Below are 72,089 nucleotides of genomic sequence, written 5' to 3' on the forward strand. Positions count from 1 at the left end.
CTTCCAAGTACCTGGAATAATCAACAAACACTTAGAAAAGTTTTTGAAATTTTGAAAAGTTGTTTCAAACGGAACTAGTTCAAGCGAAATTGCTCAAACGGAATTAACTTTTCACATGGAATTGAGCCTTCACACGAAATTAGGTATTACAAACGGAATTACCAAACAGAAACTAATTCCGTTCGGAATTAGCTTTATTTCAAATGAAATTATGCCAATTGAAACGAAATTAGGTACTTTGGTGCGGAATTAGTAATTTCGTGTGTAATCTTCAAACGGAATTAGATTCCTTGTGAACTGATCAACAGATTTCAAGCGAAATTAGGTATAATGTGTAATTCCGTGCGGAATTAAAGTGATGATTTCAAACGGAATTACGATGACGTCAGCATGTCCGATCTGTTTTTCAAACGGAATTAACCATTTTTATCAAAATTAGATTGAATTTTAGTCCAATTCTTTCAAGGATTATTTAAAACTCTGTTTTACGTGATATATGCGAGTTTTAAGTCATTTCAACCGTTAAATTTTGTTCAAATCAGAAAAGAATGAGTAGAAGTGAGAGAATCCGATGAAATTAAGCTGAATTGGTATGAACTCCTCGTCCTGAGCTCTGATACCACTTGTTGGATCGTCGTGTGACCCTAATGAGTCAATCTGAAGGGTTAAACATCAAAATCAAAGGCGGAATCAATGAAAATGACGTAACACAGCTTGATACTTTCTAATTATCTTCTTTTACTGATTTCCTGAGCTTTTACAATTCAAATAACAATCTGGCAGCACCTCGGCTCTGAAACACACATTCTTAATTCCGTTTCAAATGAACATCAAGATTAGGTATTTATAGGCGTTGTAATTCCGCTTGAAACCATCTCACACGGAATTACGTTTCAACCGGAATTACCTAATTCCGTGCGGAATTAGTTAATTTCGCTTGAGACATCTAATCCCGTTTGAACTGACAATAAGCACATTTCAAGCGGAATTAACCTTTTAATCCTGTTTTCTCGATTTCTGTGCCCTGATCTATCTAATACAATACAAGACTCAACAAAGACGAAGTTAACAGACATCAGTGCACCAACAAGACAAGTTACTCCCCCACCTGCACCTGTACATGCACCCGTTGATATCGCCCCATTTCACCCACACGTGTCAAATATTCACCGCACATATTTGCCGATCACGTTCCTTCAGGATATCCCTCCTCCTCGTCCGGGGGAAGGACCATCGAGTCAGCAGCCCAGTCATATACCTACTGTGTCAGCAGGCTTTCCTTTCATGCCACCGGTTGCACCTGCTACACACACTGCTCCTTTTGTTTCTGCACCCATGGGCGAGCCACTTATTTGGTTTCCGCCCAACACGATGCTTGTGTTTGATCCATATCATCCTTCACATTACTCGGGTTACACCAGGGATGATTTTCTTTTGTCGTTATAGCTCCAGCAGGAGTTGTTGTGCCGTAGAGTCATGGAGTTAGAGAGGATCCCGCGTCCTCCGCCTTGCACTTGTCAGTCACCATTCGCGACTCCACCGGCTCCTCTCCTACCATAACCTGATTTTGACATCCGCTTCCTCACTATGGAGCAGCAGATTAGTTACCTGCTGCATATCGTTCATGCCCTTGAGGAGGATTTAGCGCATTTGCGCAGGTTGCTTTTCGTTCCTCCACCTCCTCCTCCTCCACCATCAGCTTAGAGGTTTTTTATTTGATGCAGATAGCATACTTTTGATGAGAGTGCAGCTACTGAGCCAGATTGCACAACTTTTTGAAGACCACATTTTGACTTTTGACTTTTGACTGTTGTACTTGGTAGACGATTTGGACAAGGGTGATGTGACCCTTTAGTCCTTTTTGGTGTAATGTGATACATTGTGGAACATGTAAAACTGTACTTGTGGTCTTGATACATGGAAGCTCAATCGCAACATTCTCATTATATGCGTCATTGTGTTACTTGGTTGTGTTATGACATGGGATGTTATGTGTTTACTTACGATTGATGAATGATATTACAAATGCATATTACGTACTCACTATACTTATTATGACCTGACCGACACAATCTTCTTATAGAAGATGCCTCCACGAAGGGAAACTCGTTTGCTCACTACTGAGGCGGAGTTACATGAACGGATTTCACAGGCTATTGCACAGCACGAGGCCCTGCGCTCGGAACATAGCGGGGGTACCTCTGGAAACAACCCACCCCATGGTAATGATAAGTCACTAAAGACACATTACGTTACTTTTGGATATTCCATGTGCAATCGCTAATGCTTGCTGTGAATGATGTTACTTGTACAGGCTGTACCTATAAATAGTTCTTAGACTGTAAGCCATTGAATTTCGACGGCACCGGGGGTGCTGTAGCTTTTGTAAGATGGACGGAGAAGACTGATTCAGTGATAAGAATGAGCAAATGTGCTCCTGAGCACCAAGTCACCTATATCTCCGGATTGTTCTTAGACGGAGCACTTTATTGGTGGAATCTTCAAGTCCAGACCTTCGGGGAAGAAGCTGCTTACGCTATGACATGGGATGAAATGAAGGAGCTCATACGAAAGAAATACTGCTCCAGGGCTGAAATCTAAAAGTTGGAAACTGAATTCTGGAACCTCAAGATGGACGGCCCGAAAATTGCTGAATATGTGCAAAGATTCAACGACTTGTCACGCGTTGTGCCGTATATGGTGGATCCTGAATTCAAACGCATTGAACGTTTTATTTGGGGGTTAGCACCTCAGATTATGAGTATGGTGACAATGTTAAAGCCTGCCACAATCACTGAGGCTATCGATCTGAGCGTGTCACTAACTGAAGAAGCTATCAGATTAAACAAGTTTTCGATCTCTGACCAGAAGAAGAAGGAGACTCATGTTGAGTCCTCGGGTGAGAACAAAAGGAAGTTCTCCAACTTAAAAAAGGGTACCAGCAGCGCCAGCAAGAAGAAGGATATGAACCCACCAGTCGAGGTCAAGACTGGTGCTGAAGTTAAAGGAAAAGGGTACATGGGCGCTCTGCCCAAATGTGATGTATGCCAGTACCATCATTCCGGCCAGTGCAGGTTAAGGAAATGTGAGTCTTGTGGGAAGACTGGCCATTCAAAGGAAACATGCTAGGTTGCTACTGGTACAGGTCGTGGTAATTAAAGAGGTTATGGAAGTGGTAATGGAAACCGCCCACATGGAGGAAATGGCGGTAATGCTAATCGTGGAAATTTTGGGAATCAAGCTGGTAGTGGAAACTGGGGAGCAAACAACAATCGAAATGGTAATGGGAATGGTAATGGTCGAGGACCAGGGTGCTTTAACTGTGGAGATGTTGGGCACTTTAAGCGAGAATGCCCAAAGCTCAAGGAAGAGTTTTCAACATCGGAGCGAGGGAAGCTCGCCAAGATCCAAATGTAGTTACTGGTACGTTCCCTATCAATCAACGCTTTGCATCTGTACTGTTTGATACTGGTGCCGACTATAGTTTTGTATCACTAGAATTTAAGAATATACTTGGGTTGGTAGCTAGTAAGCTAGACATTCCGTATTCAATAGAACTAGCTAATGGAAAGCTAGTAAAAGCGAATGAAGTCATCAGAGGTTGCGTGATAGAACTGGGAGAGCACGAGTTTTCGCTTGATCTTCTGCCCGTCGAGTTGGGAAGCTTCGACGTGGTAGTGGGGATGGATTGGTTGTCAAGCAACAGAGCAGAGATTGTATGTCATGAGAAGATCATACGCATTCCAATGGCGGATGTTGAAACGATTATGGTACATGGAGAGAAGCGCGATACGCCCTTAAGAATTATTAGTTGCTTGAAGGCTCGAAAGTGTTTACAGAAAGGATGTGTTGCCTCTTGGCACACATCGTGGATAAAGAAGCGGCTGAACCGAAGTTAGAAGACATTCCAGTTGTGAAGGAATATCCTGAGGTCTTCCCCAAAGACTTGCCAGGATTGCCGCCGCAAAGGCAAGTCGAGTTTCACATTGACTTAGTTCCAGGCGCCGCGCCTGTAGCTAAGGCACCTTATCGACTTGCGCCTTCAGAAATGCAAGAGCTGTCAAGACAACTTCAGGAGTTGTTAGACAAGGGATTTATCAGACCAAGCTTCTTGCCTTGGGGAGCTCCAGTTTTGTTTGTTAAGAAGAAAGATGGTAGTTTCCGCATGTGTATCGACTACCGGGAGCTAAACAAATTGACCATTAAGAATCGTTATCCTTTGCCAAGGATTAACGACCTGTTCGATCAACTACAAGGTTCAAGTTTTTACTCCAAGATCGATCTTCGATCAGGTTATCACCAATTGAGAATACAAGAGGAGAGTATTCCAAAGACTGCCTTCAGAACTCGATATGGACATTACGAGTTCCTGGTTATGCCGTTTGGGTTAACAAACAGGCCAGCAGTGTTCATGGATTTGATGAATAGAGTCTGCAAGCCATACCTCGATAAGTTTGTGATTGTGTTTATTGACGATATCTTGATTTATTCCAAGACGAAGGAAGAACACGAGCAGCACTTAAGAGCTATTCTAGAGCTGCTTTAGAAAGAGAAGCTGTACGCGAAGTTTTCGAAGTGCGAGTTCTGGTTGCGTGAAGTTCAGTTTCTTGGTCATGTGGTAAACAGAAATGGAATTCATGTGGATCCCACAAAGAACGAGGTGATCAAGAATTGGGAGACTCCGAAGACGCCGACCGAGATTCGTCAGTTCCTAGGTTTGGCAGGTTATTATCGCAGATTTATTGAGGATTTTTCGAAAATCGCTCAACCATTGACCTCCCTTACATAGAAAGACAAGAAGTATGAATGGGGAGACAAGCAAGAAGAGGCATTTCAGTTGTTGAAAAACAAGCTTTGTGACGCACCCATCTTATCACTACCCGAAGGTACTGACGACTTCGTGGTATATTGTGAGCCTCGCGTCAAGGTTTAGGCTGCGTGTTGATGCAGCGACAGAAGGTTATAGCCTCTGCTTCGCGCCAATTGAAGGTTCATGAGAAAATTACACCACGCATGATTTGGAATTAGGCGCGGTGGTGTTTGCTTTGAAGATCTGGCGACAATACTTGTATGGCACGCGATGCACGATCTTTACTGATCACAAGAGTCTGCAGCATATATTTGATCAGAAAGAGCTTAACATGAGACAGAGACGATGGGTAGAGTTGTTGAACGATTACGATTGTGAAATCAAGTATCACCCAGGGAAGGCGAATGTGGTCGCAGACGCCTTGAGTCGGAAAGAAAGAATCAAGCCCATAAGGGTTAGGGCTTTGGAAATGATTATTCAAACGGACCTTTCATTGCGCGTTCGTGTCGCGCAAAAGGAAGCTCTTAAGGAAAGGAATCTTGGAAATGAATATCTCCGTGGGATGGAGAAACAGTTGGTACCAAACGAGGAAGGAACGTTGTGCTTCATGAAACGAATTTGGGTTCCTCTATTTGGTGGTCTGAGAGAAGTAATTTTTGATGAAGCTCACAAGTCACGGTACTCGATCCATCCAGGATCGGATAAGATGTACCAAGATCTAAAGGATTTTTATTGGTGGCCGAAAATGAAAGGCGATGTTGCGATATATGTTGGCAAATGTTTGACTTGCGCTAAGGTAAAGGCCGAATATCAGAAGCCTTCAGGCCTTCTGCAACAACCTGAAATACCCCAGTGGAAATGGGAGCAGATTTCAATGGATTTTATAACGAAGTTACTAGAAACACCCAGAGGTCATGATACGATTTGGGTAATCATAGACCGTCTGACCAAATCTACGCACTTTTTGGTGATTAAGGAGAAACATAACACTAGCAAGCTGGCCGAGCTATACCTTAGAGAGATTGTTGCATGACATGGAGTGCCTCTCTCAATTATCTCTGATAGAGATGGAAGATTCGTGTCAAGGATTTGGCAATCCTTCCAAGAAGCATTTGGTTCTCAGCTGAATCTGAGTACAACATTTCACCCACAGACAGACGGCCAGAGCGAACGGACGATTCAAACGCTAGAAGACATGTTGCGAGCTTGCGTAATGGATTTGGGTGGTAGTTGGGACACTCCCTTACCCTTGGTAGAATTTTCATACAACAACAGTTACCATGCAAGCATTCAAGCCGCACCGTTCGAAGCTCTCTATGGACGCATGTGTCGATCACCGTTATGCTGGGCTGACGCGGGTGATAGACAGCTTGTCGGTCCCGAATTGGTTCAAGAGACAACTGATAAGATTATACAGATCCGAGAACGCATTAAGGCGGCTCGTGATCGTCAAAAGAGTTATGCGGATCAAAGAAGGAAACCTCTGGAGTTTGAGGTAGGAGATATGGTTTTGTTAAAGGTTTCACCCTGGAAGGGTGTAGCACGCTTTGAGAAGCGTGGGAAGTTGAACCCAAGATACATTGGTCCATTCAAAATCCTGGAAAGGATTGGTCTTGTAGCCTACAAGTTGGATTTACCCGCAGAACTGAATGGCGTTCATGATGTATCAAATCTGAAAAAGAGTCCAACTCAAGAAACAGTTGTCATTCCTGCCGATGAAGTTCATATTGACGATACACTCCACTTTACGGAAGAACCTGTTGAGGTTACTGATTGGAAGGTTAACAAGACACGCAGGAGTAGTGTCAAACTCGTCAAAGTTCGTTGGAACGCGCGACACGGCCCAGAATTCACTTGGGAGCGTGAAGATCGCATGAAAGCAAAATATCCACATTTATTTCCCAAGACCCCTGCATCTAGTAGCAGAACTAAAATTTCAGGACGAAATTTTCTTAACAGGGGGAGAATGTGACAACCCTCATAAATCCAGGTATTTATACAATTAATTAATACTGATTAGTGCTTAATGACTGTGCTGAATTACAACTGATGACTTAAACTGCTTTCTGATTTCTATAACATACATACATGTGCATCACACATTACATACTGTCACATCATTTCACATACAGACTTTAGTGACATACATGATGCACAAAGCACGGCTAGCACAGTTAGCGGATAACTTAGAAACATGCTGACAATGGTAGTACATAGACAGACAGTGTTTTGAGACCCCGTAAGGGCTAGAGACAAGGTACTACACTAGTATGGTGTGTAGGGAAGTAAGGACCATAAAACTGCGTCACTAGGTGATAGCTTAAGTGCCGGAAAGTGCCTAAAACCCACTCAAAGTGCAGAATTCTGCATTAATCAGCAAAAATCAGCATTTTGACATGCTAGTAACATGCAAAAATATGACAAAATGGTCCTGAATGCTTTCCTAAATGTCGGGAATTAAAAGTGTCACAAAAAGTTACATAAAGGACACTAAACGGAATAACTTGACACTTTAATGAACCGGTATCTAACCGAACAACCGGACATTACCAGGAACACCAAAATATTACTAGAAGCATTGTTTTATTATTTTTGAGCTAGTTATGATCCCCGACCCTAACACACTATATAATGCATCATACACATAAACACTAGACTTTACACTTAACCTCCATCTAATTACCTACTTACCATTAAAACTTACACATAACCCCCCCCCCCTTCACACTTACGGTCACAAGAAGTGACCCCACCCTCAAGATTTCATAATCTTCCTAAATGTCTTGCTAATCTCCCTTGGATTTGATGAAGATTATGTAGGGTACTTCTTAAACATAAAACACAATGGATAATACCCAAAGTTTAGCTTATAAGTAAACTTGATGGACCATTATCTCACACACTCCTCACCACCACCATCCTTTTTCTCCCTCCCTCCCTCTCGGTCGTAGGTAACCACCACCACCATCATCATTTTCCTTTCAAGTCCATTCAATGCAAGACCATCCAAGGGTGTAAGAAGGTGTCTAACGAAGTGTGAAGCTTGTAGATCATCAAGGACCTCTCTCAATTGCTTTTATCCACTCCATTTTCATCTTGTGTTCTTCCCTAGCTTAGAGCTAGTAGTAAGACTCTCATAACCCTTGTTTACTTCTATTTTAGTTGGTTAAAGGATGTATTATGTTGTAAATCACAAGAACACTAAAAGACATAATCTTGAATCTTGAACATAAGCTTAACATATGATGAAATATGGATGAAATGATGTTGTTTAGTATATGTATGATATTTGATTATTGTTTTCTTGAGATTATGATGTTGATCATCATAAGGAGTTTGCTAGATTGTGATTAAACACATGATCTAGCAAGTTAGAGGATGATTATGTACAGAAATAAGATGATCATCCTCATGTGTAAAAATGAACTTGAAAATAAAATGATTTCTTGAAAAATGATAATCAAGTGAGTTGTTAAACTTATAGATCTAAGACTTATGAATGGTTTTCCTAAAAGAACCAAGTACAAAAGATGATTTTTAGAAAATATTGGTTCTTACTTAAACTTACACTATTTTTGCTGATAAAATAAGTGTAGAAACACTAAAGAAACATTTTTGTAAAATATGTTTACAAGTTGTAAACACCTAAATTCTTTAAAAATGAGATTTTTGAAAGAAATGAACACACTTTAAAGGATAACCAGACCTACTAAAAACATTACCAAGTTACTACAAGTTTTTACGAAAACTCAAGTTCATGATCTTTGTGTAGATAGCTTGTTTTTGCACTTGGTAACTATAATATTGTTTAGAGTTGATTGTTGATTATGGTGTGTTGATTTTGAAAAGAAAATGATATGCTTAAATAGCATGGACACCTCTATTTTCGGAAACTATGGCAAAATTTTCTAAAAATACAAACACTTAGAAAATATTTTCTAAACAAGTATTTACAAGTATGTTTTAAACTATGTTTTTCAATATAAACCTTGCCATAAATTTTGTTACAAAAATACAAGTATTGGAGATTGGTTTTTGTAAATAAAAATGGATTAATATATATTTAGAATATATATTTTATATTAAAGACATTTGTGTGAATATTTGTATACTTTGTGGAATAGTTATATTATTTTAGTGTAAAATAATATAACTTAACAAATACCAAGAGCTTACAAATCCAAAATAATACCAAAAATCTCACGGGATGAATACATAAGTTACAGACTTGATATTGTGAAACCGAACGCAAAAACGTAACTTACAAAATATTCCGGAAAATACTCTTATAAATATATTTTTGGCAAGTATTATTTTGGAAACGAAAGAAGTGAAAATATGATTTTTGTACATATTACCAAGTTAAGTCATATTTTCAGCAAGGAGAAAATATATTATTTTTGGGAAGTAAAAATATATTTTCTTGAATATTTAGAAAATGTATGATTTTGGGAAAATATATATTTTCTGGACAATACATTATTTTTAGACAAAATGAGTTTACTTATATATTTTCTAAAGTGAGATTTGAAAATATATTATTTTGATCTACAAATACAAGAATACGAAAGTACATGTATGAGATACCCCCATCCGTGGGAAGGAAATGCGAAGTTAAATACTTGAGAAGTATTAATATTGTTTAACAATTATTCCAAAACTAAATATAATTCAAAGTTAAAATAATTTATTTTAACATGCGATTATAACTTGGAATAATATTTGGAAACATAAGAAACGTAACTCAAAAATATAAATACAAAAGCAAGGCATGGCCCGTCCGTCTAATTGACATTAGTACATTGTAGGGAGTCGTGTTCGGTGAGGAAATTTGGGTTACGATTCTGAAGACGCAATACTGTGAGTTCATGTCCCCCTTTTCTTTTAACTGTTTTCAGTTTTATACTTCGGGGGTGAAATACATGTTACAATTATTACAAACATTTTATACATGGTATGATTAGCTTAAGGAGGGTTTACTGCTAGATCATGTGAAAGGTGGGTATAACACTTAAGGCCATTAATCCTCGTCGTAGAACCGAGGGACATGAGTGATAGATCTATTTGGGTGTAGCGAGCCTACACCCATGGGGACCAGGGTGGCCCATAGGGTGACTATGTCTTTGATGTGCGTGTAGTGTAATATATTTTTGGTATATATTTTAAGCCCTTTTTACACTTTTTAGCCCAAGTTTTAAATTTATAAAACACGATATTTACTAACACTAAACACACATATGGGCAAGTGCACCCATCGTGGACGTAGTATAGTGTTGGTAAGATACCGAGGTCGTCCAAGGACACAAGAGCTTTTAGTACCGGTTTATCCTCAACGTCTAATCAAATCAAAATGTTAGAAAAAATATTTTTAAACTAAGAAAATAAAACTAACTAAATGCTGAAAAATAAAATAAAAATAAAAACAGATAGACAAGATGAATCACTTGGATCCTACTCGTGTATTAGTATAACCTTTGATTATTTTCGCACTTTTGCACTTGTTTAAGAGATTATCTTAATTATTGTAGTAGGCCCCTCTTTTGAAGGCGACGTTACCCTCAACCTAGTAGTTTGTGTCAGCAAGGATACATTCCTAAAGGGTCGGATTATTGAAAGATAATGAATTAAGTTATTAATGCAAATTATGGTAGGCCCCTCTTTTGGAGGTGACGTTACCCTCGACTAAGTAGTCTGAGTCAGCAGGGATACAGTCCTAAATAGCCGGGTTATAGTATTAATAGTAGTTAACTTATGAGGGGATCCAAGAGTTTGGACCCCTGCCATCCAATACCTTTGGGTATTGAAGGAGGTCCTACTAAATTTGACCCAGGTCCCTTGCAGGACCTCTAAACGCTGAACAAGGGCAAGACCCTTACCAAACCGTTCCCTTAACCCCCGACCAGGTAGCCAACATACCTCCATATAGACCGTGGAGATATGAATGGTGAAAAGCTTTTATTTTATATAGACATTAAAATAATGCCAAGACACCACGGACAAACGATAAGGAAAAGTCACCTTCAACATAAGCAACTAGTTATTAAAGTCATTAATACAAAACCAAATAAAAAGTGCAAAAGATTAAAAAAAAGTATTATACTAAACACTTGTCTTCACCAAGTGATGTAAGAGACTTAGGCAAACATGGCCTTGATTGTCAAGAACTCTTACGATCAATCTTGGATCCCGAGACGACTCACACACTCTATGATGGAAAATGGATAATGGTGGTGGATGATGGTGTTGTGATGGTGGTGGGTGGTGGATGAAGTGTGAGAGAGGTGGTGCCAAGGGATGAGTTGCAATGAGCCAAAGCACTCCTATTTATAGGCTAAATAGAGGCCTGGGCACGACCCCGTGTCCACTGGGCACGGCCCCGTGCCCGTCTGACACTATCTCTCCTCATTAATTGAATTCGCAATTACAATTAATGCGCCTGCAGTACTTTGGGCACGCCCCCGTGGTGAGCAATTGAAGCTTCTACAGGTTTGTCTTTTCTGCTGCTTCTTGGGCACGGCCCCGTGCTCGCTGAGCACGGGGCATGTTCAGTCTTCTGCCTTCTCTGTTTTGCTTGGGAGGATGCTGTCGAGGGGTCGGGCAATCCACTCTTGTTCCTTTTCTTGTATTTATGTTAGATTTAGCTGCCTTTTTGCTTCTTTTGTTAATTAGAGCTCATTTAATCCTGAAAATATAAAAGGAAGACAAAAACACACTTTTTCCAACATTAGTACTTAAAAAGGGTTAGTTTTATGCCTTATTTGATGAAATTTATATGTTGCATTTTACACACATCAAATACCCCCACACTTGAATTTTTGCTTGTCCTCAAGCAAAACTCCTTAATATGTGGCTTACACTCCCAAATGGAATGGGTAGAAAAGAAGGTTTTGGCTTGTTATAGAGTGTCGGGATTTTCCAAGATTGTTTAGGTTTTATTTTTACTTATTTACAATCCTATTCGTCATGATTTATTAAAATCTTTTCGTAAGGTAAATTATTTATTAAGGTATAACATGCTTGTCTAAAATTCCATTTATATACAAGTTCACATACCTCACGGGAGAAATCACTCACACTCGGCCGAAGGTGTATTTTTAGTGAATCACTCGAGAGCGGCATGGAACTTATTCCTACCATAAGCTTGCCAAGCAATCAATCCTCCTCCTTTTTAACTCTATACCTTTGTAAATATCAAGAGGACTTTTTGGGTGAAGGGTTAGGCTTGGGCTAAAGGTGGGTAGTTGGGTTAGTGGTTAGTAGAAAAGGGCGAAAGTCGTAAAAAACGTCGGTTTCCGTAAAACATTTTGTTTTTGTGACTTTTTATGTTAAATGAAGTATTTATCCAAATAAGCTTTTGTTTGAGGAGCTTTGTTTGCTTATTTCTAACTTCATTGTAATATATATATTTTTTTTAGTCACATGAAAAACGAGCTTGTTACTTAAAATAAAGGGTAAAAATAAAAAGGTTTTTTTTTTGGTGGGTAAAAAGGGTTTTGGGTTAAGAAATGAAAAGGTTTAGGCTCAAAGGGGTTAACTAGGGGGAATTTTTGGGTAGGTGAAAAGAAAAATAAAAATAATGGTGTTGAAAGAAAAAGGGTTAGTCCTAATGCCTCCATCATTTACTTACTTGGGTTTAAGTTGGTAAGGACCGGGAATGAATTGTCGTGGCAAGTTCTAGAGTCGTAAGAACCAAGCGGCTATTCACACAAGAAACGAAAAATGAGCATTTAGCGTAAAGATGAATATTTGTATGCTCAATAAAGGCTCAAAAACTCACTTTTGTGGGAATGGGTTTTTTATGTGATCGAGTATATATAATCGAATTTTAACTAAGCTTGTCATGCCGTTTCATAATTTTCTTATGTTGGTTCTTTTTATCACGACGCTATCGGTTGTAAACTTATAAAAATATAACCTTGTTAGTCTTAGAATTCCCAACTTAAACTTAGACAAGATTAAAAAAAATTGAAAATTTTTGAAAAAAATTTGGGTGATTAGCGGTTCCAGTAGAGTTTTGTGTAAGGCTTGTTATTAGGACTTGCAAAATTCAAGGTTTTATCATCCCCCCACACTTAAATTACACATTGTCCTCAATGTGTCCCAAAAATAAATTTTTAGGTTGATTGAATGTGTAAAATGGTGTTAAAAGCAAAAATTTATGTTACTGCAGTCTGGACACGGCCCCGTGGGGACCGGGCACGGCCCCGTGTACAGGTGCCAGTAACAATAATTAAAGAAAAGAAACAGAAGCCTGGACACAGGGGCGTGTTCGGTGAACACGGCCCGTGTCCAGTTACCTGAACTGGGCATTTGTCTGTAGGGTGTTCAGCACGGGGCCGTGTTGGCTGGGCACGGCCCGTGCTGAACTTACTGTAACGGAGAAATTGTTGTCGGGTGCCTTGTTTTCGTGCATGGGTTTATGTTTCTCGTTTCCCTTGTCATCCTTGACCACCATGAGTGTGTTTTATTCCTGCAAATTAAAACTAAAAGATTTAAACTTAAACTAAGGATAGTTCCGCGGATTGCCTCCGTGGTGCGCCACGTTTATAAGGGTCCTTGGCTAGACCCAAGGCAAGGTTATATGTTTTCTGAGCGGGATGTTTTGCATCCCATGTTGCACGGTCGGAGAGCATCATCTAAACTCGAATCAATAACCTTCATGTAGTTGACCGGGTCACGTCCTCTATTCTCTTCCCAACCCCGAAGTTTACTTTATCATCCCCATATTTCAAAATGAGTGTTCCGTCATTCATATCTACCACTGCTTGTGCGGTGGCGAGAAATGGTCTCCCTAATATGAGGGGGACTTCGGTGTCTTCTTCCATATCAAGTATGACGAAGTCGGCCGGGTAGACGAATTTATCGACCTTGACTAGGATAGTTTCAATGACACCTTGCGGGAACTTGACGGATCGATCAGCAAGTTGTATACTCATTTTTGTAAGACTCGTTTTTCCTAGGCCGAGTCTTTTGAACATTGATGAGGGAATGAGGTTAATGCTAGCCCCAAGGTCGGCTAGTGCATTACGAACGGGGGAGTCACCAATTGAGCAAGGAATCGTGAAGCTTCCGGGATCGATTTTCTTTTGGGGGAGTTTGTTGAGTACGAGGGCAGAGCATTCTTCTCCTAAGTTAACTAATTGCAATGTTTCAATTTTCCTTTTATGAGTGAGGAAGTCCCTCATGAACTTAGAGTATTTAGGCATTTGGGTTAGGACATCAATGAAAGGAATATTAACATGCAATTGTTTTAGTAAACTTTCGAATTTTAAGAATTGCTCATCGGTCTTTTGTCGGATTAACCTTCCGGGGTATGGAACTTGAGGAGCCTTGGTAGGCTCTGATGAGGGAGGGGAACCTTTCTCTTGTAAGGGCGGTGTTACGGTCTCCTCGGTAGGCAGCGGACTTTCCGTAGGACCCACGGTGCGGTTCCGTAGTGTTATGAGATGAACTTGCGCCTTTGGGTTTGTTTCGGTATTGCTTGGTAACGCGCCTTGTGGTCTCTCGGAGAAATTTTGTGCTAGTTGACTTATTTGTTTTTCGATGTTTTGAATACTAGCTTGTTGATTTCTAAAATTTGATTCTAATTGTAGAAATCTATCCGAGTTTTTCTTTTCAGTGTCGGAGATGAGGCGAGATATAGTATCTTCAAGCCTTTCTCGTCCACTTTGTTGTTGAGGGAAATTTTGTGACTCATTTCTTGGTTGTTGAAAGTTTGTTCGTTGGTTTACGTTTTGTTGGTTACTACCATTGCGTGGTTCTCTCCAACCAAGGTTAGAGTGATTTCGCCATCCTTGGTTGTAGGTGCCCGTTGGAGGACCCGACGGCCTAGGTCTATTATCAATGTAGTTTACCGATTCTTGTTGATCGTCTGTTTCTTTCATACAACTCCAATTTTCATGTGGCCCACCACACCCTTCACAAGCCATAACCGAGACCGTTTTTGTCATTTCCAGTTTTTTTATTTTTGAAGAGAGGGCCTCGATTTGGGCTTGTAAAGAAGTGCTTTCATCAACCTTATGGGTGCCCGGGGCAATAGATTTATTGCCTCGGGGAGTGTGCCACTGAAAATTGGTTTGAGCAATTTCCTCAATTTGATTATATATTTCATGCGGGCGACGATTACCTAAAAGTCCCCCGGAGCTAGAGTCTAGTGTTTGCCTTGTGTGTGGCAACAGCCCATTATAGAAAGTGGACACTTGTTGCCATATCGCAAGGCCGTGATGTGGACACTTTCGCAATAGCTCCTTGAACCTTTCCCAAGTTTCATATAAGGATTCCCCGTCCTCTTGTGAAAATGTATTAATTTCAGTCATTAATTTAGCCGTTTTAGCGGGAGGGAAATACTTATATAGAAATTTTTGGGCTAGTTCATCCCAGGTGTTTACCGATCCAGCTGGGAGGGTGTTAAGCCAAGCTTTTGCTCGGTCTTTTAGTGAAAAAGGAAACACTCGGAGGCGGATGGCGTCATTTGATGCTCCATTGATCCGAAAAGTATCACATATTTCTAAGAAATTAGTAATATGTAGATGGGGATCCTCGTCCGCAAGCCCATGGAAGGTTGCGGAGTTCTGAAGCATCTGTATCAAATGTGGCCGAAGTTCGAAGTTATTGGCTTCAACATTCGGTGCATTGATAGCGGCGCCGAGGTTACCTACGGTGGGTCGTAGATAATCCATGAGGGTACGTTGGTCCGCCATTGGAAGTGGGTTCCCCGAAACCTTCTCTTGGTTTTTGGCTTTTAGTCTTTTTCTGAGAAAGCGTTCGGGTTCTTCTAGAGGTTCTTTTATGTCCTTATTAGAACTGGAGCTCATACACTACGTAGGGTTGGCGTCTGGTTCCGAGTCCTGCAACAAAAACAGAAAAGAATGTTGGTCAGAAGGTTCACCACGGCCCCATGCTCAATGAACACGGCCCGTGGTCGGAGTTACAGTGATTGTTTTCCAGATCCCAGTTACTGGAGAGTTGGATACGGCCCCGTGTTGCACCGACACGGCCCCGTGGTCAGCCTTTTGTAACTTGGGAAACTAAAACTGCCAGTAACAACGCTGGACACGGCCCGTGTCCGACCAGGCACGACCTGTGCTGAGCTCTGCAGAAGCTGAAAAACTAAGAAAATCCTAAAAAATTAGAAAGAAAATAAAAAAAATGATTAGGCCGTTGATTCCTAACTTTCTTAAAATCCTTGATGTGCGTGTAGTGTAATATATTTTTGGTATATATTTTAAGCCCTTTTTACACTTTTTAGCCAAGTTTTAAATTTATAAAACACGATATTTACTAACACTAAAAACACATATGGGCAAGTGCACCCATCGTGGATGTAGTATAGTGTTGGTAAGATACCGAGGTCGTCCAAGGACACAAGAGCTTTTAGTACCGGTTTATCCTCAACATCTAATCAAATCAAAATGTTAGAAAAAAGATTTTTAAACTAAGAAAATAAAACTAACTAAATGCTGAAAAATAAAATAAAAATAAAAACAGATAGACAAGATGAATCACTTGGATCCGACTCGTGTATTAGTATAACCTTTGATTATTTTCGCACTTTTGCACTTGTTTAAGATATTATCTTAGTTATTGTAGTAGGCTGCTCTTTTGAAGGCGACGTTACCCTCAACCCAGTAGTTTGAGTCAGCAAGGATACAATCCTAAAGGGTCGGATTATTGAAAGATAATGAATTAAGTTATTAATGCAAATTATGGTAGGCCCCTCTTTTGGAGGTGACGTTACCCTCGACTAAGTAGTCTGAATCAGCAGGGATACAGTCCTAAATAGCCGGGTTATAGTATTAATAGTAGTTAACTTATGAGGGGATCAAAGAGTTTGGACCCCCGCCATCCAATACCTTTGGGTATTGAAGGAGGTCCTACTAAATTTGACCCAGGTCCCTTGCAGGACCTCTAAACGCTAAACAAGGGCAAGACCCTTACCAAACCGTTCCCTAAACCCCCGACCAGGTAGCCAACATACCTCCATGTAGACCGTGGAGATATGAAAGGTGAAAATCTTTTATTTTATATAGACAGTAAAATAATGCCAAGACACCACGGACAAACGATAAGGAAAAGTCACCTTCAACATAAGCAACTAGTTATTAAAGTCATTAATACAAAACCAAATAAAAAGTGCAAAAGATTAAAAAAAAAGTATTATACTAAACACTTGTCTTCACCAAGTGATGTAAGAGACTTAGGCAAACATGGCCTTGATTGTCAAGAACTCTTACGATCAATCTTGGATCCCGAGACGACTCACACACTCTATGATGGAAAATGGATAATGGTGGTGGATGATGGTGTTGTGATGGTGGTGGGTGGTGGATGAAGTGTGAGAGGGCTGGTGCCAAGGGATGAGTTGCAATGAGCCAAAGCACTCCTATTTATAGGCTGAACAGAGGCCTGGGCACGGCCCCGTGTCCACTGGGCACGGCCCCGTGCCCGTCTGACACTATCTCTCCTCATTAATTGTAATTCGCAATTACAATTAATGCGCCTGCAGTACTTTGGGCACGCCCCCGTGTTCACTGGGCACGCCCCCGTGGTGAGCAATAGAAGCTTCTACAGGTTTGTCTTTTCTGCTGCTTCTTGGGCACGGCCCCATGCTCGCTGAGCACGGGGCGTGTTCAGTCTTCTGCCTTCTCTGTTTTGCTTGGGAGGATGCTGTCGAGGGGTCGGGCAATCCACTCTTGTTCCTTTTCTTGTATTTATGTTAGATTTAGCTGCGTTTTTGCTTCTTTTGTTAATTAGAGCTCATTTAATCCTGAAAATACAAAAGGAAGACAAAAACACACTTTTTCCAACATTAGTACTTAAAAAGGGTTAGTTTTATGCCTTATTTGATGAAATTTATATGTTGCATTTTACACACATCAGTCTTCCAGCCGGAGGCCCGGTACAAATTTGCTAGGTTTGAGTCTTCCTGCACCATTTCACACATACCATTGGCTTTGCAACCTATTGGTGATCTGTTTTTCCTTATTGCTACATACCAGGGTCATACATACATACAGACATACTTTAAAGGTTTATTCATACACTTACACATGAACTCGTTCAAATTTTGTTGATATTTTTGTAAACTACATGTATTTCAGGGAACTAGTGGATCTGGCAGGTGTATGCATGTGTTTTCAAGCTGCGTCGTGAGATAAGAGATGTTATCCATGGTTTCGAGTTTAGGGGGTGTATCCTAATCCTGGACAGGATACATGTTTCTAAACTCTGATTTTATTTAAAGTCTTTTGTGGAGTCTTTATGAACTCAGTTAGACATGTCATGGTTTGTAACTTAATTTGGTGTCGATGTTTTCAAACAAGTATGTTGTGGTATTTTCTAAACTTAATTAATGGATGAACATCCCATGTTTTTATCATATAGCGTTGTTATGATTGAATGCTATGGTATTAAGAAGTCACACCAATAACCAGGCTTCCGCAAAAGTCAGGGTGTGACACAGGTGATAACGATAATGTTTCCATTTCGAGTTTTAGGTAGACAAGTGACAAAATCCATGGCAGTCTGTTCTCATTTCCTTATGGATGTTTTTGGTTACTGATACTCCATCTCGACTCTCCCACGCGTCAAACATCATTCACATATATTACCAAGTGGGCCTTCATGCCCGATCACCAGTACCAGATTTATAGATCCTAATATCTCTCATTAAAAACCCAGATGACTAGAATATCGAGGCTGGTGTGCTTTGCTCCGCCCAAGTTCCCTAGGTTCGCTGAATAGTAAGATCCACATTCGCTCCATGAAGTAGCGAATATCGTCCAGCCTGCCAAAGGTTGCTTTCCCCATGCCCCGCATAGGTTAATCTTGAAAAATCTCTTCATTCAGTTCTTCAGTTTGAACAAAGCGAGTCCAATCAGGTAGGTTAGAGTCGATAGTGAGTTGCAAAACTCGTGCACGTTCAGGTTTCACAGTCGTAATCATTCAAAAGTTCCATCCAACGATGCCTTTACATGTTTTAGCTCTTTCGAAACAAAGGTACACGGGAGGCTCTTGTGATCGGTCTAAGTAGCGCATATGGTACCGTCCAAGCAGTGCCTCCAACTTAAATCCAAAGAACAGGGTTTCCACCGTAGGATGTGACTCGTGCAATTCTACTTGTAAATCCGCTACATAAGCCATCACTTCTTCGTGTTGCATCAACGTGTAACTAGAACTACGATTTGTACCATCATGGTATACCACTTGATCACCTGCGCCCTCAGGTAAAGACGATACTCAGTGCATTGCAGAGTTGGGATTCAAAAGCTGAAAAGACGTCCTCCTGTTTTGTCTTCTCCGAACACAGCACCCTGCTGTGCTAATGAGACTTCAGCGGCGCAATCTTCAAAATCCTGTGATGAATCTGCGGTAATGTCTAGCGAGACCAAGAAATTGTTGTATCCCCGAAGGACTCCTTGATGTCGACCAATTCCAATAAAATGGACCCTAGCGGGCTCCACGCGTATTCCCACTTCGTTAACTACGCGGCTACGAAAGTGTACTTCTCGAGTCCTGAAGTCACACTTAGGTGACTTCTCCTGGAGTTGCTCCTCCGCTAGGAGCTCTAAGATGTCATACAAGTGCCACTCCTGGTGTTCCTTTCTCCTGGTAGTGAGTCAAAACGTCATAGTTAAACACGGTTGACGAATCTGGCAAAGCGAGGTTGGCACACACTACACATGTGATCCCTAAGGCTGCTGGTGTGTTGGATATCTTAAACAACTTGAACAGAAATTTGTAATGGCCATATGGTATCTGTAACGCCGTTTTAGGAGTCATCCTCCCCATGGTCTTCCATCAGATGACAGTCCAATCTTAAGTCAGTTTCCGGATACAATCTTGATTATTGCAACGGGTAAAGCAGGTTGTCGATGCGAGATAGCGGGTGACGGTCTATGATTGCCACCTTGTGATAGTCTGTACACGTACGAAAGTACTCGTCCTTCATTTCCACAATAGAGCTCGGGTTCCCCAAAACAAGAGCTAGATCGATAACCCCCCCCCTAATCCAGTAGTTCCTGAAGTTGGTTAGGCAGTTCTTGCAGCCTTCCTGGTGCAAGTCGGTAAGAAGTGCGAGAAATCAGGGCTGCCTCTAGCGTGAGATCAAACTGAAATTCTGCCTAACAATTGTGTTGGTAAACCTGAAAGTTCCTCGGGTAGCACACCGGGAGGAGTCACGAACAATTGGTGGATCCTCGATCCTCCTTTCCTTAGCCTTATCATCAGTAATGGTTGTTAACGTAGTGGGGTAATCTCTCTGTGGACACTTATAGACTTTCATTGCTGAGATGATGCTATTCTCTACACCACTCCGATACTTTAGGACAGACTACGATTCCCCACTAGAGAGAGGGTTACGCAAAATTTTCTCCCCACAAGGTATATCTGTGCGATATCTGGATAACCAATCCACACTAACTACTGCATCAAAACTATCAAGGGTAGTAGAAGGAAGGTCGATATCGAACACTTGTCCCACAAGGTCGAGTTTGCATCCCCAACAAACATTTGAGGTTTCAGTTGCCTAGCCATCAGCCGATTTCACAAAAGGTTCGGTTTCGAGAAGCATCAAGGTTAAGCAGAATGGGAACGAAACGTTTAGCTTCCAAGAATGTGCTGGCCACCATGCTGCTGTAATCCCGACGTCGCCCACGCCAACCCTAAGTGCCCTTCCATGAGCATCATTTCCATGTTGTCGTTACTGTCACGAGGATTCCCAATACTGTCTTTGTTTCCTTGGTTATTGACATTTTGACTTAACAATGGCCGATACTTGCCAAAGTCACCTTCATTTCCATGCGGAAAGTTACGATTTGTGAGTACCTTGTTGTTGCCATGTATGCTGCCTCTAATTTCGTCGCTTGAAACAGAGCCCTACTATCTTTCACCGACCGGGTACATCCTTCACATTCCGTGTCACGTACTACTCACTGTGTGGGAAGTTACACATTCCACTCTATAGTCAATTGTCATCGTTCATGCCCCGATTGATTCGTAGGAGTTGACCCCCTAAGTCACTGACCAGGGTTAGAGATTCGGTTGCAGCCACTTTGCTGGCGTTCGTAGCCGATAATCAGGGTCGTCCTAATACTGGGGTCGGCAAAGTACTAAGCTCATCTTCTTGTCCATCGATCTTGCATGTCGAGTGAGTAATACACTGTATGCTGCTAGAGTGTTGCAGAAGTGATCGCACTTCGAAATCTAAGACGTTAATACGTTGAGTTCCAGCAAATGAAGAAAAGTGAGAAAGGTATAGCCCAATCATTCAACGCTGTGACATCCAACCCAGAGATGTTCGTACTAGCACCTATCATTCTACACAGTTCGCTAGACGTTCGGATGGGTGTTCAGGTAATACGCGATAGCATCAAGATTCGTAAGGGTTCACAGAGGAGTGGAAAGATCACGTTCGAGTAGGAGACAATCACTGCCATGACTCCTATAGACTTGTTATGTTTCCCATTGACCGAATAACAGATCAGAACCCCTTTTTCACTTGTTAAGCCTCACTAGGACTCACATGCACCCTCACATTATTATGTGTGCACCCACAATAATATTGTGATTTGCATGCTCATCACAGTTCCTCCTAACTCATGTCAAATGGTTCCTCAAACACAATAGCAAATGAGGGTTATCTAAACGATAAAGTCACAAGAATCTATGGACTACGACACACCAACTACGCATCATAAAGTAAACAAGCAACTCATGAAATTATGCTATAGTGACGAGTGTGTGTCCGTATGCTACATCATAAACGAATGTGTACTAGTCATGTAATGTATGCAACAAGTGAGAAAGACGAACCTTGCAATCCGGAGCTGAGTGTCATGGTCGTATTCACGTATTCAGAACTGTTCGGTTATAGCATGGTTTTATAAAAACATTTTTAAAACCAAGTTCACTATAACCAGTGGCTCTGATACCAAACTATCACACCCCCAAAATACCACTTGCGGAAACACCGCGGGTTGTGTGACGTACCAGGATCTAGCCACCAATCACATTGAACTCTTAAAATATATTTAAATACAACTTTCATTTGTGACATCTGTGCTTGTGTAATCATCGTACAAACTCTGGACAATTCAATATTAATAAAACAATGTATTTTGATCCCAATGTTTGTTTATTTATGTTTGACATTTTGTACGTTTTGATTTTTGATCAATTTTAAACTCTATATCGCTTTCTGGAAAGTTATACGCAAACTGATGCGTAAACATAATCAGTTTAATGCGGCAAACACTCCGGAACTGCAACATAAGCTTAACATACCTTAAATAACCTTTACATAACTTAGAAAGAAGTTTTAAAGGGTTTGGTATGGCAAAAACAAGTTTATTCGCTCACAGGGACTATTTGCGTCAACTTGCAAAAGTCTGCCATTTCGTAAGGCAACGTACAGTCTGGAACTTGATCATAAGCTAAACATACCATAAATAACCTAAACATAGCTTAGAAATAAGCTTTGATTGGTTCGGTGTGCGAAAATATGCTTATTTGATCTTACAGGGACTAAAAGTGTCAAAAATGGCGTAAGTTTGCATTTACGCGCATATCTTACGTTCTGACCACATCTAGACATCCAAAATTTTTGTAGACACTAAAATATTTTTATTTTAGTGATCGGCATGCAAAAATACCGTTCGTCGCTCAATTTGGATCGTTTTCGCGTCCGTTCGAGTTTCGTCGTAATTAGACGAATAACTTGACCGTACGACCAAACAAACCGACATCCGGGACTTTTCCTAGCATATTTTGAGTCCTCTATACTTTGACTACCTTGTAGAGCCTTGAACATGGCTTAACGGGGGTTAAAAGTGCCATAAATGAGCTTATGCATGTGCAGGGACCAAATCTGTCAAATGGAAACTGTTTGCTGATCTGATGAGAGGTCGCGGGCCGCGTAGACCTCCCCTATATCCTATGCGGGGCGTGACAGCATGCCCAGTAACAGAATGTTCTAAATCAGCTGCTGTTTTGGTTTTTAAAACTGGTTTCTGCATATGGTGGGTTGTTTTGTGTGTTCAGCAAGTCCTACAATCAGTAATCAACACATGTATGGCTGTGATTTCTTTCTTGTTGGCCAAACAAACACATGGATTGATCTTGTTCCTCAATAACAAGTATAAATAGCCAAGCTCTATATCCATTTTACTCACCCTTGATCTGATTTTCTCTAAGTTGAGGTTCAAAACTTCATACCTGAGAATTTTTAGATCAAGTTCTCCCTAGCTTGGACCCTTTGTAAGCTTCTTTCGTTCTTTTATTGCTTTTGTAGCGTGAAAGTCAAACAGTGTTTGACTTTCAGCTTTGACCAGTCAATGGTCAACACAAAGTTCGTTTGAACTTTGCAACGTGATTGTAATCACGATGGTTATGATCCTTAGCGATTATACCTACTGATTACTACGTTAACTAGGTGTAGTGATGAGTCAAAGTTTCGGTCAAAATGCGTTTTAGCACGCATTTTGCAACAGAACTACTTTTTAGGTATCAAAACAAAGTGTTTTGATGCCAAATCAGTTTTCTAAGTTAGTTAAACATGTTTTGACATGTTTAACTTGTCACTATTAGTTTAGTGCTTGTTTAGGGTCGTAAGTTAAGCGGTCTAAACAACCGCTTAGACTTTCAAACCCGACCCGTTTGGTCGATCTTTAGGATCCGATCAAGCATGCTTAGTGATCATAGTTGCATAGGGAATAACCTCTAAGGTTATACTATCACACCCTGGCTTTGCGGAAGCGTGGGTTTATTTGGTGTGACTTCTTAATACCATAGCAACAATCATAACAATGCTATATGATAAAAACATGAGATATTCACCCGTTAATAGAGTTTAGAAAAATAACATATTATACTTGTCTTAAAACATCAATCACAAAATAAGTTACAAACCTTGACTTGATTTAATGAGTTCGTAAAAACTTAGCAAAAGACTTTAAACAATACTAAGTTTAGAGATATGTAACCCGTCCAGGAAGAGGTTACACCTTCTAAACCCTGGATGACTTCTTTATTCAAACACAGCTTGAAAATACGTGCATACCATGCCAGATCCATTAGTTCCCTGAAATACATGTAGTTTGAAAAGTCAACATAAAGTTGAGCGAGTTCATGTGTAAGTGGGTATGTATAACCCTTTGTAAAAATGTCTGTATGTATGAAAATCCGTGGTATGTTGCAAATAAGGAAAAATGAGATCACCATTGGTTTGCAAGGCCAATGATATGTGTGAAGTGCAGTAGGAAGACTCAAACCTAGCAGATTTTTGCGACGGTCTCAAAGTCACCACCTGGTTCATTCAGCGGACTCAGGGGTTGGGCTCGCTACACCCAGATAGATCTACCGCTAATGACCCTCGGTCCTACAACGAGCATTAATGGCCTCCAGTTTCAGCCTACTCACTCACATGATCTAAGTAGTAACCCTCCTTACGCTAACCATACCATGTAAAAAGTATTCGTAAACATTGTAACATGTATTTCACCGCAGAAGTATAAAAACTGAAAACAGTTAAGAGAAAAGGGGGGACATGAACTCACAGTGTTGCGTCTTCGTACTCGTAACCCAAATCTCCACGGCAATCACGACTACCTACAATGGTCTATTGTCTATTAGACGAACGGGTAGTGCCTTGTCTTAGTATTTGTGTTTTTGGGTTACGTTTCTGGTATTATTCCAAGTTATAACTGTCTTTAAGGTTTTGAAAGAATAGTTAGACAACTATTTTAGAGTTATACTTCTCAAGTATTGTATATGCACATTTCCTTCCCAAGGATGGGGGTAATTTATACTTGTATACTCGTATTTAAAATAATATATGTACCTGTATATCCTGCCAAGTACCGGCATCGTATTTCGATGTTATTGTTCCAAATAAAAATATGTTAATATATTCCCAAAAATAACATATTTTTTTTTCTACAGTTTCCAAAATAATACTTTACCAAAATATACGTATACGTTATAATTCCGAAAAATATATTTTGAAGTCTCACTTGAAAATATATTTTAAATCACTTGTCTAAAATGTTCTGATTCCAAAATATACATATTTTTCCCAAAAAATATTATATTTTACTTCATACAATTTCCCAAAATAATACTTTGTCAGAATACACCACTAAGAGTATTTTTCGAAAATACGCGCGTTACATTTTAGAGTCCGCGCTGTAAAAACAATACCGATGTGGCTTAAATATTTATTTGTGAGGGCGTTGGTATTATTTTGGAGTCGTATTTTCATGATATTTCCAAGTAATATTATTTTTACCCTAAAAATAATATATCTCTAGTTCACAAAATAATCACGTAAGCACACAAGCGTTTTTATTATGAAATATATATTCTCAATATATATATTTAACAAGTTTTCATTTACGAAAATCCACCTCCGACACTTGGTTATTTTGTCATAAAATTCATGGCGAAATTTATATTTTGAAAACAAGTTAAAAATATATTTATAAACACTTGTCACCAAAAATATTTCTAAGTGTCATATTTCAAGAAAAATTTCGCCAGAGTTTCCTCTGTAACTGGAGGTGTCCACGCTTACAAGCGTATCATTTTCTTTTGTAAAATCATGTTAGCTCGTTCTCAAATAACCATCCCGACATTTAGACATGCTAAATACTACTTATATCGTTACAGTTTTAATATACAAAACTGGGCTGTTTTCGGGTATTTTAATAAAATAGTTATCTTATTCCAAAAATTCCCAAATTTTTACAGAATGTCTTACACGATCCAAATACTATTGTGTAAAAATATCGGGGTCCAAATCATTACCAATATTTTATAGAAAATCATTTTCCGGGCTGAAATCAGATTTATCTTTTTCTAACTGCAGTCCACGGAATAATTTTTTTAAAATTCATCGAGAGTCCGATTTACGAAATTCCAGCTGGAGGATCACGGCGACAACAGTGACCATCTCCAGTATAAACTTTATGATCTAACCCTACATAGAATTCAAGTTATGACTGAAAACAGGACGCATATTTTCAGCAGCAAAAATGCAGCTCTAGCTGCTGTTACAAAATGGCACTTTAACAATAGTAAACGAAGTCCAAAAATTATGATTCCGGTGCCATTAGAACCGTAGTTCATAATACATAAACCTAGACTTCAGAAAATACATTTTTTTTGTTTTATTAAGGTCCTGTTACAGCTAGTTAAAGTCGGCTAAAAATGCAAATCAGCATGCATTTTGTAGGTTATATGTTACTAAAACGCACACATACGCTCGCCATACTTTCTAATACGATTAACATTAGACCATATGTCGTTTATAGCAGGTCATGGTTCATTTTATTTCAGATTTATCATGATTTCATCATCATTTATCACTACTTCATCATATGTTGGTTGATGTTCAAGACTTTGTTTAAGGTTCTTTAGAGTTCTTATGTTTTTGGTCTTTAAACATCATTAACCACTAAAATAACAAGTAAGATACAAGGATCCAAGTGCTTACCACTAGCACAAAGCTAGGAGAGTTCAAGTGTAGAAAAGAGGTGGTTAATAGCAAATAGAGATGGTCCTTCCACTTCCAAGAGCACCAAGCTTCGTTGTATAACTTGTAGCACATTTGTATACTCTTGAAATAGGTTGGATTGAATTGAAAAATGGTGGTGTTGTTGGCTCTTTGTTCAGCCGAGATGAAGAAGAAAAGAAGGAGGAGTGTTTGTGAAATGTAGGTGTGGGTATGAGAAGTATGAAGCTAGTGGTCCTTCTTTATATCTTTCCAACATCATATCTTCCATTGGACAAAGTGTTCCATAAAGTACCATACAAGCTTAATAAACAATTTAAGGTAATCAAGGGTGGGTCTCCACCTTGTAACCGGTTTCGTGAGGGGGGGGGGGGGTTGGGTTTAGTTGGGTTTCAAGGATCTAGTTACAAGACTTGGTTAAGATTTAAGCATTTAGTTAGTGTATAATATGTGTGTTATAATATAACGGGTGTTAGAGTGTTCGGGGACCCTAACTAGCTCAGAAAAGTGTAAACAATGTCATTGACAATATTTTTATGTTCCGGGTAAAGTCCGGTTGTTCGGTTGCATATTGATCCGTTAAAGTGTCAAGTAAGCATTTAAAGTGCTTTTTATCGTGTTTTTAGTGACACAATAAATTCCCGACACTTTGGAAAGTGTCTGTTATTATTTTCCCATGTTTTTGCACTTCACTAGTTAAGTTAAATGCTGAATTTTGTTATAGAGCGCAGAATTTTGTAGTTAAAGCGCGTTTTAGGCACATCCGATCACTATAGCTATCACCTAGTGACGCAGTTTTACAATTCTCACCTCCCTACACACCCTACTAGTGTAGTAATCTATTCCCGGCTCATACTGGCCTCAGAGACAGTGCCTGTCTAGTGCTGGCTATATCAGCACGTTTACTGGGTTATCCGTTCATTGTGCTAACTATGCTTTTGTGCATCAAGTTTGTCACTATAGTTTTGTATGTAATAAATGGAGTGACAGCAATAAAGTATGATGCATGAATATGTATGTATCAGAAATCAAGAAGCAGTTTAACTCAACAGTAGGCAAGCACAGTAATTAAGCATTAATTAAATATTAATTAATTTGTGTGGATACCTTTTTTGGTGAGGGTTGTCACATTCTCCCCCCGTTAAGAAAATTTCGTCCTCGAAATTTGTACTACCTTAACCCCTTATGGTTACGTCACACGTGTATGTGTATGAATAATACCGAGGTGAAAAATCACCAAATCGACTCAAACCTTACTCATGTCGGGTGAGTCCAAGAATATATAACAATCCGAATCCTAGGGTTAAAAGGTATGTGCTTTTAGCATTTGATGTCAAAGGTACGCGACGTACTTGACGTATAGTCTAGTGTGGTCTAGCTAGCAGGGGGTTTCACAAAATGAGGAGATCTGACTAATAAGATCCTCAAACGGTCGCTCGCAATATGGAAGCGAGTTTTCACGAAACATAGCATTCGCTATATAAATTTAAAATCATCAACTCAACGTACCAGTAGAATGACATGTCAACCCTCGAATAATTGGATGGTGAGGTTTAGTGTGTTGACATTTTGAATTGCGAAAGTACGGCGAATGAAAAATAAGCGAAGCTGGTGTATCCTTGCATTATTTAGTAGTTGCATCAGAAATGTTTGAATGATGAGTCAAGCAAAAGTATATGTAGTCCTGTGTGAAACGGTTGACCATGATTAGCACGAGCTACAAGTTTGTAATGACACCACAAGGTGTCGCAATGACATAATTCCATAATAGCGATGGCTGAACAAGTTCACCGTGTTTGAGATCAGATGGAAGTGTACCAAAACAAGCCGGAAGATTTGATTTACACAATGTCATAAAGTTTTCTGTTGAATACGGAATCATCAAAGAGCCACTGTTTAGATCGAAGATGAAAAAGTATTAAGTACTGTAAGGCATTTGATTGACAACGAAAGAATCGTTAGGAGGTACTTTGTACTTATGAAATGAATATATGTACCATTGCCTCAACACACAGTTGTGTTAAGACTGCTTCGATCGTGGATATCGAAATGGTTTGTTAACAAATAAATAGGCAATTAATTCCGTGTATGAAATGAGTAACCCAATTAGCGCAAGCTTCAATTTTGTGAAAGTATCACTGCAAGGTATCGAAATCAATCAATGATTTAGTGGAGTCACAGACCAACCGAATCTACTATCACTCGAAATGAAAAGATCTTTGCGAAAATATTCGAATATGATGCTCTCAATACATCATATAATGTCTGAAACTGGACATTCGAAGTGGATAAGTTCAAGCAGTCGAACTTAATCTCAGTGTAGCCCGGCAATAAACGTACATATCACCAAGGGAATCTTGGCATGATAGAAAACAAGTAACTTGAAAGAAAGCGGTTTCAAGAAAGCGTGTTGACTTGATAACGAAGAGTTAACAATAACAATAATGTAGGCCATTCGAATCACGAATCAGTAATCAGATTTAGCAACGTAACCTTTAAACTTTAGTGAAGCGTTTATTCGAAGTGAAACCGCATGCGTAGTAGAAGGTGCATGTATAACATATGGGTTTTCAAGAAATGAAGCAATGTGTTTCTACCAACAGGGAGAAGTGACCAAGTATACGAAGCAAACGTGTGTTCGTTCTTAGCGAAGGAAATCAACGTGATGCAACTACTTTGAGGGGAGTAGAAATGCAAATATCTACTCGTTAGAAGTAAAAGTGAAGACTTCAATGGAAGAAAATTTAAGTACTTTCGGTTTTGTTAACTGTAATGACAAGTTTGTCAAGTTAATGATGTTTGATTGAGTTGACAGGTATGGTTCCTAAGTAAAACCCTTACGAGTTTGCTCCTGGGTTCCCAAAGGTCCAAGATATAAGTTTTCTAGATTCTCCAGATTTCGTATCCCATGTGGATCCGGTTTGTACATTGTGTGGGAAGCACCATTTTGTCTACGTCTAAGAACAAGTCATTGTCCCACAATTTCGCCCTGGTATACTTCCTTCCTTAATTTCACTGCTAACGACGCTCGATCGTCGATCAGTTGTGTAGTAGTATTTGGGTCCTCATAGTCAGTTATGTAAGAGGCTCGTTAACCCTTAGTAAGCGTCACCGACTCTCGTGCGTTAGCTCGTTCGGCTCCTGGTAGTTGATGTTTATTTGAAAATCATCATCCTTCTTTTTGATGAGCAGAAATGGGGTTACCCAAAAGGGACATCTTGGTCTGTTATCTTCCTTCTCTATCCACTGCTAAAACTTCACTGTCAATCCTTGCATTTCCGAAGGTGTAAGTCGCTCAAGGTGCATTGACTACAGGCGCGACACCTGGAATCAAATCGATGCAAAAATTCGACTTGTCGTTGAAGAGATAATTCTGGCTAGTCTCCGAGGAAGACTTCAGGATATTCTCCGATCACGGGAGAATCTTTAAGTTTTAGTTCTTCGGCTCCTCCTGTCCCCGACATGAGCCAAGAAAACATCACATCCTTTCCACAACAACTTTCGTGCCTTAAGCAATTCGTGATTTGTGGTGGCGTATCCTGCTTCGTGAGTCACTATCGTTCCTTCATTCGTCATCGAGGTGCGGATATCAACCTCCGCTCGACCGCCTGGCAACTAATACACCCCAATTACCTCGTCGAAGCTTCCCAGCTCAACTGGCAGTAGATCTATCGTAAACTTACGCTCTCCGGTTTTTATCATGTCACCCCCAGTTACTGCGTTGGCTTCCACTAGCTTCCCCTAAGCTAGTTCTAATGGGTACTGGAATATCTACTTACTCGCTACTTAAACCAATTATACTCTCGAATTCTAGAGGTGCGAATCTTAAAATTTGCAACAGTATTTGGCAATACAGATGCATAACATCTAGTAATTCGGGACGTACCGATATCCATGCTTGAATTCCCGGCGTGTCTCCCTAGCTCCGGTGGGGAGCTTTCATCCTTGTGCCTGATTGTTTTTAGGGCAATATTTTCTGAAATGTTTTTTGCTTCCACTGTTAAAACAACCTTGAGTAGGTTTCTGTTTATCACTCATTCTGCCCCGACAATTCTCATTGTCGTTGTCCCCTTCGTGATTCTCACTACCGTCTTGGCCCCCATTACCACGTTCAGTATCTTGCCAACAAGTTTCTTTAGGATGCCCCCTCTTTCCGCAGTTAGCACATTTTCCATATCTACATCGCCCGACATGATAACGTAAACAATTGCCGCACTTAGGTAAGATACCCATGTAGTCTTTTCCCTTTTTGGCCTTCTTCTTGCTATTCCCCCGAGTAACCATCTTGAAATTTGCGAGCTTTCGCTTGTTATCCCTAGATGCCTCTATAGCAGTCTCCTTTTTCTCTTTCGCAGTGGAAAATTCCCCTCGTCTAACTGCTTCTTCCGTGAGTGCCATGCTTATGTTGATAGCCTCGGTGATCGTTGAAGGTTTAGATGTTGTTACCCGGCTTAGAATCTGAGGTGCCAATCCCCTTATGAACTGTTGAATTCTCTTAAACTCTGGTCCCCCCAAGAGTAAAGCAACTTGTGATAATTCGTTAAATCTCTGCACATACTCCGCTATCTTTGGTCCTTCCATTTTCAAGTTCCACAGTTCTATTTCCAACTTCTAGACTTCCGCCCTCGAGCAATATCTCTTACGCATCAGATCTTTCAGTTCGTCCCACGTCATAGCATACGCAGCGGTTTCGCCCATTGTCCGAACTTGATGGTTCCACCATGACAGAGCCTCATCCACCAATAGTCCAGCTATATACGTGACCTGATGTTCGAGGTCACACTTGCTCAATCGTAAAACAGATTCCGTCTTTTCAACCCAGCGCACGAAGGCTAAGGCACCCCCAGTGCCGTCGAACTCTCGAGGTTTGTGGTCCAAGAACTGCTTGTAGGTGCAGCCTGCGATGTAAGCAACATTATTCGCGTAAGGCCTTAGCAAGGCACTCGTGGAAATGTCCAAACGTTTTGTAATGTGTCTTCAAGGACTAGACATTACCGTTGGGAGGGTTATTTCCTGAGGTACCTCCGCTGCAATCGGAGCGACGGGCCTCGTACCGTGCGATGGCCTGTAAGAGGCGCTCTTGTATTTCCGCCTCTGTTGTAGGTAGAGGGTGGTTGATATCGGTGTTCCCTTGAGTCGACATTCTCCTAGAAGAAGGTCGGTTAGGTCAGGTCTCGTGAAAGACGCGAGCACACAAGTCTCTATTCAACGAATAAGACCTCAGATGTGTATTACATATATGCATATACGCAGTTGTTATAACATTCAATCACATAGTATCACATGTATTGCGCAACTTGTAAATAGGAATGCAGCAAGTAAGCATGTAGCATTATAGTTATCATGGTTGTAAAACAAGGTTTCCAAGGCCGAGTACTCTCCGAGTAGTCGCTACAAGGTAGGCTGCCGAGGCGACTTTCTCTAACTCCGCCTAATTACTCGGAATCGATCAAACGCGGTCAAACTCAGCCAAAATCGGATCTAGTAGGTCAATTTGGGTCGGGTTTGACTTAAAAAATAATAAAACATAATTTATATGACTATTATATTAAATAATGAATATCATTTTCACGTATTTTGTTATAAATATTAGTAAATTTATGTTATTAGACATATATTTAATTTCCGAAAACTAATTTCTTTATAATTTAACATGTCTGAGTACTCCCCGAGTACTCTCCGCCTATGTCGAGTACTCTCAACTCCCCGGTCGACCGACTAGGGAGCGCCTAGCGACTTTTGCAACCATGATAGTTATAGAACAAATATGTCGATCGACAGCGTGCTTAGTGGAGACATAGCGGAGTTTTTCGTTAGTCATTAGTCATGAGTATTGTCGCGTGTTTAAAGATGATCGGGCTTTCATTATCCTCTGGCCACAATCACCGTGTCTTACCAAATGCATCACATCAGAAGGGACATAGGGTCACCCTACCCTTGTCCAACAAGTATATTAGTGCATCAGAATTACGTAGTCAGGAGTGGTCCTCAAAAGTCTCCACAATCCCGGCTTATCATTAGTGTCTTTACCCAAGCGTAATGCAATCCGCATAATCCAGAAACCAACTATACTGGTGACTGAGGTGGAGGAGGAAAGAAAAGTAAACTGTTAGCATGCGTGAGTCCCTCCTCGAGCTTGTATATACGTCGACGTAGTCAACTGATTTGCCGCTCGATGGTAAAAGGAACGAGCATCAAAAGAAAACATGGGAAAGGCGTTATAGCAACAGGTAAGAGCGTCAAAAGGAATCTTGGTGAATGTGAGGGATCAAAGTATACATACTATAGACAGCGTGGAGAACGTGGTGTCTGCTCAAGCTCCAAAGCTTTGCGACTTGTATCCTTAAACTGTAGCTGATGTTACAGGAGCACTCATCCTGTGTACAGCATCCATAACGAGAGGGATGGCAAGGGTCTAAAATCAGTATAGCGTGTTGTAGGATCCATCAAAGTGGCCCGTCCGGCGTTGTAGAGGTGAATGTAGCAAATGGTGCGACCTGTGCAGTTGGGAAAATGCCGTTGTAGCAGATGAATCGTTATGCAGGTGCTGACCTGAAGTACCTTCCCGGGGTGCGGTTATATTCTGAAAGAAAGCTATAGGCACCTTGGCCCAATGGAAGTCGGTCTTCATAGGGAAACGGAGCAATGTCAGCGGTTGCGGGGGTAAAAACAAACATCCCAACAAATGAGGGGATTGCCCGATGCAGGTAGATATAAGGGGTGCAATGTCTAGCAGACCAAAAAAAGAAGCAGGATCGTGATTGCGTAAAGGTGTAGGTTCAGCAGGCGCAACATCAAGCTGACCCAAAAGGTGTAGAAGCTAGCTCAAGGGCAAACTCTGGGCTGTGTAACGGTGTGGTGTCTCGAGCAGGTGATAGGGCAGCAGCCATGTCATCGTCGTCTTGGGTCAGTAGTAGAATGCTGTAATCCAGCTGTTTGTAAGGTTGCAGGTATCACAGACTCAAAGGAGTCTGAATGCATGCTAGAATCAGAGGATGGCTTGTTAACAGGGGTCTTAAGAAGTGAAGTTAGTAACAGTGTTCTCGTCTAATTTTCTATTGTTATGGGCGTCGGCAGGAGGACCATCGATAAGCATTACAACGTAGTCATATAATGTTTGTCGAGTAGCCAACCATCAGTAGACATGTCCGCAGGAGGCGCATCATCGAGGATTGGAGCCATGGTGTGTCCATCATCGGGATGACCAGTGATGGAGTGGTCATGGATTGAAACCAGAGTGACAGAAAGATTCTTGTCAGAGAAACCATCAGCAAAGATGAAGTATCACCAAAACCTGGTAGCACGGACTATTAGAAGTCGTCCTCCTCCTTAGCATATCAGGATCACTCTCAGTATCTGAAGTAATTGTCTTTGGCGCAGTTGTAGTCTCATTATCTGTGGCGGTGGTCGTAGGGTTATCAATGTCTGATAACTTGTGACATGTGTGCCGGTGCGTAGCATGTATATCCATAGTAATTATTAACAATTAGTATATGCGAACAATTATCACATATGCACGTACATCAACCTTAAATCAAATAGGCATGTATGTCTTAATTAATGCAAGCAAGTAATCATCCTAGTCTTCCCCAGACTATCCTCCCAGCCTCCTAGACTGAACCTCCTAGTCTCTCAGACTATCCTCCCAGCCTCTCAGACTAATCCTCCTAGTCTCTCAGACTATCCTCCCAGCCTCTCAGACTGATCCTTCTAGTCTCACTAGACTAACCTCCCAGCCTCTCAGACTGAACTTTCTAGTCCCACTAGACTAACGTCCCAGCCTCTCAGATTGAACTTTCTAGTCCCACTAGACTAACCTTCCAGCCTCTCAGACTGAACTTTCTAGTCCCACTAGACTAACCTCCCAGCCTCTCAGACTGAACTTTCTAGTCTCTCAGACTACTCCCTCAGTCTCTCAGACTGAACTTCCCAGTCTCTCAGACTACTCCTTCAGTCTCTCAGACTGAATTATAAATTTAAATTTGGAAACGTGTATTTGTGCCTTTTGTTTGTAAAAAGGTTTGTTCCCTGGATCTGGACGTATAGTGTATGCAATGTAAAAATGTTTGAAAATGTTTTCGTGAGAGCCCTGATGATCATAGTCTAGACTCAAGAAAGAATCGTAGTTCGCTATGATCGAGGCTCTAATACCAAGCTGTCACACCCTGGCTTTGCGGAAGCGTGGGTTTATTTGGTGTGACTTCTTAATACCATAGCAACAATCATAACAATGCTATATGATAAAAACATCAGATATTCACCCGTTAATAGAGTTTAGAAAAATAAGATATTATACTTGTCTTAAAACATCAATCACAAAATAAGTTACAAACCTTGACTTGATTTAATGAGTTCGTAAAAACTTAGCAAAAGACTTTAAACAATACAAGGTTTAGAGATATGTAACCCGTCCAGGAAGAGGTTACACCTTCTAAACCCTGTATGACTTCTTTATTCAAACGCAGCTTGAAAATACGTGCATACCATGCCAGATCCATTAGTTCCCTGAAATACATGTAGTTTGAAAAGTCAACATAAAGTTGAGCGAGTTCATGTGTAAGTGGGTATGTATAACCCTTTGTAAAAATGTCTGTATGTATGAAAATCCGTGGTATGTAGCAAATAAGGAAAAATGAGATCACCATTGGTTTGCAAGGCCAATGATATGTGTGAAGTGCAGTAGGAAGACTCAAACCTAGCAGATTTTTGCGACGGTCTCAAAGTCACCACCTGGTTCATTCAGCGGACTCAGGGGTTGGCTCGCTACACCCAGATAGATCTACCGCTAATGACCCTCGGTCCTACAATGAGGATTAATGGCCTCCAGTTTCAGCCTACTCACTCACATGATCTAAGTAGTAACCCTCCTTACGCTAACCATACCATGTAAAAAGTATTCATAAACATTGTAACATGTATTTCACCCCAGAAGTATAAAAACTGAAAACAGTTAAGAGAAAAGGGGGGACATGAACTCACAGTGTTGCGTCTTCGTACTCGTAACCCAAATCTCCACGGCAATCACGACTACCTACAATGGTCTATTGTCTATTAGACGAACGGGTAGTGCCTTGTCTTAGTATTTGTGTTTTTGGGTTATGTTTCTGGTATTATTCCAAGTTATAACTGTCTTTAAGGTTTTGAAAGAATAGTTAGACAACTATTTTAGAGTTATACTTCTCAAGTATTGTATATGCGCATTTCCTTCCCAAGGATGGGGGTAATTTATACTTGTATACTCGTATTTAAAATAATATATGTACCTGTATATCCTACCAAGTACCGGCATCGTATTTCGATGTTATTGTTCCAAATAAAAATATGTTAATATATTCCCAAAAATAACATATTTCTTTTTCTACAGTTTCCAAAATAATACTTTATCAAAATATACGTATACGTTATAATTCCGAAAAATATATTTTTAAGTCTCACTTGAAAATATATTTTAAATCACTTGTCTAAAGTGTTCTGATTCCAAAATATACATATTTTTCCCAAAAAAATATTATATTTTACTTCATACAATTTCCCAAAATAATACTTTGTCAGAATACACCATTAAGAGTATTTTCTGAAAATACGCGCGTTACATTTTAGAGTCCGCGTTGTAAAAACAATACCGATGTGACTTAAATATTTATTTGTGAGGGCGTTGGTATTATTTTGGAGTCGTATTTTCATGATATTTCCAAGTAATATTATTTTTACCCTAAAAATAATATATCTCTAGTTCACAAAATAATCACGTAAGCACACAAGCGTTTTTATTATGAAATATATATTCTAATTATATATATTTAACAAGTTTTCATTTACGAAAATCCACCTCCGACACTTGGTTATTTTGTAATAAAATTCATGGCGAAATTTATATTTTGAAAACAAGTTAAAAATATATTTATAAACACTTGTCACCAAAAATATTTCTAAGTGTTATATTTCTAGAAAAATTTCGCCAGAGTTTCCTCAACTGGAGGTGTCCACGCTTACAAGCGTATCATTTTCTTTTGTAAAATCATGTTAGCTCGTTCTCAAATAACCATCCCGGCATTTAGACATGCTAAATACTACTTATATCGTTACAGTTTTAATATACAAAACTGGGCTGTTTTCGGGTATTTTAATAAAATAGTTATCTTATTCCAAAAATTCCCAAATTTTTACAGAATGTCTTACACGATCCAGATATTATTTTGTAAAAATATCGGGGTCCAAATCATCACCAATATTTTATAGAAAATCATTTTCCGGGCTGAAATCAGATTTATCTTTTTCTGACTGCAGTCCACGGAATAATTTGTTTAAAATTCATCGAGAGTCCGATTTACGAAATTCCAGTTGGAGGATCACGGCGACAATAGTGACCATCTCCAGTATAAACTTTATGATCTAACCCTACACAGAATTCATGTTATGACTGAAAACAGGACGCTTATTTTCAGCAGCAAAAATGCAGCTCTAGCTGCTGTTACAAAATGGCACTTTAAAAATAGTAAACGAAGTCCAAAAATTATGATTCCGGTGCCATTAGAACCGTATTTCATAATACATAAACCTAGACTTCAGAAAATACATATTTTATTTTATTAAGGTCCTGTTACAGCTAGTTAAAGTCGGCTGAAAATGCAAATCAGCATGCTTTTTGTAGGTTATATGTTACTAAAACGCACACATACGCTCGCCATACTTTCTAATACGATTAACATTAGACCATAAGTCGTTTACAGCAGGTCATGGTTCATTTTATTTCAGATTTATCATGATTTCATCATCATTTATCACTACTTCATCATATGTTGGTTGATGTTCAAGACTTTGTTTAAGGTTCTTTAGAGTTATGTTTTTGGTCTTTAAACATCATTAACCACTAAAATAACAAGTAAGATACAAGGATCTAAGTGCTTACCACTAGCACAAAGCTAGGAGAGTTCAAGTGTAGAAAAGAGGTGGTTAATAGCAAATAGAGATGGTCCTTCCACTTCCGAGAGCACCAAGCTTCGTTGTATAACTTGTAGCACCTTTGTATACTCTTGAAATAGTTAGGATTGAATTGAAGAATGGTGGTGTTGTTGGCTCTTTGTTCAGCCGAGATGAAGAAGAAAAGAAGGAGGAGTGTTTGTGAAATGTAGGTGTGGGTATGAGAAGTATGAAGCTAGTGGTCCTTCTTTATATCTTTCCAACATCATATCTTCCATTGGACAAAGTGTTCCCTAAAGTACCATACAAGCTTAATAAACAATTTAAGGTAATCAACGGTGGGTCTCCACCTTGTAACCGGTTTCGTGAGGGGGGTTTGGGTTTAGTTGGGTTTCAAGGATCTAGTTACAAGACTTGGTTAAGATTTAAGCATTTAGTTAGTGTATAATATGTGTGTTATAATATAACGGGTGTTAGAGTGTTCGGGGACCCTAACTAGCTCAGAAAAGTGTAAACAATGTCATTGACAATATTTTTATGTTCCGGGTAAAGTCCGGTTGTTCGGTTGGATATTGATCCGTTAAAGTGTCAAGTAAGCATTTAAAGTGCTTTTTATCGTGTTTTTAGTGACACAATAAATTCCCAACACTTTGGAAATGTCTGATATTATTTTCCCATGTTTTTGCACTTCACTAGTTAAGTTAAATGCTGAATTTTGTAATAGAGTGCAGAATTTTGTAGTTAAAGCACGTTTTAGGCACATCCGGTGACTATAACTATCACCTAGTGACGCAGTTTTACAATACTCACCTCCCTACACACCCTACTAGTGTAGTAATCTATTCCCGGCTCATACTGGCCTCAGAGATAGTGCCTGTCTAGTGCTGGCTATGTCAGCACGTTTACTGGGTTATCCGTTCATTGTGCTAATTGTGCTTTTGTGCATCAATTTTGTCACTATAGTTTTGTATGTAATAAATGGAGTGACAGCAATAAAGTATGATGTATGAATATGTATGTATCAGAAATCAAGAAGCAGTTTAACTCAACAGTAGGCAAGCACAGTAATTAAGCATTAATTAAATATTAATTAATTTGTATGGATACCTGTTTTGGTGAGGGTTGTCACATTCTCCCCCCGTTAAGAAAATTTCGTTCTCGAAATTTGTACTACCTTAACCCCTTATGGTTACGTCACACGTGTATGTGTATGAATAATACCGAGGTGAAAAATCACCAAATCGACTCAAACCTTACTCATGTCGGGTGAGTCCAAGAATATATAACAATCCGAATCCTAGGGTTAAAAGGTGTGTGCTTTTAGCATTTGATGTCAAAGGTACATGACGTACTTGACGTATAGTCTAGTGTGGTCTAGCTAGCAGGGGGTTTCACAAAATGAGGAGATCTGACTAATAAGATCCTCAAACGGTCGCTCGTAATACGTAAGCGAGTTTTCACGAAACATAGCATTCGCTATATAAATTTAAAATCATCAACTCAACGTACCAGTAGAATGACATGTCAACCCTCGCATAATTGAATGGAGAGGTTTAGTGTGTTGACATTTTGAATTGCGAAAGTACGGCGAATGAAAAACAAGCGAATCTGGTGTATCCTTGCTTTAATTAGTAGTTGCATCAGAAATGTTTGAATGATGAGTCAAGCAAAAGTATATGTAGTCCTGTGTGAAACGGTTGACCATGATTAGCACAAGCTACAAGTTTTTTGTTAATGACACCACAAGGTGTCGCAACGACATAATTCCATAATAGCGGTGGCTGAACAAGTTCACCGTGTTTGAGATCAGATGGAAGTGTACCGAAACAAGCCGGAAGATTTGATTTACACAATGTCATAAAGTTTTCTGTTGAATACGGAATCATCAAAGAGCCACTGTTTAGATCGAAGGTGAAAAAGTATTAAGTACTGTAAGGAATTTGATTGACAACGAAAGAATCGTTAGGAGGTACTTTGTACTTATGAAATGAATATATGTACCATTGCCTCAACACACAGTTGTGTTAAGACTGCTTCGATCGTGGATATCAAAATGGATTGTTAACAAATAAATAGGCAATTAATTCCGTGTATGAAATGAGTAACCCAATTAGCGCAAGCTTCAATTCTGTGAAAGTATCACTGCAAGGTATCGAAATCAATCAACGATTTAGTGGAGTCACAGACCAACCGAATCTACTATGACTCGAAATGAAAAGATCTTTGCGAAAATATTCGAATATGATGCTCTCAATACATCATATAATGTCTGAAACTGGACATTCGAAGTGGATAAGTTCAAGAAATCGAACTTAATCTCAGTGTAGCCCGGCAATAAACGTACATATCAACAAGGAAATCTTGGCATGATAGCAAACAAGTAACTTGAAAGAAGCGGTTTCAAGAAAGCGTGTTGACTTGATAACGAAGAGTCAACAATAACAATAATGTAGGCCATTCGAATCACGAATCAGTAATTAGATTTAGCAACGTAACATTTGAACTTAAGTGAAGCGTTTATTCGAAGTGAAACCGCATGCGTAGTAGAAGGTGCATGTATAACATACGGGTTTTCAAGAAATGAAGCAATGTGTTTCTACCAACAGGGAGAAGTGACCAAGTATACGAAGCAAACGTGTGTTCGCTCTCAGCGAAGGAAATCAACGTGATGCAACTACTTTGAAGGGAGTAGAAATGCAAATATCTACTCGTTAGAAGTAAAAGTGAAGACTTCAATGGAAGAAAATTTAAGTACTTTCGGTTTTGTTAACTGTAATGACAAGTTTGTCAAGTTAATGATGTTTGATTGAGTTGACAGATATGGTTCCTAAGTAAAACCCTTACGAGTTTGGTCCTGGGTTCCCAAAGGTCCAAGATATAAGTTTTCTAGATTCTCCAGATTTCGTATCCCGTGTGGATCTGGTTTGTGCATTGTGTGGGAAGCACCATTTTGTCTACGTCTAAGAACAAGTCATTGTCCCACAATTTCGCCCTGGTATACTTCCTTCCTTAATTTCACCGCTAACGACGCTCTATCTTCGATTAGTCGTGTAGTAGTAGTTGGGTCCTCATAGTCAGTTATGTAAGAGGCTCGTTAACCCTTAGTAAGAGTCACCGACTCTCGTGCGTTAGCTCCTTCGGCTCCTGGTAGTTGATGTTTATTTGAAAATCATCATCCTTCTTTTTGATGAGCAGAAATGGGGTTACCCAAAAGGGACATCTTGGTCTGTTATCTTCCTTCTCTATCCACTGCTAAAACTTCACTGTCAATCCTTGCATTTCCGAAGGTGTAAGTCGCTCAAGGTGCATTGACTACAGGCGCGACGTCTAGAATCAAATCGATGCAAAAATTCGACTTGTCGTTGAAGAGATAATTCTGGCTAATATTCGGGGAAGACTTCAGGATATTCTCCGATCACGGGGGTATCTTTAAGTTTTAGTTTTTCGGCTCCTCCTGTCCCCGACATGAGCCAAGAAAACATCACATCCTTTCCACAACAACTTTCGTGCCTTAAGCAATTCGTGATTTGTGGTGGCGTATCCTGCTTCGTGAGTCACTATCGTTCCTCCATTCGTCATCGAGGTGCGGATATCAACTTCCGCTCGACCGCCTGGCAACTAATACACCCCAATTACCTCGTCGAAGCTTCCCAGCTCCACTGGCAGTAGATCTATCGTAAACTTACGCTCTCCGGTTTTTATCTTGTCGCCCCCAGTTACGGCGTTGGCTTCCACTAGCTTCCCTTAAGCTAGTTCTAATGGGTACTGGAATATCTACTTACTCGCTACTTAAACCAATTATACTCTCGAATTCTAGAGGTGCGAATCGTAAAATTTGCAACAGTATTTGGCAATACAGATGCATAACATCTAGTAATTCGGGACGTACCGATATCCATGCTTGAATTCCCGGCGTGTCTCCCTAGCTCCGGTGGGGAGCTTTCATCCTTGTGCCTGATTGTTTTTAGGGAAATATTTTCGGAAATGCTTTTTGCTTCCACAGTTAAAACAACCTCGAGCACGTTTCTGTTTATCACTCATTCTGCCCCGACAATTGTCATTGTCGTTGTCCCCTTCGTGATTCTCACTACCGTCTTGGCCCCCATTACCACGTTCAGTATCTTGCCAACAAGTTTCTTTAGGATGCCCCCTCTTTCCACAGGTAGCACATTTTCCATATCTACATCGCCCGACATGATAACGTAAACAATTGTCGCACTTAGGTAGGATACCCATGTAGTCTTTTCCCTTTTTGGCCTTCTTCTTACTATTCCCCCGAGTAATCATCTTGAAATTTGCGAGCTTTCTCTTGTTATCCCTAGATGCCTCTATAGCAGTCTCCTTTTTCTCTTCCGCAGTGGAAAATCCCCCTCGTCTAACTGCTTCTTCCGTGAGTGCCATGCTTATGTTGATAGCCTCGGTGATCGTTGAAGGTTTAGATGTTGTTACCAGGCCTAGAATCTGAGGTGCCAATCCCCTTATGAACTGTTCAATTCTCTTAAACTCTGGTCCCCCCAGGAGTAAAGCAACTTGTGATAATTCGTTAAATCTCTGCACATACACCGCTATCTTTGGTCCTTCCATTTTCAAGTTCCACAGTCTTGTTTCTAACTTCTGGACTTCCGCCCTCAAGCAATATCTCTTACGCATCAGATCTTTCAGTTCGTCCCACGTCATAGCATACGCAGCGGTTTCGCCCATTGTCCGAACTTGATGGTTCCACCATGACAGAGCCTCATCCACCAATAGTCCAGCTATATACGTGACCTGATGTTCGGGGTCACACTTGCTCAATCGTAAAACAGATTCCGTCTTTTCAACCCAGCGCACGAAGGCTAAGGCACTGCTTGTAGGTTTGTGGTCCAAGAACTGCTTGTAGGTGCAGCCTGCGATGTAAGCAACATTATTCACGTAAGGCTTTAGCAAGGCATTCGTAGAAATGTCCAAACGTTTTGTAATGTGTCTTCAAGGACTAGACATTACCGTTGGGAGGGTTATTTCCTGAGGTACCTCCGCTGCAATCGGAGCGACGGGCCTCGTACCGTGCGAGGCCTGTAAGAGGCGCTCTTGCATTTCCACCTCTGTTGTAGGTAGAGGGTGGTTGATATCGGTGTAGAAGCTAGCTCAAGAGCAGACTCTGGGCCGTGTAACGGTGTGGTGTCTCGAGCAGGTGATAGGGCAGCAGCCATGTCATCGTCGTCTTGTGTCAGTAGTAGAATGTTGTAATCCAGTTGTTTGTAAGGTTGCAGGTATCACAGACTCAAAGGAGTCTGAATGCATGCTAGAATCAGAGGATGGCTTGTTAACAGGGGTCTTAAGAAGTGAAGTTAGTAACAGTGTTCTCGTCTAATTTTCTATTGTTATGGGCGTCGGCAGGAGGACCATCGATAAGCATGCCAACGTAGTCATATAATGTTTGTCGAGTAGCCAACCATCAGTAGACATGTCCGCAGGAGGCGCATCATCAAGGATTGGAGCCATGGTGTGTCCATCATCGGGATGACCAGTGATGGAGTGGTCATGGATTGAAACAAGAGTGACAGAAAGATTCTTGTCAGAGAAACCATCAGCAAAGATGAAGTATCACCAAAACCTGGTAGCACGGACTGTTAGAAGTCGTCCTCGTCCTTAGCATATCAGGATCACTCTCAGTATCTGACATAATTTTCTCTGGCGCAGTTGTAGTCTCATTATCTGTGGCGGTGGTCGTAGGGTTATCAATGTCTGATAACTCGTGACATGTGTGCCGGTGCGTAGCATGTATATCCATAGTAATTATTAACAATTAGTATATGCGAACAATTATCACATATGCACGTACATCAACCTTAAATCAAATAGGCATGTATGTCTTAATTAATGCAATCAAGTAATCATCCTAGTCTTCCCCAGACTATCCTTCCAGCCTCCCAGACTGAACCTCCTAGTCTCTCAGACTATACTCCCAGCCTCTCAGACTGATCCTTCTAGTCTCACTAGACTAACCTCCCAGCGTCTCAGACTGAACTTTCTAGTCCCACTAGACTAACCTCCCAGCCTCTCAGACTGAACTCTCAAGTCCCACTAGACTAACCTCCCAGCCTCTCAGACTGAACTTTCTAATCCCACTAGACTAACCTCCCAGCCTCTCAGACTGAACTTTCTAGTCCCACTAGACTAACCTCCCAGCCTCTCAGACTGAACTTTCTAGTCTCTTAGACTACTCCCTCAGTCTCTCAGACTGAACTTCCCAGTCTCTCAGACTACACCCTCAGTCTCTCAGACTGAATTATAAATTTAAATTTGGAAACGTGTATTTGTGCCTTTTGTTTGTAAAAAGGTTTGTTCCCTGGATCTAGACGTATAGTGTATGCAATGTAAAAATGTTTGAAAACGTTTTCGTGAGAGCCCTGATGATCATAGTCTAGACTCGAGAAAGAATCCTAGTTCGCTATGATCAAGGCTCTGATACCAAGCTTTCACACCCTGGCTTTGCGGAAGCGTGGGTTTATTTGGTGTGACTTCTTAATACCATAGCAACAATCATAACAATGCTATATGATAAAAACATGAGATATTCACCTGTTAATAGAGTTTAGAAAAATAACATATTATACTTGTCTTAAAACATCAATCACAAAATAAGTTACAAACCTTGACTTGATTTAATGAGTTCGTAAAAACTTAGCAAAAGACTTTAAACAATACTAGGTTTAGAGATATGTAACCCGTCCAGGAAGAGGTTACACCTTCTAAACCCTGGATGACTTCTTTATTCAAACGCAGCTTGAAAATACGTGCATACCATGCCAGATCCATTAGTTCCCTGAAATACATGTAGTTTGAAAAGTCAACATAAAGTTGAGCGAGTTCATGTGTAAGTGGGTATGTATAACCCTTTTTAAAAATGTATGTATGTATGAAATCCGTGGTATGTAGCAAATAAGGAAAAATGAGATCACCATTGGTTTGCAAGGCCAATGATATGTGTGAAGTGCAGTAGGAAGACTCAAACCTAGCAGATTTTTGCGTCGGGCTCAAAGTCACCACCTGGTTCATTCAGCGGACTCAGGGGTTGGGCTCGCTACACCCAGATAGATCTACCGCTAATGACCCTCAGTCCTACAATGAGGATTAATGGCCTGCAGTTTCAGCCTACTCACTCACATGATCTAAGTAGTAACCCTCCTTACGCTAACCATACCATGTAAAAGTATTCGTAAACATTGTAACATGTATTTCACCCCCGAAGTATAAAAACTGAAAACTGTTAAGAGAAAAGGGGGGACATGAACTCACAGTATTGCGTCTTCGTACTCGTAACCCAAATCTCCACGGCAATCACGACTACCTACAATGGTCTATTATCTATTAGACGAACGGGTAGTGCCTTGTCATAGTATTTGTGTTTTTGGGTTACGTTTCTAGTATTATTCCAAGTTATAACTGTCTTTAAGGTTTTGAAAGAATAGTTAGACAACTATTTAAAAGTTATACTTCTCAAGTATTGTATATGCGCATTTCCTTCCCAAGGATGGGGGTAATTTATACTTGTATACTCGTATTTAAAATAATATATGTACCTGTATATCCTGCCAAGTACCGGCATCGTATTTCGATGTTATTGTTCCAAATAAAAATATGTTAATATATTCCCAAAAATAACATATTTCTGTTTCTACAGTTTCCAAAATAATATTTTACGAAAATATACTTGAAAATATATTTTAAATCACTTGTCTAAAATGTTCTGATTCCAAAATATACATATTTTTCCCAAAAATATTATATTTTACTTCATACAATTTCCCAAAATAATACTTTGTCAGAATACACCATTAAGAGTATTTTCCGAAAATACGCGCATTACATTTTAGAGTCCGCGTTGTAAAAACAATACCGATGTAACTTAAATGTTTATTTGTGAGGGCGTTGGTATTATTTTGGAGTCGTATTTTCATGATATTTCCAAGTAATATTATTTTTACCCTAAAAATAATATATCTCTAGTTCACAAAATAATCACGTAAGCACACAAGCGTTTTTATTATGAAATATATATTCTCAATATATATTTAACAAGTTTTCATTTACGAAAATCCACCTCCGACACTTGGTTATTTTGTAATAAAATTTATGGCGAAATTTATATTTTGAAAACAAGTTAAAAATATATTTATAAACACTTGTCACCAAAAATATTTCTAAGTGTTATATTTCTAGAAAAATTTCGCCAGAGTTTCCTCTGTAACTGGAGGTGTCCACGCTTACAAGCGTATCATTTTCTTTTGTAAAATCATGTTAGCTCGTTCTCAAATAACCATCCCGACATTTAGACATGCTAAATACTACTTATATCGTTACAGTTTTAATATACAAAACTGGGCTGTTTTCGGGTATTTTAATAAAATAGTTATCTTACTCCAAAAAGTCCTAAATTTTTACAGAATATCTTACACGATCCAAATATTATTGCGTAAAAATATCGGGGGTCCAAATCATCACCAATATTTTATAGAAAATCATTTTCCAGGCTCATATCAGATTTATCTTTTTCTGACTGCAGTCCACGGAATAATTTGTTTAAAATTCATCGAGAGTCCGATTTACGAAATTCCAGTTGGAGGATCACGGCGACAACAGTGGCCATCTCCATTATAAAATTTATGATCTAACCCTACACAGAATTCAAGTTATGACTGAAAACAGGACGCATATTTTCAGCAGCAAAAATGCAGCTCTAGCTGCTGTTACAAAATTGCACTTTAAAAATAGTAAACGAAGTCCAAAAATTATGATTCTGGTGCCATTAGAACCGTATTTAATAATACATAAACCTAGACTTCAGAAAATACATTTTTCGTTTTATTAAGGTCCTGTTACAGGTAGTTAAAGTCGGCTGAAAATGCAAATCAGCATGCTTTTTGTAGGTTATATGTTACTAAAACGCACACATACGCTCGCCATACTTTCTAATACAATTAACATTAGACCATAAGTCGTTTACAGCAGGTCATGGTTCATTTTATTTCAGATTTATCATGATTTCATCATCATTTATCACTACTTCATCATATGTTGGTTGATGTTCAAGACTTTGTTTAAGGTTCTTTAGAGTTCTTATGTTTTTGGTCTTTAAACATAATTAACCACTAAAATAACAAGTAAGATACAAGGATCTAAGTGCTTACCACTAGCACAAAGCTAGGAGAGTTCAAGTGTAGAAAAGAGGTGGTTAATAGCAAATAGAGATGGTCCTTCCACTTCCGAGAGCACCAAGCTTCGTTGTATAACTTGTAGCACCTTTGTATACTCTTGAAATAGGTTGGATTGAATTGAAAAATGGTGGTGTTGTTGGCTCTTTGTTCAACCGAGATGAAGAAGAAAAGAAGGAGGAGTGTTTGTGAAATGTAGGTGTGGGTATGAGAAGTATGAAGCTAGTGGTCCTTCTTTATATCTTTCCAACATCATATCTTCCATTGGACAAAGTGTTCCCTAAAGTACCATACAAGCTTAATAAACAATTTAAGATAATCAAGGGTGGGTCTCCACCTTGTAACCGGTTTCGTGAGGGGGGGGGGGTTGGGTTTATGTAACACCTCGAAATTTTGTGTCCAATGATGTGTTAACACGTGTCATTTGTTTACACGTGGCATCTATATTAAATAAAGGACAAATTTTGACAAACCTTGAAAGTATATAAATTCGAGGGTTATAAATGTCAACAAGGGTAAATATACTGTATAGTATCCCTAAATAATGCTTAAACCTTCTAACGAATAAATTATAGATCGTACAAAAACAAAACGCGGAAGAAAGTGAGAGATTACAAACTACAGGGGTTAACTGTGTCAACATGTTTAATAATACCTCTGAGTGACCCTTTAACGTTCCAAAGACTTTGTAACGGTATTATACCCTCACTAAAATAATATATATGAATTTCGCGAAGTTTCGATATGAAACAAGAAAGTTACGATCGAATTCGTAGAAGAAGGGTTAAAAGCGTCAACAGTGAAAGTTAAGGCTTTCCAATATAATTAATAAATAAACCGGGGACTTTATAACGCGGGAAAATAACACGAGGCCCCTATCGGTAAATAATCGAGGGCCAAACCGCAAAGTTACCCCTTCAAAACCGAAAGGTCAGGTAAATCATTACGAAAGATTTCGTTATTAATGGCCAGATTCTGTAATCATGATAAAAGATTTAAAAATTTCTGAAATCTTAACCCACGCGGCCCGCATTGCATAATGGGTTAAGTTGAGGCGGGCCGCGAGCCTCCTCAATAACGCGTCTGATCTTTTAATCCCAGGCGGCCCGCATTGTAAACGCATGGAACCTCCATGCGGGCCGCATTAGACGCCCAGATGCAGAATTGTTGTAACTACTTGGCCTTTGGACCATTTGAACGATCAAACCTCAATCAATGAGGCATGGGCACCCTACAATTGACCCATACACCTTAGGGACACCTGCCCATGATCCATGATCAGTATAGGCCAATGTGGAATGATCTTGAGGTTCATTTTTCACTATAAATAGCAATGTTGTAGTTACAACATTCACACAACTCAAAACACAACTACTGATCATTCTAAGTGCTCCCAAGCATTCTCTTCTGCTCTATAAGCAAGAACACACTTCTGTAAGTCGTTCACAATCAATTTGGTCTTGCATTTCCATAGTTATAGCTCATAAACGCAACCGTCGTAACTAACGGTTGTCATTACAATAACTCGCAAATGATTCAGTCTTATGACGAATCAAAAATGGTTAGGAGTTGGTATTTATGTGGGTATTAAACCTCTAAAATGGTTCCCCCTGATCACCACTCTAACTATGTCAAATGTCGAGTCAAACGTGCGGTTAAAAAGTCAACAGAAAGCTATTTTAGCGATTTATGCAAAATCTGTAATGTATATGTTATGGAACCTGTTTTGACAATCATAAAACATGATAATAAGTATATAAACATGTTTGCGCTCGTTTGAATCGATCATTTACTATATAGAGCCGGTTCGGAGCCGAATGTCGCAAAAGTTTGACTTTTGCTTTGACTTCAGTTCTGACCCGTTTTAGTGAGGTATAAATATACCTTAGGACTCTCTTAGGACCAGGTCACATATTGGTATACGCCTCTGTGGTCGGTTCATGAGTTATCCGAGTCTTTTACGTATTTCCGTCATTCGCCTAAAAGTTGACCGTAACGGCCTTTTAAAATCAAAACGAGTATTTCGGACACGTGAACGGACCAAAACCTTGCTTATTAAATTATAAGCATGTCCCTAAAGTTTCACGTCAATCCGAGGCCTAGAATGAGAGTTATGCTAAAAGGCGCATTTTTAAGAAAGTTTTGTAATTACCGGCGCCATTAGCATAACGCTCATCTAACCCAAGTTTTCGGCACCAAAACTTTTACCCACTGTGGTAAAATAATATTTTGGGAATTTTAAAGATTTTTAATAATTTTTACCTTGCTCATAACCTGCGGTTATGGCTACGGTTCGGTAAATACCGAATATGCCCTTTTTGGCCAAAACGGGAGTTCTACAAGGTCTTTTGACCCGATTCCAATTGCTACTGATTTTAAATAATAAATAAAGTATTTTAAGCTTTATAAACTGTTCGGGAAACTCAGATTTCCTGTAGAACTCGAAAAGCCTTTTTTAAAGTCTTTAAAATGACCGAAAAGCCCCTACGGGGCATAATAATAACTTAAACTCGTTACGGGCATTACGGAAGGTATCCTACTGATACCAAAATACTTTTAAGGCATATTGACTTAGGAAATAAGCGTACGACTCTTATGGTAAACCGTTTCGCCTATTTGCGCACACGGTACGGCCCACGGAACTAGTTTTCGTGCAATAGCCGATATGGGTCAAATTATATTATTTGAACCCCAAAAATCCAGAGTATGAACTATAAACCCATATAAAACAAGTCTCTGAACTTGTTGGGTCCAAATCATACTCCATTCTCGGTTTTCGCCTTTTCGTGCGAATCAACCATATCTATATATCGGAATCAACCGGTTTAAAGCTACGGCTAATACAAGGACCGTTAGGATTCTAAGAGGTTAATTAAAACCTTCGTTCCAGATTAGGAGCCCCAGTAAAAGCTATCGGTGACTTGATCTAAATTAAGGATTAATACTTGCAAAGGTAAATACTTTTGACTTATTTCCCCTATACGGGCTTGGGTTACGGTATATTAATACCGCTTGATTGAGCATTATATAATTCCATCGCTTAGGTGGTTAATTGATTAAATATGATCGGCTCATTTAAACAGTTTTGTTGCTTATAAGCCTTTGGGGGGTTTAATGACCGTTGTCCCGGATATCCTCGGCATCATTTTACGAAATGGCCACGACCATCGACATCCCGGTGTAGGCGTACACCCGGTATAAAGTGTCGACATTAAAACTAAAAGACGTAGCCGTTGGTTTCTGTACTACGGTTTTACGCAAACGTGGTGTGTCTATAAATCTTTAACCCGGCACGACCCGGGCTACTGAACGCATAAAAGAACATGTAAAACGTTCACAAGATTTCATTATGAATTTTCCCAAGTTATAAAAGAGTTTGTGCCTTGTGCATTCAAATCAATTTTTAATAAACATTTTCAAATGTGTCAGTTGAATGTATTTACCAGTGTAAACTGACGTATTTTCCCCAAAAAGATTAAAGTGCAGGTACCTAAACGTAATTGGCTGGTATTAGCTCCCTAGCGTCGGGATAAGCCTCGCAAGCTTGATTGCAGTATCTGATGGAACAATACTTTACCTTTATTTACGATCCACTGTGGATATATTCAACCCCTGTAATACATTTTGATATTACGATCAGAGGTTGAAATTTATATATTTATCTTATGCTTCCGCTGTGCATTATATAATTGTGTGGTTTGACTATATTGTTGCCAACATCGTCACGGTAATCCCCCACCGGGCCCACCGGTGAGACACGTGGAAATCGGGGTGTGACAGGTTGGTATCAGAGCGTAACATTGAGTGAATTAAACACTATCCTATTGTGTTTAATCTCAGTGACACAATTGCACATACTTGAGTCTAGACAAGAACTTAAGACAAATTCGGATTAATACTCCTTTTTGTCTTTATTTTCGATTTGATTTTTAATAAGTTTTGGAGCAGGAAAATGCCACCTGTTATATTCCGAGGAAGAGGAAGGGGACGTAGAGGCCGAGGAGAAATCGTGACACATCACGATCAAGAAGCTGGACCATCTGGTACAAGACATCCTTCGATGACAAGAAGCGAAGAGCCACAACGACGAAGAGATCTTTATGAACCAGCGAGGCATTCCACTTCGCACAGCTCGACGCCATCCTACCGGCACTCCTTTGGACCAGATTCAGAAAATAATCCCAACAACCGACAACCTTCCTTCATACCTCTACAACGTTCGGTTTCGCACCGGAATTATGACGACCCTACTCCATACTACGTAGCTCAGTTTAATCCGGCTGACTACATACAGGAACCTTCAGGTTTTGTCCCACTAGGGCCACAAGACCATTTTTCTGAAGATCCCATGGAGGAAGATGAGGATCCAACTGAACCAGCTCGTGGTACGCCCACGCATCCGATAGAAGTATCTGATGGATCTTCATATCATGGTCCGCAGTATCAAGGCCCAGACAGCTTTATGGCCTTGTTTGACCGACATGAGTGGTACAACACACCATCTCATCAGACATCGCAACCGAGGCATCCACAGGATCCCTCTGAGGATTCACGCTTTGAGGCAGTTACGCCACCACCTCCGCCACCGGCACAACCAGTTATACCTGATCCGCCGAGGCGTAGGAGGACAAATGCTCGTATGTCTACACGCGGAGGAGGGGGTATACACTTCAGCACTCCTCGACATTCTAGTAGTAGCCACTATCCGCCACTACAAGAAGAAGGACCTTCAAGTCCTATACAGGAGGCGAACTCCGCACCTACTGCACGAAATTCGCCACCATTTGGGTATGACCAACCCATACCTGCTTATACAGGTCCGACGGCCTACAACCCGTTCGAACCGTCACCAGCACAATACAACTACGGCTATGAGCGCGACCCATATGTGGTGTCGGCTAGATATAATGCGCGCTACCCTGACGGAGCACATGGAAACATGGGACCACCGGACTACTCAGCTCATGGGTATCCAATACCTCCCAGACCTCCAGTTCCGCACCAAGCGCCACAACCACGTTTTTCTCCTCCTGAACAGGAAGAAATACTCCATCGACTAGATCGTGTGGAGAGAGAGTTCGAGGAAGAGAAGAAAAGCCACCGAGGATTTCTCAAAGGCTTGGCGAACCTACTAAAGGGCAAAAAGAAGAAACGTGACCACTAGCCCTTAATAGTAGTACGAATGTAATTTCTACTTTAAAATAAGTCCCTGTGTGGACAACTTATCGTATTTCAGTCCCTACGTGGACTTATCTTTAGTCCTTGCATGGACACCTATCTTATATTAGTCCCTGCGTGGACTTGTCACTTATTTTAAAACCTCTCTGGAGGTATATACTATTTGAAAGACCCGTTTAGGGCAATATGTAATTGTATTTGAGATTTTGGAATGTATGTTATGAGTTTTGTTTTAATATATATAAAAAAATAAATCAAAACCATTCCTTTTATATTGATCTGCCTAAATAAAGAATCTTAAAAGGTGAAACCTAGCTTGGGGTCTTTTAAGATCTAGTCAAGATGGTACGACCTAACTGAAAAGATTCTGATACCCCGTTAACCTCTGTACGCATGTTAACATTCATGGCAGATGTGATTCGTTATAATCACGCACGTCATTCCTATACAATAATCCTTTAAGGATTTCAAAACCCAACTAAATGATTTATAAATCGCGGGTTAAATCACCAATGAAGGTGATCAATATTATTAAGACATCCATTAGTGATGCAGTGCCTACAGGCCAGAACTACTAAAACATCCATTAGTGATGTAGTGCCTACGGGCCAGTATTATAAAGACATCCATTAGTGATGCATTGCCTACGGGCCAACATATTAAAACATCCATTAGTGATGCAGTGCCTACGGGCCAGAATTATTAAAACATCCATTAGTGATGTAGTGCCTACGGGCCAACCATATTAAAAACATCCATTTGAGATGTAGTGCCTACGGGCTAATCATATTGAAACATCCATTAGAGGTGTAGTGCCTATGGGCCATAATAATTGTCTTATAACGACAAAAGACAGTGGTGGTCTATGACTCCCTGTCAGAAAGAGATAAAAGAACTACGGTTCAAATCTCTATGCCTTTGATTCTATGAAATCTCGGCTAATATTATAAAACATCATCATGATTAGGCTTTATGCCGCCAATACTATGTATATAGTTGAAATAGGATGTATTCAAATCCTAATATTAATGATATAATAAGTTAACCAAATATGGTCTCTGTACCATGGTTGACAAATTGTCATAAAAGACAATCATATAATAATCTCCTAAATTAAAATTTTGTTATCTTCTGTAACAGATTCAAGTTACAATGGCGGATCCCAATGGAGAGAACAGCCAAACAAACGAAGATGACTATGACAATGCGTCAGTGCATTTGACAGGCGCACAACTGAAGGCTCTGATCAACAATGCTGTCCAGGCAGCTATTGATCGTCAACATACTGAGTCTCAAGGCAGAACTGTGTCAAAACCACCCTCTAAACCAAAGACACACTCCAAACCACCCTCTGAACCCAAGAAAGATGACGACAAGCATTCGTCTACTGAGCACAGCGTTCATCGCGATAGAGAATATACTGATGCGTCAAGTGCTAAGGGTTGCACCTACAAATACTTTGTATCATGTAAGCCCCGTGAATTTACAGGGGAGAAAGGTGCGGTTGACTGTATCACCTGGCTAGACGAGATGGACACGATAGTGGACATCAGCGGGTGCGCTGAGAGGGACGTGGTTAAGTTTGTGTCCCAGTCATTCAAGGGCGAGGCCCTGGCGTGGTGGAGAGCTCTGGTGCAGGCTTCAGGTAAGTCTGCCTTGTACAAAATGTCATGGGGGGAGTTTATTACCCTCATAAAAGAAAACTACTGCCCTCAGCACGAGGTTGAGAAGATTGAGGCTGATTTTGTCTCACTAGTAATGACAAACCTGGATTGTCAGGCATATCTGACAAGTTTTAACACTATGTCACGCCTGGTGCCATATCTTGTGACACCAGAACCTCGAAGGATTGCCCGATTCATTGGGGGCTTAGAGCCGGCGATCAAGGCCAGCGTAAAGGCTTCTAGGCCAACGACCTTCAGGTCAGTTACTGACCTCTCCTTGTCTCTTACACTTGATGCTGTCCGTCTGAGGGCACAAAGGAGCAAGGAGGCTGAAAAGCGAAAACGTGAGGATGATACCTCACGAAAATCTGGGAAAAAGCACCGTGGAAACGGTGAAGGAAAGAGAGGGTCGGAGGCAAAGAAGGAGGGGCAAGCTGATGGAAGACCTCACTGCAAGGTCTGCAAGAAACCTCACTCCGGGAAGTGTAGGTTTGCGTCTGGTTCACAGTCGCAACAAAGGACTCCACCCTGTGGGCTATGCAAGTCCAAGGATCACAAGACAGTGGAGTGCAAAAAGATAAAGGATGCAACCTGCTTTAATTGTAACGAAAAGGGGCACATAAAGAGTAATTGCCCGAAGTATGCCAAGAAGGCGGAAGAAACGAAGAAATCAAATGCGAGAGTTTTTCGCTTGGATGCAAAGGAAGCGGTCAAGGACGACAATGTGCTTACAGGTACTTTTCTCGTAAATAATATATTTGCAAGAGTACTATTCGATTCTGGCGCTGACAAGTCCTTTGTAGACCAGAAATTTTGCCAACTACTAAATATGCCAATCAAAACCCTTGACGTGAAATACGAAGTAGAGTTAGCAGACGGCACGATAGAAACCGTCTCTACCGTTCTAGAAGGATGTGAAATATCCATTAGGAACCATTCTTTTCCTTTATCTCTACTTCCTTTCAAACTTGCGGGTTTTGACATCGTGCTAGGCATGGACTGGTTATCCCATAACCAGGCCCAAATCATTTGCGGCAAAAGACAGATAGTTTTAAAAACTCCGAGTGGTGAATCTCTTACTATTCGAGGGGATACGCATTACGGATTGCCCGAAGACGTATCTATGCTGAAAGCTTCAAGGTGTTTGAACAGAGGCTGCGTAATTTACATGGCTCAGGTGATAATTGAAGAACCAAAGCCGAAGATCGAGGATCTTCCTGTCATTTCTGAATACCCCGAGGTTTTTCCTGAAGAACTACCTGGTTTGCCACCAGATAGACAAGTGGAGTTCAGAATTGACATCATTCCTGGAGCAGCTCCGATAGCAAGAGCACCTTACAGATTAGCGCCAACGGAAATGAAAGAACTGAGGACCCAGTTGGATGAACTGCTGGCGAAAGGTTTTATCAGACCTAGTTCATCTCCCTGGGGAGCTCCTGTCCTATTTGTAAAGAAGAAGGACGGATCGATGCGGTTGTGCATCGACTATAGAGAACTGAATAAAGTTACCATAAAGAATAGATATCCTTTACCAAGGATCGATGATCTATTCGATCAGCTGCAAGGAGCAAGCTACTTCTCAAAGATCGACTTAAGGTCGGGTTATCATCAACTAAGGGTCAGAGATGAAGATGTACACAAGACTGCATTTAGGACTCGCTATGGTCATTACGAGTTCCTAGTGATGCCTTTTGGGCTCACAAATGCACCGGCTGCGTTCATGGATCTCATGAATCGCGTGTGCAAGCCGTATTTAGATAAATTCGTCATAGTCTTCATAGACGATATCCTGATCTATTCTAAAAGCCAAGATGACCACGAGAAGCATCTCCGTTGCATTCTCGAATTACTACAGCGTGAGAAACTCTACGCCAAATTCTCGAAATGTGAATTCTGGCTACGAGAAGTCCAGTTTTTAGGACACGTTGTGAGTAAGCGTGGTATCCAAGTGGATCCCGCTAAGGTAGAGGCGGTCATGAACTGGCAAGAACCAAAGACGCCTACCGAAATCCGTAGCTTCCTGGGTTTAGCAGGATACTACCGAAGATTTATTGAAAATTTTTCAAGGATTGCTGCGCCTTTGACTTCCTTGACCAAGAAGAAAGAAAAGTACATTTGGGGCCCGAAGCAGCAAGAGTCCTTTGAAATACTGAAGCAGAAGCTAAGCAACGCACCTGTGTTGACATTACCGGAAGGTACAGATGAATTCGTAGTTTACTGCGATGCATCACATACAGGCATGGGGTGTGTGCTTATGCAGAAGGGCAAGGTGATTGCCTATGCTTCAAGGCAATTAAAGGTGCATGAAAAGAATTACACCACCCATGATTTGGAGTTGGGTGCCGTTGTATTTGCACTGAAGTTATGGAGGCACTACCTTTATGGTATTAAATTTGTGATTTATTCTGATCACAAAAGCCTCCAGCACCTGTTCAACCAGAAGGAGTTGAACATGAGACAACGCCGTTGGATGGAAACCCTGAATGATTATGACTGCGAAATCAGGTACCATCCCGGCAAGGCGAATGTAGTCGCCGATGCATTGAGCAGGAAAGAAAGGGTAAAACCCATTCGAATCAATGCCAAGAGCATTGAGGTTAAGAATAATTTGATGGAAAGGATATTAGCTGCGCAGCATGAGGCTGTGTTGGAAGCTAATTATCCTAATGAAAAGCTGGGAGTAACTGAGGAGCAGTTGACTCTTAGCAAGGATGGAATTCTAAGACTGAATGGACGTATATGGGTTCCAGTTTACGGAGGACTACGTGATGTTGTTCTCCAGGAAGCCCATAGTTCCAAATACTCAGTCCATCCTGGTGCTGATAAGATGTACCAAGACTTAAAGGCAAATTATTGGTGGATAGGCTTGAAAAAGTCTGTAGCCGCCCATGTAGCAAAGTGCTTGACTTGTGCTCAGGTCAAAGCCGAGCACCAAAAGCCGTCTGGCTTGCTACAACAGCCTGAGCTTCCCGAGTGGAAGTGGGAATGTGTAACTATGGACTTCATAACCAAGTTACCCAAGACCAGGAAAGGAAACGATACAATATGGGTCATAGTCGATAGGCTGACTAAATCAGCTCATTTTCTACCCATCAAGGAGACATATAGCTCCGATATGTTAGCCCAACTTTATGTTGATAAGATTGTAGCCTTACATGGCATACCTGTGTCTATTATCTCCGACAGGGATACTAGATACACATCTCACTTCTGGAAAAGTTTCCAGCAATCTTTGGGCACGCGTTTAAATTTTAGTACGGCTTACCATCCACAGACGGACGGTCAAAGTGAGCGTACTATACAAACGCTAGAAGACATGCTTCGTGCATGTGCGATCGATTTAGGTGGTAACTGGGATAAAAACCTACCCCTGATCGAATTCTCCTACAATAATAGCTACCACACCAGCATAAAGGCTGCGCCTTTTGAGGCATTATATGGTAGGAAATGCAGATCGCCTGTTTGTTGGGCGGAAGTAGGAGAGGTCCAATTATCGGGACCAGAGATTGTTTTCCAGACAACATACAAGATTGTCCAGATCCGGGAACGTCTCAAGGCTGCCCGCGATAGGCAGAAGAGCTACGCTGATCCAAAGCGTAAGGATTTTCACTTCGAAGTGGGTGAAAAAGTATTACTTAAGGTGTCACCCTGGAAGGGGGTGATGCATTTCGGCAAGAAAGGCAAACTGAGTCCGAGATACATAGGACCTTTCGAGGTCATTGAACGGGTCGGATCAGTCGCCTATAAGTTGAACTTGCCTGAAGAGCTCAATGGAATTCACAATGTGTTCCACATCTGCAATCTCAAAAAGTGCTTCGCCGACGAATCGTTGGTGATTCCACACACAGATGTGCATATAGATGAGAGCTTAAAGTTCATAGAAAAACCTTTGTCGATTGAAGACCGACAGGTGAAGAAGCTTCGCAGAAAGCACGTACCGATTGTAAAAGTCAAATGGGATGCTCGTAGAGGTCCTGAATATACGTGGGAAGTCGAAGCTACAATGAAAGAAAAATACCCCTATTTATTTGAGTAAATCTCGGGTCGAGATTTATTTTAAGGGGGTGAGGATGTAACACCTCGAAATTTTGTGTCCAATGATGTGTTAACACGTGTCATTTGTTTACACGTGGCATCTATATTAAATAAAGGACAAATTTTGACAAACCTTGAAAGTATATAAATTCGAGGGTTATAAATGTCAACAAGGGTAAATATACTGTATAGTATCCCTAAATAATGCTTAAACCTTCTAACGAATAAATTATAGATCGTACAAAAACAAAACGCGGAAGAAAGTGAGAGATTACAAACTACAGGGGTTAACTGTGTCAACATGTTTAATAATACCTCTGAGTGACCCTTTAACGTTCCAAAGACTTTGTAACGGTATTATACCCTCACTAAAATAATATATATGAATTTCGCGAAGTTTCGATATGAAACAAGAAAGTTACGATCGAATTCGTAGAAGAAGGGTTAAAAGCGTCAACAGTGAAAGTTAAGGCTTTCCAATATAATTAATAAATAAACCGGGGACTTTATAACGCGGGAAAATAACACGAGGCCCCTATCGGTAAATAATCGAGGGCCAAACCGCAAAGTTACCCCTTCAAAACCGAAAGGTCAGGTAAATCATTACGAAAGATTTCGTTATTAATGGCCAGATTCTGTAATCATGATAAAAGATTTAAAAATTTCTGAAATCTTAACCCACGCGGCCCGCATTGCATAATGGGTTAAGTTGAGGCGGGCCGCGAGCCTCCTCAATAACGCGTCTGATCTTTTAATCCCAGGCGGCCCGCATTGTAAACGCATGGAACCTCCATGCGGGCCGCATTAGACGCCCAGATGCAGAATTGTTGTAACTACTTGGCCTTTGGACCATTTGAACGATCAAACCTCAATCAATGAGGCATGGGCACCCTACAATTGACCCATACACCTTAGGGACACCTGCCCATGATCCATGATCAGTATAGGCCAATGTGGAATGATCTTGAGGTTCATTTTTCACTATAAATAGCAATGTTGTAGTTACAACATTCACACAACTCAAAACACAACTACTGATCATTCTAAGTGCTCCCAAGCATTCTCTTCTGCTCTATAAGCAAGAACACACTTCTGTAAGTCGTTCACAATCAATTTGGTCTTGCATTTCCATAGTTATAGCTCATAAACGCAACCGTCGTAACTAACGGTTGTCATTACAATAACTCGCAAATGATTAAGTCTTATGACGAATCAAAAATGGTTAGGAGTTGGTATTTATGTGGGTATTAAACCTCTAAAATGGTTCCCCCTGATCACCACTCTAACTATGTCAAATGTCGAGTCAAACGTGCGGTTAAAAAGTCAACAGAAAGCTATTTTAGCGATTTATGCAAAATCTGTAATGTATATGTTATGGAACCTGTTTTGACAATCATAAAACATGATAATAAGTATATAAACATGTTTGCGCTCGTTTGAATCGATCATTTACTATATAGAGCCGGTTCGGAGCCGAATGTCGCAAAAGTTTGACTTTTGCTTTGACTTCAGTTCTGACCCGTTTTAGTGAGGTATAAATATACCTTAGGACTCTCTTAGGACCAGGTCACATATTGGTATACGCCTCTGTGGTCGGTTCATGAGTTATCCGAGTCTTTTACGTATTTCCGTCATTCGCCTAAAAGTCGACCGTAACGGCCTTTTAAAATTAAAACGAGTATTTCGGACACGTGAACGGACCAAAACCTTGCTTATTAAATTATAAGCATGTCCCTAAAGTTTCACATCAATCCGAGGCCTAGAATGAGAGTTATGCTAAAAGGCGCATTTTTAAGAAAGTTTTGTAATTACCGGCGCCATTAGCATAACGCTCATCTAACCCAAGTTTTCGGCACCAAAACTTTTACCCACTGTGGTAAAATAATATTTTGGGAATTTTAAAGATTTTTAATAATTTTTACCTTGCTCATAACCTGCGGTTATGGCTACGGTTCGGTAAATACCGAATATGCCCTTTTTGGCCAAAACGGGAGTTCTACAAGGTCTTTTGACCCGATTCCAATTGCTACTGATTTTAAATAATAAATAAAGTATTTTAAGCTTTATAAACTGTTCGGGAAACTCAGATTTCCTGTAGAACTCGAAAAGCCTTTTTTAAAGTCTTTAAAATGACCGAAAAGCCCCTACGGGGCATAATAATAACTTAAACTCGTTACGGGCATTACGGAAGGTATCCTACTGATACCAAAATACTTTTAAGGCATATTGACTTAGGAAATAAGCGTACGACTCTTATGGTAAACCGTTTCGCCTATTTGCGCACACGGTACGGCCCACGGAACTAGTTTTCGTGCAATAGCCGATATGGGTCAAATTATATTATTTGAACCCCAAAAATCCAGAGTATAAACTATAAACCCATATAAAACAAGTCTCTGAACTTGTTGGGTCCAAATCATACTCCATTCTCGGTTTTCGCCTTTTCGTGCGAATCAACCATATCTATATATCGGAATCAACCGGTTTAAAGCTACGGCTAATACAAGGACCGTTAGGATTCTAAGAGGTTAATTAAAACCTTCGTTCCAGATTAGGAGCCCCAGTAAAAGCTATCGGTGACTTGATCTAAATTAAGGATTAATACTTGCAAAGGTAAATACTTTTGACTTATTTCCCCTATACGGGCTTGGGTTACGGTATATTAATACCGCTTGATTGAGCATTATATAATTCCATCGCTTAGGTGGTTAATTGATTAAATATGATCAGCTCATTTAAACAGTTTTGTTGCTTATAAGCCTTTGGGGGGTTTAATGACCGTTGTCCCGGATATCCTCGACATCATTTTACGAAATGGCCACGACCATCGACATCCCGGTGTAGGCGTACACCCGGTATAAAGTGTCGACATTAAAACTAAAAGACGTAGCCGTTGGTTTCTGTACTACGGTTTTACGCAAACGTGGTGTGTCTATAAATCTTTAACCCGGCACGACCCGGGCTACTGAACGCATAAAAGAACATGTAAAACGTTCACAAGATTTCATTATGAATTTTCCCAAGTTATAAAAGAGTTTGTGCTTTGTGCATTCAAATCAATTTTTAATAAACATTTTCAAATGTGTCAGTTGAATGTATTTACCAGTGTAAACTGACGTATTTTCCCCAAAAAGATTAAAGTGCAGGTACCTAAACGTAATTGGCTGGTATTAGCTCCCTAGCGTCGGGATAAGCCTCGCAAGCTTGATTGCAGTATCTGATGGAACAATACTTTACCTTTATTTACGATCCACTGTGGATATATTCAACCCCTGTAATACATTTTGATATTACGATCAGAGGTTGAAATTTATATATTTATCTTATGCTTCCGCTGTGCATTATATAATTGTGTGGTTTGACTATATTGTTGCCAACATCGTCACGGTAATCCCCCACCGGGCCCACCGGTGAGACACGTGGAAATCGGGGTGTGACAGTTTAGTTGGGTTTCAAGGTTCTAGTTACAAGACTTGGTTAAGATTTAAGCATTTAGTTAGTGTATAATATGTGTGTTATAATATAACGGGTGTTAGAGTGTTCGGGGACCCTAACTAGCTCAGAAAAGTGTAAACAATGTCATTGACAATATTTTTATGTTCCGGGTAAAGTCCGGTTGTTCGGTTGGATATTGATCCGTTAAAGTGTCAAGTAAGCATTTAAAGTGCTTTTTATCGTGTTTTTAGTGACACAATAAATTCCCGACACTTTGGAAAGTGTCTGATATTATTTTCCCATGTTTTTGCACTTCACTAGTTAAGTTAAATGCTGAATTTTGTAATAGAGTGTAGAATTTTGTAGTTAATGCACGTTTTAGGCACATCCGGTCACTATAACTATCACCTAGTGACGCAGTTTTACAATCCTCACCTCCCTACACACCCTACTAGTGTAGTAATCTATTCCCGACTCATACTGGCCTCAGAGACAGTGCCTGTCTAGTGCTGGCTATATCAGCACGTTTACTGAGTTATCCGTTCATTGTGCTAACTGTGCTTTTGTGCATCAAGTTTGTCACTATAGTTTTGTATGTAATAAATGGAGTGACAGCAATAAAGTATGATGCCTGAATATGTATGTATCAGAAATCAAGAAGCAGTTTAACTCAACAGTAGGCAAGCACAGTAATTAAACATTAATTAAATATTAATTAATTTGTATGGATACCTGTTTTGGTGAGGGTTGTCACATATACCTTATGATCACATAGGATTGGTTAGTTATTTGTTAATTAGCTTATATGCCCATAGGAAATGACCAAAATGCCCTTTTGAAGCATAAATCCGTATTTTGCCTTTGTGATTAACTTTTTGACATATAATCTGATTTAGTAACATGTTTAGGCATAATTGGGCGTGTAAGACTTGACATAACACATAGTTAACCATCCGACCATAGTTTTACGCAAACGACGCATTATAGTAGCTTATATTACCATAATGGGTCGAAACGGGTCAAAAGCACTTAGGTAGACTTCCAAATCAGAATGTTAGCTCTATTAAATCATACCATATGAGTTCAAATACTCATTTGATTTATAGAACATCATTCTATCCTATCTCCCAATTTAGGATCCGATTATTAACATAGTTACCTATATTAGGTGCCTTGTTGATTCTGTGATCCTTGGAGCTTTAGTTGGTCTTATTCTCAAGACTAATAAGCAATCGCAAGTGAGTACATAGTTCCCCTCTTTACCGCTTTCAAATATTTTGGGGTGATACACATGTACATACTTGTTACTTATGTGTTTTTCATTGCTTTTATGACATAAACATGCTAGTTTCACCTAGTACACATATAGTACATCCCTTCAAGTTATGTTTTGCTATGTATGTTAAGCATGCTAGCACATTGATTTCATAAGACGCATTTGTTGCATATGTTTACTTAGCATATGGACACATTGTTTTACATGACATTTCTGCTATGTATGTTTACTGAGCATGCTAGCACATTGATTTCATGAACATTTCTACTATGTATGTTTACTTAGCATACCTAGTACATGGTTTTCACATGCTACATTGGTTATGACATTTGGTATGTTTAATCGGGACAATAATACATTCATTAACATTGGTCACGCCGCTCGGTAGTATGTAATGGTACCATAGGACTTGACAAATCCCGTTTCCGAGTTCCTAGGTTTGTTTGGAAGTTGGGAATGACAGAATCCGATATACATAATTTAGATAAACCTTTAATTTGTTTAAGGATGTGTCATAGTCGCAAGGCTTGAATGTATGCGATTAACATTACTGCATAAAGGTTTGTAATCATAAAGCACTGTTTTCTGGAAAACATAACATTTGATTTAAACTTAGGTTTATTCAAAAACCTTGTTTTGTACATTTTCTTATGGGGTTGAGTAATTACTAGTTATTCACCATACATGACATTTGTTTTCACATTGACATATCACATAGTTTGAGTAAATATTTTTCTGCTTGCTATGCATTACAATTGGTTATACATGATACATTTCTCACATGACATTGAACATGGTTTACACATAAACATTTTGACATTAAACAAGACATGTTGGTTGGTTATTGATAAGTGACTTATGTAACGGGGCTATGTGTTATATGATAAAAGCATGGTGGATACGCCGCTGGTACTTCCTATATATAAGTGCTTTTATTGTATTATACATTGTTGCGTTATCTAAACCACTTGGACAAGGACATGAAACATTTTATACAAAGTCACAACATTGTTTTACAAATCACATATTTTATACAAATTCATTTATACTTGGTTATTCATTCAACCACGCATATCCTTTTTACATCATCTGATTTTCACATCGATTTTCAAATGAATTTATAAAGGAAAACATTTTACAAGGTTCATGACTACATTTTTGTTAAACACTTCTTTTAACTACAAGTCATGAATCCTGCATAAACAAAACCTATGTATCTCTTAGGCATTTTTATGCTGACGTACCTATTTTTTACATGTGTTTCAGGTGCTAATGCATGATGATGTTTGTGCTTCACTTAGGCGGACTTGGGCCTTAGTGACTTAAAAGACAGTCAATTATGTTATGTTTCTTTTAAATTTCAAGACAATGTGAACTTTAATCTTAATAATACAAAACTTTAATTACCATGGTTGTTGAAACAATAATTCTGTCGCTCCACTCCCCGACGTTTCCGCCGCGGTTTGTTGTTTTACGCGGTCGGGGTGTGACAGAAGAGTTGGTATCAGAGCCAATGGTTATAGGGAATTAGGTTATTAGTAATGCTTTGACCTTGACTATAACTTTCTAGGACCCTAACACAAGTTATCTTTAGATCTTAAAACAATACACGTCACCTATTCTTAGGTGATTACCAAAACATGAATACAATTTTCCAAAACGATTTTGAAATCAATCGTCTATCCTTAGATGATTTCTTTTGGCTTAATGCCTTCTAAATTTTCAAAATCTCGTCAAAGTTTGGGTCTAAATAATGTGAACACATGCAAACTGGAAGGGTGGGTGTCTGTACCCTGAGTTTTCTGTCTAAGGCTAGAGTGTTCGTACAAATCCGCAGTATCGGACCAGTCACTCTTACTTGGGAACTTGTGGGGTGAGTGTCCACTTATAGGCGAGCATGTCTTCGGTGATACATTATTATGACTCATTTGCTTTGATTTGTCACTGTGTCGACTGTTTGTTACGAGGTAATGAACAAATGACCACCATCCTTTAATTTTTTGTTGATATTTATGATATCTCTTTTTTTTCATCACATCATCTCACTCGTTTTCTCTCATGTTTCCTCTTTTAGAATGCCTCCTCGACGTAACATTCAGGAACCCAATGCCGAACTGGCAGCTACTATAGCACAGCAGATGGCTGCTATGCTACCGAATCTCATCACTCAAATAAACCAAGCCAACAATAACAATGTTAATGCACCTGCTTCGTGCAACTTCAAAACTTTTAACTCGGCTAAACCACTCAAGTTTAGTGGTTCTGAAGGAGCAACTGGGCTCCTACAGTGGTTTGAGAGTCTTGAGAGCACCTTTCACCATGTTCAGTGTCCTAACAATCATAAAGTCGAGTTTGCTTCGAGTCTATTCCAAAAGAGGGCTCTCACCTGGTGGAATGGGGTAATGAGAGATAGAGGTGCTTATGTTGCTTTAGGTCAAACATGGGTGGAACTTAGAGCTCTTATGATGAGAGAGTTCTGCCCTCGTCACGAGCAGAGGGCACTTGAAAATGAATTCCATGACTTGAAGCAAGACAGTGGTGAACACCGGGCTTACACTGACAGATACGAGGAGTTAAGCTTGCTCTGTCCGACAATGGTCACGCCTTTGGATAAGGCTATTGAGAAGTATATAGATGGTTTGCCAGATCCTGTTTAGGATATTGTCACTCGCAGCAACCCTACTACCGTCTGACAGGCCATTGAGCTAGCTGCAACCCTTACTGAATCGCAAGTCAAAAAGGGTAAACTCCACAGAAAAGGTTATAAGCAGCAGAAACAGTCTAATAGCACCAATGAGAAAAAGGGCAAGAAGGTTGCTGACTCTTCAAAGATATCTAGGAAGCGTAAGGCTTCCAAGAATTTCACTGTTACTACTCAGGCAAATCAGACTGCTCCTAATCAGCCTGCACAACCTGCCGCCAAAAGGCAGTATGCTTGGAATGCACCTCTCTGCAACAAGTGTAATAGCCACCATCGACCACAAGTGTAATGCCGCATCTGCACAAACTGTGGCAAGTCTGGTAATCTTGCAAACACCTATCGTTTTGCTCCAAACCAAAATCAGGCAGCTCAAAACCAAGCAGCACAAAACCCTGCCCAGAATCCTGCATGACCTCACTATCTGCCTGGTTCATGTTTCAATTGTGGGGATCTGACCCACTACAGGAACAATTGCCCGAGGTTGGCAAATGCGACTCAAGCACAGGCTCGTGGCAGAGCTTTTAACCTGAATGCAAATGAGGCGCATGCGGATAACGAAGTGGTGAATGGTACGTTCTTTGTTAACAACTATCCTGCTTCTGCTCTATTTGATTCGGGTGTCGATAAGAGTTTTGTGTCCTTAGCATTTGAGCCTTTGCTTTTGATGACTAGAACAAAACTAGGAAAGCCCTTGACAGTAGAAGTAGCTAGTTGTGAACTTGTGGTACTCGACTTTGTTCTTTGAAATTGCCAGTTGAACCTTAATAACCATCTTTTCCCTATTGACCTCACACCGATGCAGCTCGGGAGCTTTAATGTTATAGTAGGAATGGATTGGTTAGCCAAATACCATGCTGAAGTGGTTCGTTTTGAGAAGATTGTCCATATACCGCTTTCGACTGGTGAGATCTTAGAAGTTCATGGGGAGAAACCTGTTAGTGGTCTTAAACTCATGTCTTGTACCCAAGCCCAAAAATACCTACGAAAGAAATATGTTGCTTTCCTTGCACATGTCGTAGAGGAGAAAGGCAAGGGTAAGACTATCCAAGATATCCATGTTGTTCGGGATTATCCTGAGGTATTCCCTGAAGAATTACCTCGTTTACCCCCTGTACGCCAAGTTGAGTTTCGCATCGATCTCGTACCTGGTGCAAATCCTATTGCTAAATCACCTTACCGTCTTGCACCGTCTGAGATGCAAGAGTTGTCTAAGCAGCTTCAGGAGCTTTCTGACAAAGGATTCATTCATCCGAGCTTTTCACCTTGGGGCGCTCCTATCCTATTTGTGAAAAAGAAAGTTGGATCTTTCAGGATGTGTATCGATTACCGTGAGCTTAACAAACTTACCATCAAGAATCGATATCCCCTACCTCGCATTGATGATCTCTTTAATCAGCTACAGGGTGCTACTTGCTTCTCAAAGATTGATTTACATTCTGGGTATCATCAACTTCGAGTTCTCGAAGAAGATATTCCCAAGACAGCCTTTCGTACCAGATATGGTCATTATGAGTTTACTGTTATGCCCTTTGGTCTAACAAATGCTCCTGTTGTTTTCATGGACTTGATGAATAGGGTTTGTAAGCCTTATTTGGACAAGTTCGTCATCGTTTTCATTGATGACATTCTGATCTATTCTAAGACACGAGCTGATCATGAGCAACATCTCCGTCTTACAATGGAACTCCTAAAGAAAGAACAGCTTTTCACCAAGTTCTCCAAGTGCCAATTTTGGCTTAAGGAAGTTCAATTTTTGGGGCACATCATCAACGAACAAGGTATTCATGTAGATCCTGCCAAAATCAGTGCGATTAAGGATTGGGATACACCTACTACTCCTACCGAGGTTCGTTCATTTCTTGGTCTCGTGGGATATTATCGCCGCTTTATTGAAAACTTCTCCAAAATTGTGGTTCCTCTCACTACTCTAACTCAGAAGAATAAACCTTTTGAGTGGGGACCCAAACAGGAAGAAGCTTTCCAGACCTTGAAACTGAAACTGTATGATGCACCTATTCTATGCTTACCTGAGGGAAACGACGACTTTGTCGTGTATTGTGATGCATCCAATTTAGGCCTTGGCTGCGTTCTTATGCAAAGAAACAAAGTCATAGCTTATGCATCAAGACAGCTGAAGGTACACGAGAAAAACTATACGACTCATGATCTTAAGTTGGGTGCTGTAGTATTTGCTCTCAAAATCTAGAAACACTACCTTTATGGTACAAAGTGCGTTGTTTTCACTGACCACAAGAGTCTCCAGCATATCTTCAAGCAGAAAGAACTTAACATGAGGCAACGACATTGGGTTGAACTTCTAAACGACTACGATTGCGAAATTCGCTACCATCCTGGTAAGGCGAATGTCATGGCTGACGCATTAAGTCGTAAGGAATGTGTCAAGCTTCATTGTGTTCAAGTTCGATCTGATATTCAAACCCGCATTTCTCTGGCTCAACATATGTCGCAACCCCCGCCGCTATCTGTCTCGGGAACGAGCGGGCGCGAACAATGGCGTTGGTGGTATCGGTGTTTATTAATTTGGCAGCGGAAATTACATCAGGACCGTAGTTAGGAAATATTTTATTAGAGTAAAACACCACATTTTATATAAATAAACACATTGGGATAAAACCCAAGTTTTCATTACAAACTGATTTATAGGAATAAATCCCATTTTATTGAAATAAAATGCCTTCTTTATTTAGGTAACTTTTATAGCCACTTTTCCAAGCCTTCAGTGCTATCCAGCTGGCTTCTAATTGGCTTTCACATTGTGTTACCTGAAACGCGTTTAAAAACATTTTGTCAGTGGGAAATACTGGTGAGTGAACCCAGTTTTATCAAGAAAAGTTAATTTAATTTAAACAGTATTGAGAGCGATTATAATGTTTACATCTACCCAATTACTCATTCAGTACTGTCAATCCTGACTGGTGGGTCATATTACACATTGGCTAACTCTTCGTCCAATGGTAACGTGTCTCACATTTTATATACCAAACCCCAACATACCGGCAGTAATCGTAGAATTACAAAGACTCAATCACTGCTAAATTACATTGTAAAATGGTTAAGGTTTTGTAAAAACTGTTTACAAAAAGGAGATTACTCATATTGCTGTCTTAGGTTTTCTGTAAGCATTTCCTGAGAATTATCTAAAATTTACACAAATGCACACGTGTTAGTATAATAACCCATTTTAACATTAGTAATACCCTCCCCGAGACGGCATTCCAACGACTACGTCGGGCAGAACCACGACAGCCGTTACGGAACGCTAGATCAATCGAGCAGAGTAGCTAATACGTATACCGGGATTATGATACTTACAACGGAGCAGAACTTCGTTATTAGGGGGGTATATACCCGAGTATAGTGCCTCCTATGTGAAAATTGATAGAGAAAGAAAGATTTGGGACGAATTCGACAGAAGGCCGAGCAAAACAATTTATAGGGCTGATTCTTGGGTTCGTCGCGCCCCGCGTAAGCTTCGGCTTAGGTCTACGCGGCCCGCGACATAGGGGCGTAGACCTTAGCCTTGACCGGTCACCACCCCTAGCCTTGACACGATCACGATACGTGTCGGCTTAGGGTTTCGCCGTGTTAATGATCGCTCGCGGCCTGCGTAAGATCCCTAAGGGGTCTACGCGGCCCGCGACAGCCCCAAAAATTTGATTTTTAATTAATTTTAATAATATTAAAGGTATTCGGGTCCTGTTTTCGCGTATGGGGTGTATTTTAGGACATATTTGGATATTTTAAATATTTTTAGGGTGTCGAAAATATTTCGAGGGTGTTGGTTTATTTTAGGGTTGTTATATCATCCCCACCTTGTTTTAGAGCTCGTCCTCGAGATCTACTGGAACAAGTGTGGATATTTCCTTTGCATTTCTGATTCAAGCTCCCATGTGTATTCTGGTCCTCTTTTGGGGTCCTACTTCACTTTGACCAGAACTAATCTCTTATGCTTGAGATTCTTAACTTTTCTATCTTTAATTTGTAGAGGCCTTTCTACAAACTTAAGTTGTTCATTTACCTCTATATCCTTTAGAGGTACCACCAGTGATTCATCAGTTAAGCATTTCTTGAGATTAGATACATGAAATACATCATGTATTCCTGCCATTTCCTCTCGCAGTTGTAGCTGATAGGCTACAGGTCCTATTCTTCTAATAATCTCAAAAGGTCCAACATACCTGGGACTTAGCTTTCCTCTTTTGATGAATCTGACTACTCCTTTCCAAGGAGAGACTTTCAATAATACCTTGTCACCTACCTGAAAGTCCAACGGCTTGCGTCTGTCATCAGCGTAGCTCTTCTGTCGATCACGTGCTGCTTTCAGTCGTTCCTTGACTTGAATAATCTTGTCGGTTGTTTCTTGTACTATTTCAGGTCTAGATAGTTGCTTTTCCCCAATTTTTGCCCAACAGACTGGGGTTCTGCACTTTCGTCCATAAAGTGCTTCGAATGGTGCAGCATTGATACTTGTGGGATAACTATTATTATAAGAAAATTCTATTAATGATAAGTGATCGTCCCAATTACCTCCGAAATCAATTACACAAGCTCTAAGCATGTCCTCCATTGTCTGAATCGTCCTTTCGCTTTGTCCGTCTGTTTGAGGATGATAAGCGGTGCTTAGATTCAACTTGGTTCCCATTGCTTTTTGGAAACTTGTCCAAAAATGAGTGGTAAAATGACTGTCCCTATCATAAACAATTGATAAAGGAATTCCATGTAATGAAACTATTTCATTTACATACAATTTAGTTAACTGTTCTATATTGAAAGTTTCATTCATTGGTAGAAAATGAGCTGACTTAGTTAGCCTGTCTACAATCACCCAGATTGTATCATTACCTTTCCTTGTCTCGGGTAATTTGGTAACAAAATCCACTGTTAATTCCCATTTCCACACTGGCATCTCTAACTGCTGCAGCAAACCTGAGGGTTTCTGATGTCCAGCTTTAACTTGTGAACAAGTTAAACATTTAGAAACATAAGCTGCTATATCCTTTTTCATTCCTATCCACCAGAAATTCTTTCTTAAATCCTGATACATTTTATCGCTTCCAGGATGCATCGTATACTTAGATTTATGGGCTTCTTCTAATATACGGTGACGTAGGTCTCCTAATTTAGGTATCCACATTCTTTTCTTATGGAATCTCCAAATTCCATCTGTTCCTTGCTCTAATTCCTTAATCATTCCTTTTAACTTTTCAATATCATCCTTGATTACTGATTCTTGTGCTTTTCTAATTTGATCATTTAAATCTATTTGTAAAATTAATTTAAGAGAACATACCCTTCTTGGCTTCTCATGATACTTTCGGCTTAAAGCATCAGCTACTACATTGGCTATTCCTGCATGATATTGGATGTTACAATCATAATCACTAAGAATCTCCATCCAACGTCTTTGCCTCATATTCAACTCCTTTTCCCCGAAGACGTACCTTAAACTCTTATGGTCTGTGAATATGGTAAACTTACTACCATAAAGGTAATGTCTCCAAATCTTAAGGGCAAAAATTATAGCTCATAATTCTAAATCATGAGTTGAATAATTCTCTTCATGGCTCTTAAGTTGTCTAGATGCATATGCTATAACCTTTTGGCGTTGCATCAACACACATCCATAACCTAACTTAGAAGCATCACAATAGACTACAAAGTCTTCAGTACCGTCTGGTAACGCTAGTATGGGTGCATGGGTTAATCTTTGCTTAAGAATTCTAAATGCTTCTTCCTGTTTTGGTCCCCATTCAAACTTAATAGATTTACAGGTTAACTTAGTTAAGGGAATGACTATTCTAGAAAAATCTCGAATAAATATTATATAATAACCGGCCAATCCTAAGAAACTTCTAACCTCGGTTGGGGATTCAGGGGTTTTCCATTTGGTAATTGTGACAACCCGAGTTTCGAGGTTCTTACTTGACACGTTACTTGGTTCGCTAAGTGTTTTCTTAAGTGTTTTCTTAACTCGTGTGCACTATAGCTTGTTTGATATATGTAGTATATGTTGGTACTTTGCATCCACCTGGTTGATTAATGTAGTGAAAGTTGCCAATCACAAACACTTATTTAATATGATTACCACATAATATTCTAATTATTAGAATACCATCTCATTTATTACTCATGCATCCCCTCAATTATCCTATAATCATTACACCTAGACATATGTAGCACTCATCACAATTAAACTCACACTCATAACTATGAAACAATGACCTACATAAAGAAACTCATAGATAAAACCCTAGGCTTCCACCACTGTCTCGCCTCGACGAAACACTCTGAAAAATAATTGAGTTTCGTCACAATTTGGGCCGACGAAACGTTGGGGATCCATCGCTAAAGGGGTTTCGGCCCATGATGGATTGCGGCCCATATGTAATAATTTATAAACCGTTACGTGAAACGCTCAAAACCTTAGGTTTCTTCTTGCAACCGACGGCAAATAGCATCATCATTCAAATCATTTGGATCTTTCATTGCTTATTGGTTACTTGATCGGTCAGTATTATCATTGCTTATTTTATTCCTGTTGAGTCATGATCTATAGCTATGCAAAGTGTGATGTCTAGAAAATGCAAACAATTGGATAAGAATTCCTTATGATTGTCGGCCATTATTCTCATGCTATACATGTGATTTTTACTTTGATTTTGGTCCAATAGAATTAGGACTAGGGGTATGGGTGTCGGCCACTATATGTAAACCCTCTTTGACAAATTGATGTTATTCATGTGCAGCCAAATCAAATAAAAATCATATGATCTGCTATTAGGTTAATATTTAATATTTGCATGTGGGTTGTCAGTATCATGTGCAAAGGGGATAGGTGTGATTTGGAGAATGATTTTTATTTACCAACCTATTTGATTGGTAGTGTTGGATGGCCAAATGAAATCATTAGCTGTGGGCTTCGGCTCAATAGTATTAGGATTCCAATATCAATAATTTGTTATCAATAATGTGTTAGGAGTCTGTATGTTTGTGGTTGCGTTGCGGCGAAACAAAAATTTCGGCGAATCACCGGATGACGAAACCGACTTGGCGAAACAAGGGTGTTTCGCCAAGACCCATTACGACGAAACAACCTTGACGAAACAGAAGTGCTTCGTCGGAGAGGGGTCACGGCGAAACAGGGGGCGTTTTGCCGATTGGGTAATCTGCACAGTAACCTGGTTTAATTCTGTTAAAGTTAACTGGATTTATTAACTACTGTTAGCTGATATGCATGACTTGTATGAACTTGAATATGTGTCTTATGTAGTTCGTGATTGCTAGTCCAACACTACTGTGAATATATATGCTTACATGGACTTAGTGAATATAAACTGATTATGTATA

General features: G+C 40.0%; 1 non-coding gene across 1 annotated transcript; it reads left to right on the forward strand.

The window, feature by feature from the left end:
* Positions 1–15,025: 15,025 nt before the first annotated feature.
* Positions 15,026–15,132, forward strand: LOC118481384. Its single transcript, XR_004865591.1, has one exon. It is a non-coding gene; the product is annotated as a small nucleolar RNA R71 (small nucleolar RNA).
* The last annotated feature ends 56,957 nt before the right edge of the window (positions 15,133–72,089 follow it).

This window comes from Helianthus annuus, chromosome 8, assembly GCF_002127325.2.
Source record: "Helianthus annuus cultivar XRQ/B chromosome 8, HanXRQr2.0-SUNRISE, whole genome shotgun sequence".
Classification (NCBI taxonomy): Eukaryota; Viridiplantae; Streptophyta; class Magnoliopsida; order Asterales; family Asteraceae; genus Helianthus; species Helianthus annuus.